Source organism: Macaca fascicularis, chromosome 19 (assembly GCF_037993035.2).
Source record: "Macaca fascicularis isolate 582-1 chromosome 19, T2T-MFA8v1.1".
Classification (NCBI taxonomy): domain Eukaryota; kingdom Metazoa; phylum Chordata; class Mammalia; order Primates; family Cercopithecidae; genus Macaca; species Macaca fascicularis.
Genome location: NC_088393.1, coordinates 37,048,423 through 37,118,976, shown reverse-complemented (window position 1 = coordinate 37,118,976; position 70,554 = coordinate 37,048,423). Strand labels below are relative to the sequence as shown.

General features: G+C 50.0%; 1 protein-coding gene and 1 long non-coding RNA gene across 7 annotated transcripts; one reads left to right on the top strand and one right to left on the bottom strand.

Annotated features, from left to right (window-relative positions):
- The first annotated feature begins 14,843 nt into the window (after nucleotides 1-14,843).
- LOC123570345 (uncharacterized) lies at nucleotides 14,844-18,325 on the top strand. The gene is made up of 3 exons (XR_006694487.2): nucleotides 14,844-15,194; nucleotides 16,132-16,417; nucleotides 17,878-18,325. It is a non-coding gene; the product is annotated as an uncharacterized lncRNA (long non-coding RNA).
- A 13,228-nt stretch (nucleotides 18,326-31,553) lies between these two features.
- Nucleotides 31,554-43,047, bottom strand: CCNE1 (cyclin E1). Of its 6 annotated transcripts, none has more exons than XM_045379707.3 (12): nucleotides 42,902-43,047; nucleotides 42,475-42,521; nucleotides 42,287-42,374; nucleotides 42,019-42,087; nucleotides 38,192-38,337; nucleotides 37,933-38,068; nucleotides 35,053-35,199; nucleotides 34,073-34,168; nucleotides 33,760-33,894; nucleotides 33,539-33,650; nucleotides 33,285-33,442; nucleotides 31,554-32,232 (listed from the first exon to the last, which is right to left on the bottom strand). In XM_045379707.3, exons 2-12 carry the CDS (start codon nucleotides 42,495-42,497, stop codon nucleotides 32,110-32,112), a joined length of 1,233 nt encoding a protein of 410 aa, XP_045235642.1. In that variant the 5' UTR covers nucleotides 42,498-42,521; nucleotides 42,902-43,047; the 3' UTR covers nucleotides 31,554-32,109. The 6 variants fall into 6 exon arrangements, with proteins under 6 accessions (XP_045235642.1, XP_045235643.1, XP_045235645.1 ...); XM_045379708.3 differs by having other exon boundaries at nucleotides 42,019-42,078; XM_045379710.3 differs by lacking the exon at nucleotides 33,760-33,894.
- Between the last annotated feature and the right edge of the window lie 27,507 nt (nucleotides 43,048-70,554).

Genomic DNA, 70,554 nt, shown 5'->3' with positions numbered 1-70,554 from the left:
CTCTCTGCTCAGCCCCAGTGCAGGCCACCGGGCTACCTCCCTCGCACAGCGCCCGTTCCTGACGCAGGGACCCCTCCACGCTCTATTTTAAAGGATTAATTAACCTTGTAAGATTGACGGGGAGAGCTCCACCTGGCTATCTGCTGCATGAAAGCGTCCGCTCACCACAGTATTTTAAGCTCACAGCGCAGACCATATGGTATTTCAAAGAACAGAAGTTGAAAGTGCAGTACATATTTATTCCTTCCACAGAGAGCATTAGAGGGGTTTAAGTATTTTATGAAAGCCTGTATGTGCAGGCATGTGTGTGAGCGCGTGTGTGTGCGCGCATGTGTGTGAAGCCAGCAGAAATATACTCCACTCGGAGAAAAAATAAATTACACAGATTTATTTTCATCTCTCTGCCAACCTACCCCATAGCAACAGTGAAAACTTGGTCTATGTAAACTCGAGAAAACAAGAAATATTTTATCAAGTCGTCTCAACTCATGGCTATTGCCAAGTCCCCTCTTTCTGGAAACACGAGCAGTCTCCTCATGTCAGTTTTGCAGGTGGAGAGGAGCGAGTAGGGGGCAGGTGTCAGACGAGAGGGGTCAGGCCACGTGGGAAACCCCAGGCCTGCTTCCCAAGCAGGAAGTGCAGACCCTGCGCCACTGGCTTGAGAAAGGCCCTTCCTCTCTCTAAGCTCAGTTCCCTGTCTGGAACAACATGATCTCTTGGCATTAAATGAGAACTAGATACAAAAGGTAAAGGACAGTGCCTGGCACAGGGCAGGAAGCACTGGTGAATCCTGGATCCGGTACCTTGAGGAAAACTTACGTTGTGGAAGTCTGTTGATTTCACCCTCCCAGCATGCATGTCTCGTCTCCTGGTAACAGTCCCGCCCTTGTCCTTGGGGAAGCCCCCTTCTGTCCAGGTGATTGGGATGGAGTTACCTCTGGCCCTGACTTTAGGGTTGGCCATGACCAGGGCTGGCCAATCAGGGGCCTGCATCTCCCCAGCCTCCTGGACTGGCTCAGGGATGGTCACATGACCCAAGACAGACCAATGAGGCTCAGCCCTCAGACTTTTGCCGGAATTCCTGGGAAAGAGGCTCTCTTTTTCCCAGCAGCCTTGCAAGGTTGAGAGCTTAGAGCTTACTGCTAAGCTAGCCTCGGGGGAAAAAACCTAGTGATAGGAAAATCTAGGGTAGATGTGGATTCTAATGGACAACTCCCCTCTCCTAAGCAGGGACAGGAACTGAAGTTCTAAAAATAAATAAAAATATTAAAGGAAGAAATAAGGTAAAGGGAAGCTGATCAGTTTCAGCTGCCCAAGGGCCTGACTGTCCTCTCCTGAAAAAGCCACAGGTCTGATCTAATCTGGATAGGAAAGAGCTCTGGGGAATGTCAGGCCGCCCCACCCTTCAACAGCTCAGGCTGTGCCCCAAAATTCCTCTGACAGAGACCTGGGACCTGAGAGAGGCGGGGCCTCAGAAGCGGTGGAGGAGCGCCTACAGCCTTGGAAGCCATCTCCAGCCCTGGACTTCCACCCCTTTTTCACAGGGAGAGGCTCTTGTCAGGGAAGAAGTTTGTGGCCTCAGGAGTTCATAAAAAGCACCTAGTGTAAGTGTGAGAGCGTGAACAGACTTTGAAATCTTCTAGACCTCCCCCAACCCCATCATTCTATGCATGACAAAACTCAGTACCTGGAAGATATAACTACTTTTCACCCAGCCTCTCCCCGATCCCACATCCACCGTCTTCAAGGTTTTCCCTTCCTGTATGTAGAAGGGAAGATACTTTCAGGCCACAAGATGTAGACGGGAAAATGCACTTTTCTCTACTATTGTATAACCGAAAATTTTACATGATGGCCAAAAAGTCAATCTAGTCAGATGGTGGTTCTCCCAGAAACTTTGAGCTTTGTTCAGTCATTTCAGATTTAAATGCAGCCACTTTAGATTTTCCTCCCCACCCCCTTCCTCCTTCTGAGTTTCAAGGACCAACAGAGTCCTGGCATTGTTGACAGCGTCATTGCAGCGTCATTGCTCTTGTCATGGTCAAGTACCTAATATCTGATCGACCCTCCCGTAGCTAACAGCCACAAACCCGAACAGTAACTGAAGGCCCCAAACAGCAACAAAAAGGCAGATACTGCAGGAGAATCAATACTTAGTAGAAGAGAACAGCACTGGGCAAGTTTCCCTTTTGATGGATCTGAGCCATTCGGGACTGCTCCATGCAGGACTCAGATAGAAATCCTTGGGTAGATCGGCCGGGTGTGGTGGCTCACACCTGTAATCCCAGCACTTTGGGAGGCCGAGGCGGGCGGATCATCTAAGCTCAGGAGTTCAAGACCAGCCTGACCGACATGGTGAATCCGTCTCTACTAAAAATACAAAAATTAGCTGGGCGTGGTGGCACATGCCTGTAATCCCAGCTACTCAGGAGGCTGAGGCAGGAGAATCGCTAGAACCCGGGAGGCAGAGGTTGCGGTGAGCCGAGATCGTTCATTGCACCCCAGCCTGTAATCCCAGCACTTTGGGACGCCAAGGCGCGTGGATCACTTGAGCTCAGGAGTTCGAGACTAGCCTGGCCAACATGGTGAATCCCCATCTCTACTAAAAATACAAAAATTAGCCGGACATGATGGTGTGCGTTTGCAATCCCAGCTACCATCGAGGCTGAGGCAGGAGAATCTCTTGAACCCGGGAGGTGGAGGTTACAGTGAGCTGAAATCACACCACTGCACTCCAGCCTGGATGACAGAGTGAGACTCTATCTCAAAAAAGAAAAAAAGAAACAAAAAAAAAACAACAAAAAAAACACAACTTACTGGCTTGAAAAACTAAAGGTCACTGTAATTACGGAAACTAAAAAAACAAAAAACAAAAAACAAAAACGACTGGCGAAATTTCTTGAGAGAGACAGAGAAACAGAGAAAGGCCATGTGCAGTGGCTTACAATTGTAATCCCAGCACTTTGAGAGGCCAAGGCAGGTGGATCACGAGGTCAGGAGTTCAAGACCAGCCTGGCCGGCCAGGCGCGGTGGCTCAAGCCTGTAATCCCAGCACTTTGGGAGGCCGAGACGGGCGGATCACGAGGTCAGGAGATCGAGACCATCCTGGCTAATCCGGTGAAACCCCGTCTCTACTAAAAAATACAAAAAACTAGCCGGGCGAGGTGGGGGGCGCCTATAGTCCCAGCTACTCCGGAGGCTGAGGCAGGAGAATGGTGTGAACCCGGGAGGCGGAGCTTGCAGTGAGCTGAGATCTGGCCACTGCACTCCAGCCTGGGCGACAGAGTGAGACTCCGTCTCAAAAAAAAAAAAAAAAAAAGACCAGCCTGGCCAACATAGTGAAACTCTGTCTCTACTAAAATTACGAACATTAGCTGGAGCTGGTGGAGAGCACCTATAATCCCAGCTACTCAGGAGATCAAGGCAGGAGAATCACTTGAACCCAGGAGGCAGAGGTTGCAGTGAGGCGAGATCATGCCACTGCACTCCAGCCTGGGCAACAGAGCTAGACTCCATCTCAAAAAAAAAAAAAGAGCCACAGAAGGGGGAGTCCCCAAATCCAAGTATAAAATGCACAAATCTCGGCCGCGCGCGGTGGCTCACGCCTCTAATCCCAGCACAGCACTTTGGGAGGCTGAGGCGGGCGGATCACAAGGTCAGGAGATCAAGACCATCCTGGCTAACATGGTGAAACCTCATCTCTACTAAAAATACAAAAAATTAGCCAGGCGTGGTGGCCGGCGCCTGTAGTCCCAGCTACTCAGGAGGCTGAGACAGGAGAATCGCGTGAACCTGGGAGGCGGAGATTGCAGTGAGCCGAGATCGCACCACTGCACTCCAGCCTGAGCGACAGAGCCAAACTCAGTCTCAAAAATAAATAAATAAATAAAAATAAAAAATAAAAAAATGCACAAATCTCTTGCCGACTCCAGAATCAGGCATGAGTGAGGAAGTCAGCAAGCAGTAGTTAAGGCTACGTGAACTTGAGATTTCAACTGCCATCCTCTAGAGGGGAGAGAGAGTTTACAAGTTTAGCCAAGTGAATTGCCTACTTCTAAAAAAAATACTCTTCATATTTGAAAATTGCTACGAGAGTAGATCATAAACATTCTCACCACAAAAAAATGATAAGCATATGAGGTGGTAGATATGTTGATTAACCTGGTGTAATCATTTTCCAATGTATACAGATATCAAAACATCATGTTGGGAGCTAAATGATGGGAACTTATGAACACAAAGAAGGAAACAACAGACACTGGGGCCTATTTGAGGGGGAGAATAGGAGATGCGAGAGGAGCAGAAAAGATAACTATTGGGTACTGGGCTTAACATCTGGGTGATGTAATAATATGTTCAACAAACCCCCGTGACACCTGTTTAGCTATGTAACAAACCTTCACATGTACCCCCAAACCTAAAATTAAAAAATGTTTTAAAACCCATCGTGTTGTTAATATCTACGATTTTTATATATCAACTATACCTTAATAAAGCTGGGGTGGGGGAAGAACCAACATTCTTTAAAGTATAAAGAGTCCGGAGTCTCTGCAACATGCCATGGCAACATCCAGGATAGAATCCAAAATTACCGGACATGTGAAGACAGGAAAACAGGACCCAAACTCCAGAGAAAAGAAAACCAATGGATACTAAACAAAAAGTGACCTGTGGTGATGAAACTAGCAGATGGTAACTTTAAGGCAGCTCTTATAACTACACAGATGAATACAAAGGAAACGCTGATCAAAATGTATAAAAAGGTAACTATTCTCAGCAGAGAAATAGAAACTATGAGAAACAGGACTTGTTGCTCTCTGATGTGGAAATCCACTGGTTACAGTTGAGACATCTACACTTGCGGGCATCAGCTGAGAGAGCCATGCTTCCACCTGAGTCACAGTTACCAGACCACACTAGCCCCCGTTCATCCTGCTCTTGCGGAGTAAGAGGCCCCATCAAGTGTGCAAGTCCTGTCTTGAGAAACATCCTCCCCATTTCTTAGGCGCAGGAAAATGTGACTGATAACCAAACCCTAGGGCCAAATCTGTGTGGAAAATCCAAAAGAATGTATCAAAAATAAAATAAATAGAAGTGATTGCAAACTGAAATTTTAAAATCAATACCATGTAAAATGACATTTTAAAAATGAAATATCAGCCAGGCATGATGGTGTGTGCCTGTAGTCTTAGCTACTGGGGAGGCTAAGGTGGGAGGATCACTAAATCCCAGGAGCTCCAGGTTGCAGGAGCCATGGTCACACCACTGCACTCCACTCTGGGTGACACAGCAAGACCCCAACTCTAAAAACAAACAAGTAAATAAATCAATAGTGAAATTCTTAGGGATGAATCTAACAAAATATGTTTATGATTGGTATGCCAAAACATATGAAACATCATTTAAAGAAATTAAGGGTCAGGTGCAGTGGCTCACGCCCCTAATCCCAGCACTTTGGGAGACTGAGGCGGGCGGATCACCTGAGGTCAGGAGTTCGAGACCAGCCTGGCCAATATGGTGAAACCTCGTCTCTACTAAAAATACAAAAATTAGTCAGGCATGGTGGCACATGCCTGTAATCCCAGCTACTCAGAAGGGTGAGGCAGGAGAATTGCGTTAACCCAGAGGGAGGAGGTTGCAGTGAGCAAAAATCATGCCACTGCACTCTAACCTGGGCAACAGAGTGAGACTCCATCTCAAAAAAAAAAAAAAAAAAAAAACACACACACACACAACAACATTTCAACAAAGAGTGTGAAGGCCTGTTAACCAGGAGCTCCAATGTCTGATGTCCAGGAACTGGAGATGGATGTCCTGGAGATGGATGTCCCAGCTCAAGGAGAGAGAATTCACCCTTCCTCTGCCTTTTTCTTCTATCTGGGTCCTCAATGGATTGGATGATGCTTGCCCACATTGGTGAGGGCACACTTCCTTTACTCAGTCTCTTGATTCTAATGCTAGTCTCTTCCAGAAACAGTCTCACAGACACACCCAGGAACAGTGTTTTCCCAGCTTTCTGGGCTTCTCCTACTAGTCGGGTTGACACCTAAAATTAACCATCACACCCTCCCTTCCTACCCCACCTCTCATTCCAGAGCTGAGCAACATCCAAAATGGTACCAACTCAAAGCACCACCTCACCTCAAAGCCAGGTGGGGCTGGGACTTGAACCACCTAGAGCTGATGACTTCATTTGCCACTTGAGCTGACAGCACTCAGTTGCATCCTGTGGTCCTCATTTTCTTCTGAAAGGCCCCTAGACTGCTGTCCCATGATTGAAAAAATGTTTTGCTTTGTTTCAAAAAAAAAAAAAAAAGTCAGGGAATCTCCATTTGTCTGTGCTGTTTGACAGAAGAGGAGGGAGAGAGATAAGTGGTTTCAGATACCCTTTCTCCTTTGATTCCTAACACCAATTCTGAGTTAGGCTTTATTTTTATTCCCATCTCACTGAGAAGAACACCAAATTTCACTGTGGCTGGGTTTCCTGTCCAAGTTCTCATCTCTAGAGAGCAGAAAAGCGACTGGAATATATGTAAACTCCAAAGTCCAAGCTGTGCCGTCTAAATCCTTTCTGCCTTGACAGAGGAGCAGGATCTGGAATTCTCCAGTTTCTGCCTCCTTATCTGACCTCTGCTTCCTTATAGGCATAGTGAAAATATGCCTAGCCCTTCTTAGATGCCCTGAGGGTGCCTTCCAACTTTCTTTCTAGCTAAATTCAAAGGCACTTCTTGGGGGCAAGGCAGGAGGATCAGCGACAAAGGCTCAGAAAACTACAAAACGCTCCAAGGCAGATGCAAATGTCATCTTTGGTCTCACTCCTGAGAAGGTGGAACAAAGTCATTTTGTATTTTGCTCTCAGCTGTCTTTCACCAAGTTCCCCAAACTCCTTCCCAGAGGCCAAGCGCTAGGGAATCCCTGCCCTCTGTAAAAATACTTGGCATTGTCTTCATGTACCCAGTTCTACCTGTCCAGGTCCCTCGTGGGGGATACCTACAACTTGGCTGTCATAAAGCAACACTGTGGACTCCTGAGGAAGTTTCTTTAGGTACATAACCAAGAGTGAAACTGATGTGCTGAAGGTACAGGGCTGGGTTTAGGGTGAGGCAAATGAGGCACTGAGGCACCTAAGGTATAAAATTTAAGAACAGAACCGGTGCGGTGACTCAAGCCTGTTATCCCAGCACTTTTGGAGGCTGAGGCAGGAGGATCACCTGAGGTCAGGATTTCTAGACCAGCCTGGCCAAAATGGTGAAACTCCGTCTCTACTAAAAATACAAAAATTAGCTCAGTGTGATGCACGCCTGTAATCCCAGCTACTCCAGAGACTAAAGCATGAGAATCACTTGAACCCTGGAGGCAGAGGTTGCAGTGAGCTGAGATCATGCTGCACTCCAGGCTGGGCGACAGAGCAAGACTCTGTCTCAAAACAAAACAAAACAAAACAAAACAAAACAAAAAAAACGAACAAACAAAGCCCTCACTTTCAGTGCTTTACAAGGGGTGGGGTCAATCCTGACAGTAAAGTAAGCGCTTCCTTATGTGTGTGCCCAAGCACCTCCCTTTCTATCCCTGGTCCTAGTCCTACAAAAGTATACATGTATTTAATTTCACTGTAACTGGCCACACACTCACTCACAAGGGACTGCCTCTCTCATCCATCCATGCCAGCACTTCTCATCATCTGGCTTGTTGAGTTGCGTCAGCTCTGTAGGGCAATGTAACATCTCATTCCTTCCCCTTGCCTTCTTCTGACCGCCAGTGAAAATGAGCCTCTCTGCATACCTCAGTCATTCTGATGTTTCTTTCTGTGAACGGCATATATATATCTTGCCCATTATCATTACTGTTATTATTATTATTTTGTGACAGGATCTCACCATGTCACCCAGGCTGGAGTGCATTGGCGCGATCTCAGCTTACTGCAACCTCCATCTCCTGGGTTCAAGCGATTCTTGTGCCTCAGCCTCTAGAGTAGCTGGGGGTTACAGACGCACGCCACCACACCCCCGAGTTTTTTTGTTTTTGTTTTTGTTTTTTTGTATTTTTAGTAGTGACAGGGTTTCTTTTTTTTTTTTTTTTTTTTTTTTTTTTTTTTTTTTTTTTTTGAGACGGAGTCTCGCTCTGTCGCCCAGCCCAGGCTGGAGTGCAGTGGCGCGATCTCGGCTCACTGCAAGCTCCGCCTCCCGGGTTCACGCCATTCTCCTGCCTCAGCCTCCCGAGTAGCTGGGACTACAGGCGCCCACAACCGCGCCCGGCTAATTTTTTGTATTTTTAGTAGAGACGGGGTTTCACCGTGGTCTCGATCTCCTGACCTTGTGATCCGCCCGCCTCGGCTTCCCAAAGTGCTGGGATTACAGGCGTGAGCCACCGCGCCCGGCCGACAGGGTTTCATCATGTTGGCCAGGCTGGTCTCGAACTCCTGACCTCAAATGATCTGCCCGTCTCAGCCTCCCAAAGTGCTGGGATTATAGGCATAAGCCACCGCACCCGGCTGCCCTTTTTTTTTTTTTTTTTTTTTTTGAGATGGAGTCTCACTCTGTCGCCCATCCTGGAGTGCAGTGGTGTGATCTCAGCTCACTGCAAGCTCTGCCTCCCGAGTTCACGCCATTCTCCTGCCTCAGCCTCCCAAGTAGCTGGGACTACAGGCGCCCACCACCACGCCCGGCTAATGTTTTATATTTTTAGTAGAGATGGAGTTTCACCATGTCAGCCAGGATGGTCTCGATCTCCTGACCTCGTGATCCACCCGCCTCGGCCTCCCAAAGTGCTGGGATTACAGGCATGACCCACCGCGCCCGGCCTGCCCATTATTATTATTATTATTATTTTTTTTTTTTTTTGAGACTGAGTCTGGCTCTGTCGCCCAGGCTGGAGTGCAGTGGCCGGATCTCAGCTCACTGCAAGCTCCGCCTCCCGGGTTTACGCCATTCTCCTGCCTCAGCCTCCGGAGTAGCTGGGACCACAGGCGCCCGCCACCTCGCCCGGCTAGTTTTTTGTATTTTTTAGTAGAGACGGGGTTTCACCGTGTTAGCCAGGATGGTCTCGATCTCCTGACCTTGTGATCCGCCCGTCTCAGCCTCCCAAAGTGCTGGGATTACAGGCTTGAGCCACCGCGCCCGGCTCCATTATTTTTTAAATTCGGTTTCCTCTCTCTTTTTCTTATGTGCTGATTTTCAGAAGCTCCTTGTGCATTCTAGTTATAGCCTTTTGTTCATTTAAAACATGGAGAATACCTTCTAGCTTATCACTCATATGTTAATTTTGTAGCAAAGCAACATTTTTCATTTTGGTGTAGTCAAAATCCATGACGTCTCACCTTTCAGCTTATGATTTGGAGGTCATGAGAAATCCTTTCCTAGCACAGAAATACTATGTTACCATATATAATTGAGTTTATGCTAGACTCTCCAAACTATTCCTCTTACCTATTTGTTTTTCTGTACCAATATTCCATTATTTTAATTACTATGCCTTTGTAATTCATTTTAATGCCTGTTGAATAAGAGTTTCCTTTGTCCTTCTTCCAGATTGTCTTAGCAGATCATGGATTTTTATTCTTCCATAAACGTTGAAGAATCAAGTTTCTCAAGTTCCAAAACAATTGGGCTGGAAGTTTTACTGAAATTGCAATGCATAGTTAGATCACCTAACGGAAAATTTACATTCTTTCAAGGTTGACATTATCTCACTATGTATTCAAGCCTTTTAAAACAAAATCTATATATTATAATTTCAGGTTTTGCTCCCTAAAGATCCTGTGCATTTTTTGTTAGGTTAATGCATAAATATTTCAGTATCATGCAGAATACTTTATTTTTTATCACATTCATAATACACGTATTATTTTTGTGGAGGAACCCATTACTGACTTTATATTCTGACTATTATTATTATTATTATTATTATTATTTTGAGACGGAGTCTCACTCTGTTGCCCAGGCTGGAGTGCAGTGGCGTGATCTTGGCTCACTGCAACTCTGCCTCCCATGTTCAAGCGATTCTCTTGCCTCAGCCTCTCCAGTAGCTGGGATTACAGGCACGTGCCACCATGCCCGAATAACTTTTGTATTTTTAGTAGACAGGGTTTCACCATGTTGGCCAGGTTGGCTTCGAACTCCTGACCTCAAGTGGTCTGCCTTCCTTGGCCTCCCAAAGTGCTGGGATTACAGGTGTGAGCCACTGCACTCAGCCTCTGATCTTTATTTTTAATAGAAGAGGGTCTCACTATGCTGCCCAGGCTGGTCTTGAACTCCTGGCCTCAAGGAATCCTCCTGCCTCAGCCTCCCAAAGTGTTGGGATTACAGGGGTGAGCCCCCACACCTGGCCCTATTCTGACCTTAAACTACCTTTGTGCAACTCTCTCATTAGGTTAATTTTTCTGTTGATTCTTGTTTTCTATATTGATGATCATTACTTGACAATAACGATGTTGTCATTTTGCTTCCAATCCTTCTATTACTCACTTTTCTCACCCCATTGCACTGGACAAGACTTGCAAGTACCAGGTTGAACAGTGGCAAGGCCAGACAGAGGGCATCCTTATCTTTTTTTCTGAGTTGTAAAAAGATGAAAAGCTTTGGCTTTCAGCCTACTGCTTAGAGAAGAAAAATGCAATCATTAGAAATTTGCTCTTGAGAAAGATCCCTGCGACTGCCCATGAAGGCAGGACTTGAGGCTAGTAAGACAAGAGGCAGAAAGACGGGTCTCCTACAGTCCAGGTGAAGCATGATGTGTTTCAGACCAGGGCCGTGGAGACAAGTGTAGCAGAGAATTGTGGGTCGGGTGGGGTGGAGGAAGAATTGATGGGATTCTCGAACAGATCAGAGGGAGGAGAGTGAGGAGTCAAGACGGAAGCCCTATCTGGGGCTTGGCTGCCACTGAGCGGGCCGTGATGCCACTCCCTGAGGAGGAGACCCAGGGTGAAACGGGAAGGAAGAAGGGCTTCACTGCACACACGCTGGCTCATAAGGGCCGTGGAACACCCGGCCGGCGGGGAATACGGAGCTCAGAGCAGAGGGCTGCGCCGGAGGGTAAAAATGGGGCTGTCAGGAGTCCAAACGGCATCAATGTTCAGAAAGCAAGTGGAAAATAGTTTAGCTACTGTTACAACTATCAGGATCATCCGCAAGCAAGTAGGCGTTAAAACCTGGGATGGACGAGATCTGCCAGGGGCAGCCCACTGCACAGATCACACCACTGCACTCCAACCTGGGCAACAGAGTGAGACTCCGTCTCAAAAAGAGGCCCAGACCTCAGCCCCTGGAGGCAGCAGCTAGAGGGGCAGACAGAGCAGGAAGGGGGCCCCGGTGGGTGAAGGAAGGAGTACCAAGGAGGAGTGGCTCTGCCAAGGACGCAGAGAAATCTAGGAGTGATGGCGCCCATCCGAGCTCTATCCGGTTCTGCCTGCCGAGGGCAGGGCCAGCGCAGCTCAACTTGCGAGCCCGCCTTCGGCTGCTGCGAGGTACTCAGGTCTGGCCGCTGAAAAGAGGCCACTGCACAGCTGAACGCCAGACCCGGTCCACCACAGTTCCGGTCCCGCCCCTCTCACTGTACGGGTCTCTCAGGGCCCCTACGCATAGCATGGCCCGCCCATCGCCGCCCTGGCCCCACCTACCCCGCCGCAGGCCCCGAGGAGCTCGGAAGCACGGCCTGGCCCCGCCCACCGTTGCCCTGGCCCCGCCCCTCCCGCCGGGGGCCCTCAGCCCCTTCGTACAGCCAGGCCCCGCCCCTCACCGCCCTGGCACCGCCCTTTGCGGTGCGGGCCCCTCACAGCCCCAAGCAAGGCCCGGCCCCGCCCCTACCTCTCCGGCCCCGCCCCTCTTGCGGCGCGCGCCCGGATGTGCTTCCGCGCCCGTCGGAGCAAGCTCCCGCGCCCTAGCAGCGTGGACACAGCGGAGTGGCCGGGCCAATCCCGCCCAGGGAGGCTGTGGACCGCTCCAGTCTGCCGGGGGAGGCGTCGGGGCGACGTGAGGCCGCGCTCGGGCCCCCAGCCCCGAGCATCCGCCTTGGCCAGGCTGCAGCCGCGCGGCCTGGGAGACGCGGGGCGGGGCGGGGCGGGGCGGGGCAGCGCATCACGTGTGTAAACACAGCGCACGTGGAGCGCAGCCTGAGCGCTAGGGCTGTATGGCTGTCCCAGCTCTGGAGCCCAGGTTCTGCAGGTCCCAGGCCCTGGGGAGACGGTGAGGCGTGGGCGCAGGCCGGGGTCCGCGTTGGTCCAGCTGAGCCTCAGTTCATTCTGTTAAAACCTTAATAGGCCAGCGCTGTGGCAGGCTAAGGCAGGAGGATCGCTGGCGGCTAGGGGTTCGAGACCAGCCTGGGCAACGCAGGAGACCTCATTGGTACAAAAAAAAAAAAATTTTGCTGGGTGTGGTGGTGCCCGCCTGTAATCCCAGCTACTTGGGAGGCTGAGGTGGGAGGATCGCTTGAGCTTGGGAGTTCGAAGCTGCAGTGAGCGCTGATCGCACCACTGCACTGCAGCCTGGGTGACAGACTGAGCCCTTGTCTCCAAAACAATACATAAAAAATAAAACTATACTAGCCATGCAAACACTAACGTTGGCTCAGCCTGCCAGGCCCTGCCCTAGGGAACATGATAACCCTGTCACGTGGGCACCATCCCATTTCACAGAAGGGGAAAGTGGAGGCCAAAGCGGTTAAGAAACTTGCCCAAAGCACTTGGCTGGAAACTGGTGCAACGCAGGTCCGACCTTTCGCAGCGGGGCCCCTTCCTGCTTGGGCCTCGGCCTGCATGACGGGGCACTGGCCGTCAGTGGACGAGGGGGGTCAGCTCCTGGCGTCATTCCCCCCGCCCCTCAGGGCCGGCCTGGCCTGGTACGCTCGGCGGAGCCGGTTTCCCCGTTTGTGCAGTGGAGTAGCAGAGGTGCCGCCTCCAGAGGAGGCTCAGAGGCGGCCCTCCCCAAATCGTGGCGATAGCTTCCGTCGGGCGTGGTGAGGATGGAACTGGCCAGGGCCTCGGGCCCCAAGTCGCTGCTCACCGGATTGCCGCCCCCTCCGGGGCCCCCGTCTCCTCCCAGAGCCGGGGGTGGGCAGCGCCCCGTGCAGGGAAGGCGTCTAGAGCACGCGTGGGCTCCTTCCAGGAGCTGGAGCTGACTTCTACCCAGGCCGGCCTCCCTCCTCTCCCCTCCTCCTCTTCCTCTCCCTTCTCCTCCTCCTCTGCCCATGCCGCGTGACCGGGAGGCGCCGCATTCAGAGTCGGCCCCAGCCTGGGGCCAGCCAAGCTGTCAGCCCGGACTGGCGGCGGAGGAGGCCTGGGAGGGGCCCCTGGGAAGGGGCAGAAGTGCTCAGAATTCCTAGGAAGCGCTTGTCCCAGCAGAAGAGCTGAGCTGTTGAGCTTCAGGGGACCAACGCATGCCCTATGCAGAGGGCTGTGTGGCCAGGGCCACCCCAGGGCCAGAAACCCCAAAAGCTGATGACTGGGCCCCAACCCTCGGTGGGATTCTGGGACGCCTGTGAGCTGGTTAATGAGAAGTCCTATCAACCAGCCCCCAGCTTCTCATGCAGTGTCTTGTCACAGGCCCTGAAGCCAGGCCCGGAGGCCAGGCCCCATGTGGGACCTTGCGCAAGTGTGGGACCGCGGGCAAGTTGCGGGACCTCCCTGTTTCTCAGTTCCCTCTTCTCTAAAATGGGTCCAGTGATCATTCCCACCCCATAGGATTGTGAGAAAACGAAATGACTAAACAGCAATAAAACCAGGGTGGCAGTGCCCTGCAGTGTGGGTGAGCACTCAGTGCTGGAGAACAACCCCATGTGGCCTGAAGGGCATGCTTTCCTGCTGTCTCCATCCAACCCCCGCCCGACCCCAGTTCTTCCCTCAAGGTTAGTTACATGGATGTTTCTACACAGGCTGCTTTAAACAATGTCTTGCCCAGTGCACTCACTGAGGCACATCACAGTGGCAACACAGGCGTGGGTGGGGGCCTGGAAACTGAGCTACCCAGCTGGCCCCCTCGAAGTTCACATACCCCCTGGCCAGCCTCAGCATGCCCTTCTCTGTTAATGCCCATTTTCCCCCCCGCCACCCCCGGCCCAGGACCAAGAGCCAAACAAGTTTGGCCACTTGTCCTTTATTCCACTACAAGAGGGCAAGTCTACCCCGAATGGGCTTGTGGGTGGCAAACAGAGGCTTTGTGCATGAGAAGCCCAGACCTGGGGCTTTGGCTGTGAAGACCCTCCTGGTCTCCTGTTTTTTTTTTTTTTTTTAATCCAGGTCAGGGTGAAGGTTGGACCTTACGGTGTTGGTTTAAGGAAGGGGAAAATGGAAATCCAAACACAGGGAGATCTAAGAGACACCAGAGAGGGAAACTAGGGGCCTTAGGGCTGAGGCAGACCTCAACAGTCCCCAGGGGGCTGCTCCCACCCCTGAGGCCAGGTGGCAGGCAGGCTTCCCCACACAGTCATGTGGAACCTTCCCCATATCCTGGGCCTGGCACAGAGGCCAGCACGCTGGAATTCGAGACGCTGAGGGGATGAATGACAGTGGGCACACAACTGCAGCAGGCTGTTGGAAGCAGGATTTTTGCAGCTGTTCCAAAGCACGCTCCCATCTCTGCCGTCACCCATGCTCTGGGAGGGTCTTTGTTGGTTTCTGTACTTGCTGCTTTTGCCAACCCAGCATCCCTTCCCCTTTTCTGCAGAGCCAGGTAGTTCAGATGGACCCATTCCAACTCTGCCCCAGAGACTGACACCTGACACATGTCTGGCTAATCACAGCACTACATTCCTCTGGCCACAGTGATTAGAGAAGGGATGGGCATGTGACCCAAGCTGGACCAATAAGAAGCATCCCCAGGACTTTTGCTGGAGATTCTGGGTAGGAGGTACTTGCTGGGAGGAATGTCTGCCTGGAGACACTGGCCAATGCCACGTGGAGAACAAAGTCGGCACAGTCAGCTTTCAGAGCTGAGGCAAGGATTCCTGAGGACAGCAATGTAAACACCCTGATCCAGCCATGCCTGAGGCTAGATAGGCCCCTGGGCCATTCGTTTGAATCCATACGTTCATATGAATCCATGAATTCCTTGTTTTCTCCTGGCACTTTGAGTTGCCTTTTCCTTGCAGCTGAACATCTTATCTCATCTGACCCTCTGGTAGAGCAAAGACTTCAGCCACCATTTCTGGATGAGCCTTAGTGGCTCCAGGTCAGATGGCTCATCAAAGGTGTAACCTACCTGCGGGTAAGTGGCTTCCGCAACGTCGCCAGCCGCAGGTCCCTGCCTCTAGTCTCTCTCCTGGCCTCCTGCTCTGACATTCCTGAGCAGTGAGTCTGTGGCCACCCAGCTCTCAGATGGCCTTGGCTGTGTGTTCCCCTGAGCCTGTGCTCTCTGGGTCTGTCTCATCCATAATCATATCCTCAGGGCCTGGATATCCCCAGAGGTTCTCAGCAAATATGAGTGGTGAGAATTCCGTGGCTGGTCAAGGTTTGGGGGATTCAAAAAATCAGGAGCACACGCCCGTAACCCCAGCATTTTGGGAGGCCAAGGTGGCAGAATTGCTTGAGCCAGGAGTTCAAGATCAGCCTGGGCAACATGGAACATCAGTCCTTCTGATGCATCTGATTGGGGGGAAAAGCAAAAAATCAGAAACTCCTAGAGCTTCATCTCCCACTCTGCCGCCTGCACGTGGCGTGCACTGGCCAGCCCTTAGTGTAGCAGCCCCTCGTCCCCCACCTCTGCTGACCCGAGGCCTTCCTCCAACCCTGCAACCGCTTCCCTGGGCCAGCTGTCTTATGGATGACAGCATGGCCAATCTTGAGTGGGGGGATGAATTTTCACACTCTCTCCCCTCTGGGTCCTTCTCTCCCACTCAAAAGACTCAGGCATCCCAGACATTTCCCAGAACACACTCCGGGGCCGAGGCCACGGCCGCTCCCCAACAGCACACCAGAAGGGGCGAGTGCGAGCGCACAGGAGGAGGGAGGTTGCTGCTGGAACTCAGACTGCACGCCTCCCAAAATGTGCAGCCAGCACATCTGCCCAGAGAAAAAGGGAGGCCCAGAATTGCAAGCTTTGTTATTTTTACTTTTTGATGCGAGGGGCCATCTGTGCAGGTTGGAGCTTGTCTGGAGGAAGCCAGGCTTTGTCAATGAAATTCAAATGCAGGATTACTTTGCAGGCTGTCACGCCGAGACTTTCTCCAGGAGCTGGGGTGGCAGTGCTGATCATTTTTACAGCAGCAGAGCGTGCCAGGTTCCAGCAGCTGTTCGGGGTGAGTGTGCTTGTGAAGCCTTCGGCCAGAGCATCGCTACTTGCCTCGGCGACTCTCTACTCAGTGTTGGATCCACCAAGGATGCCAGGAGGGGTCTGGACCACCAGCTGTGCACATCGGCCCCTAGTGTCTGGGAGGAGGAGGTCTGGAGGGCAGAAAGCCCAGTGGGGCTTGAGGAGAAGAAGAGAAAAAGGTTGGCCGCGCGGGAGATGGGGGTAGGGGGGACTCTGACACCCTCCGTTGTCGCTATCAGTTCCCTCCAAACTATCTCAGTCAACACTCAGTTGCAGACTCATCCTGGGGATATGCCTGTGACCCCCACTTTTAACTACAAGTCACCCTCGAGCCTCCTGCATGGAAATTCCAGAACCGCCTGAGTTGCAGGTGGAGGTGGCTGAGTTGGGACCCCATGAGGACATTCTTTTTTTCTCTTTGAGACAGAGTCTCACTCTGTCACCCAGGCTGGAGTGCCGTGCGCGATCTCAGCTTACTGCAACCTCCACCTCCCAGATTCAAGCGATTCTTCTGCCTCAGCCTCCCGAGTAGCTAGGACTACAGGCGTATGCCAACATGCCCAGCTAATTTTTATATTTTTAGTAGAGTTTGGGTTTCACCATGTTGGCCAGCCTAGTCTCAGACTCCTGGCCTCAAGTGATCCACCCACCTTGGCCTCCCAAAGTGCTGGGATTACAGGCGTGAGCCACCGTGCCCAGCCCCACCTAGGTCGTTTTCACAAACCAGGGCTGCCTGGTGAAGTGGGGCCAGGAAAGGTCATCCCAACCCCATTCTGAAAGCACCTTTTGGTGAAATCTAGGTGCGGAGCCTGGACAGAGCCCAGATTTTAGCGGCTGTTTGAAGCTCACGTGCTAATGATGTTTGTATCCAAATAATAACAAATGTCAGGTGTGTGCACCTGTCTCTCTCATTTGTTTATTGCCTGAATGCTTTTCTCAGTGCCTCTTTCCTGGGTCAGATGTGCAGCCGCCACCTGTTCTGGGGTGGCACGGAGGAGGAGGAGGAAAGGATACTGAGGTTTAGCACATTTACCTTTGGAAACTCTTCGATGCTATCCCTGATAGTTCACCCTAGGATCTGGGGGTGGAGGGTGATGACAGAAGCAGGCAAATAATCTGTGAGTCTTTCAGCCATTGCTGTGTGCCCCAGCGTACACATAGCCTTTTCTAACGTATGCCGAACAGTGAAATCTAATGGTAATAGATAAGGATGGCAGGAAGAAAGCAATCTAGAACCAATTATTTCTTTTCTTTCTTCATAAAGAACCCTTAGGTGAGGAATGTGATTTGAGGTGCATCGAGAGGGGTCCTTAGTTTCTAAACACTGCCCCCCAGACCCTCAACACACACACACCCTGCCTCTACCTCCACGCAAAGATTGGACTCAATACTGAGGTCAGAGCTCCTCTACGTGGGATTATAGCAAAAAAGAATGCAGGAGAGGGGACGGTGGCTGGGGACACAGCAGATGGGCACTGCCAGGCAGGACTGCTGTGGGCATTGCCAGGGAGAGCCCGGACGCAAAAATGACAGTGAGAGGGGCCCCGGCAAGGGCTTCTAGGGCTTTGCTGATCCGCAGGCTCATGTGAGAGCTGACTAGCTTGGGCAGACAGATGCTTTTTCTTTTTTCCCCCAACAGAAACAAAAGAATGAAATCATTGGCATCGCTGCTGGGCGCGGTGGCTCACACCTGTAATCCCTGCACTTTGGGAGGCTGAGGCGGGTGAATCATGTGAGGTCAAGACTTCGAGACCAGCCTGGCCAACATGGTGAAACCCTGTCTCTACTGAAAATACAAAAATTAACCCGGTGTGGTAGTGGGTGCCTGTAATCCCAGCTACTCGGGAGGCTGAGACACGAGAATCAGTTGAACCCGGGAGGCGGAAGTTGCAGTGAACTGAGATCATGCCACTGCACTCCAGCCTCGGCGACAGACCAAGACCCTGTCTCACAAAAAAAAAAATAAGAAAGAAAGAAAGAAAAAAAGAAATGATTGGCATCAATTGGGCTCATTCAATGTAGATTACTGACATGTATTGTTTTGAAGATGGAAGAAATATAATTAATAAAAGCCCCCCCAGCCGGCCTTTTGTGCTTCCCACGAATTCCTTATTGACGTCTGCATCTATCTCAAGGCGCAGATGAGCCATCATTTTCAGCTGCCCTGGATAGCGCGGCGATGAACAGTGTGGAATAATCACTCTTGGCATCTGTACGCTCATCTTCTGCAGCTGCAATTTTTCTTCTGCAGCCTCAGTTTTCTCCATCACAGTGGTGGAATCAGAGAGGGAGTTTCCTGGAGCACAGTGCAGGTTCCCTTCAAGGAAGAGCAAAGTCCGCCCCAGTGCTGGAAGCTTTTTCGGGAGGCCTGAGGGCCTTCCCACCTTGGATCTCTCTCTCCAGGGCCATCAGACAACCGGTTACCTTTCAGGTGCCAGGCTTTAATGGGCGCGGGGGAACCATTTCCCAGCAGCGGCCCAGGAATCACACCTGCCTCACCTCTGGCCTTAATATGCCTCAGAGGGACTGAGGGCTGAAGGTCACCCCAGGGACCAGCAAGAGACCTAGGGGATAAAGACAGGATGTAGGGTGGAGGCTGCGGGCTTCTCTCCGCCCCTGGCAGCCTCTCGCCCACCTGCTTGCTAGTTTGACTTCGGTCCTGCCCATTGTCCCTCTTACACCCACCCACCCTGACATCTAGAAAAATGAAACCTCCTTTGCATGCCAGGAAGCAGGGGAGTTCCCTGAAGTATGACTGCAAACCTGAAAGCAGCCCCAAACTAGTCTTCCATCACCACCTGGAAGGTAAGAGTTGGAAGAGAAACAGAAAGCAACTTTTTTTTTTTTTTTTGAGACGTAGTCTCACTCCGTCACCAGGCTAGAGTGTGGTGGTGAGATCTCAGCTCACTGCAACCTCTGACTTCCTGGGTTCAAGCGATTCTCCTGCCTCAGCCTCCAGAGTTGCTGGGGTTATAGGCACACACCACCATGCCCAGATAATTTTTGTGTTTTTAGTAGAGACGGGGTTTCACCGTGTTAACCAGGATGGTCTCCATCTCCTAACCTCATGATCTGCCTGCCTCAGTCTCCCAAAGTGCTGGGATTACAGGTGTGAGCCATGGCGCCTTGGCCAGAAAGCAACTTTTAACCCCCAAGAGGCTGGCCTTGCTCCCAGGCGTGCTGGCCAGAGGGTTGCAACCCCACTGGGAAGATGAGGAAACTGAGGCTTATACTAGGTAAATGACAAGCTGAAAGCCCTACAGGAACTTGGGGTCAGAGCCAAGACTCCTATAAGTCCAGGAATCTCAAACTTAAGTGCCTATGGGAGCCAGGCGCATATAAAGAACATGTCTTTGGACACCAAGACATTTTGTATTGAATATTAAACATGCTCAAGTAGTCTTCACTTCTAGAAGAAACATTCCCTCTCTGCCATTCTTCTTGAAACACTCCACCTTCTTGATCTACACAGTTTTCTCACTTTTTTTATTTTTTCAAAGAGACCGGGTCTTGTCACCCAGGCTGGTCTCGAACTCCTGGGCTCTAAAGATCCGCCCTCTTTGGCCTACCAAAGTGCTGGGATTACAGACATGAGTCATCCTGCCCAGCTAATTTTTTATCTTTTTGTAGAGACGGGGGTCTCACTGTGTTGTCCAGGCTGGTCTTGAACTCCTGTCTTCAAGTGATCCTCCTGCATCAGCTTCTCAAAGTGCTGGGATTACAGGTGTGGGCCACTGCACTCAACACTGTTTTCTCACTTTTGATAGTCACAGGTACAAGAAATATTTGTCTACTCCAAGAAGATGTACGCGCGTTTGTGAAGATAAACAGCAACAGAGCCTGACACCTTAGCATGGGTGTGGTAGAGGTGGTGAGGATTCTGGTCCATTGCAGACCGCATGCTCTGCCTGCGGGGCTGGCCAGAGCTGGGGAGCTATATCTGAATGTGAACTTTTCAGGTTTTCAGTGTTGCCTCAAGTGTTTTGAAATGACTCGGCAGCCCCAGCACAACCACACCTGACCTGCAGGCCCCAACGTGCAGCCTCTACATTAGCCCTGAATGCCAGGGCGAATCCCCCACAGCTTAGAAGAGGGATGGAGGATGCAGAACTTCAAGGGCAACACTTCCGGCTGGGTGTGTGGTGGCTCATACCTGTAATTCCAGCACTTTGGGAGGCTGAGGCGGGAGGATCATTTGAGGCCAGGAGTTTGAGACCAGCCTGGGCAACATAGTGAGAGCCCACCTCTACCAAAAAAAAAAAAAAAAAAAAAAAAAAAAAATTAAGAGATACATAAAAAATAAAATAAACTTTTTTTTTTTTTTTTAAGAAGGAGGGAATGCTTCAGACCAAGTAACCATCTTACAGAGCTTGGATGTTCATTACTTGTCTATAACAAGAGATAACTCAGTTAGGGGCTTAGCAGGAGGAGTACAGAGAGCTTTCTGGATGACTCAGGTTGTGACTGCTGGAACATACTAACTTTGGATGTTTTTTTCTTTTAGAAAAGGGACAGTATCCCGGCCGGGCGCGGTGGCTCACGCCTGTAATCCCAGCACTTTGGGAGGCCGAGGTGGGCGGATCACGAAGTCAGGAGATTGAGACCATCCTGGCTAACACGGTGAAACCCCGTCTTTACTAAAAATACAAAAAATTAGCCAGGCATGGTGGCGGGCACCTGTAGTCCCAGCTACTTGGGAGGCTGAGGCAGGAGAATGGCGTGAACCCGGGAGGCGGAGCTTGCAGTGAGCCGAGATTGTGACACTGAACTCCAGCCTGGGCGACAGAGCAAAACTCCGTCTCAAAAAAAAAAAAAAAAGAAGAAGAAGCAGAAGGAGGAGGAGGAGGAGGAGAAGGAGGGGGAGGAGGAGGAGGAGGAGGAGGAAAGAAGAAGAAAGAAGAAGAAAACGGACAGTATCCCAAGGATGCTTCATTACAGCCCTGCCCCAAAGTAGAGAGGACGGATTTGTCTGTGTGTCTGATGGTGCATTGGAGACTGGGCTCTTGGATGCCATGCTCCCGGTAACCCCACCAGGAACTGGTGTGTGGCACCTTTGCTCAAATAAGGACTAGAACCTGGACAGAGGCTTGATTAATTTCTGTTAATGTCTCACTTTCTAACCTTTTTTTTTTTTTGAGACAGAGTCTCGCTTAGTCGCCCAGGCTGGAGTGCAATGGCGCGATCTCGGCTCACTGCAAGCCCCGCCTCCCGGGTTCACGCCATTCTCCTGCCTCAGCCTCCCGAGTAGCTGGGACTACAGGCGCCCGCCGCCTCGCCCAGCTAACTTTTTTTGCATTTTTAGTAGAGACGGGGTTTCACCGTGTTAGCCAGGATGGTCTCGATCTCCTGACCTCGTGATCCGCCTGCCTCGGCCTCCCAAAGTGCTGGGATTACAGGCGTGAGCCACCGCGCCCGGCCTCTAATCTTAATTTTGGTCTTTTGCAAGTAGAAGATAGTCTATAGTTTCCTGGGCATAAAAAGGTAAGAAAGTGGCCATAAATGTAGGAATCCATCCATCCGTCTGTTTGTCCATCCATCCGTCTGTCCGTCCATCCATCCGTCCGTCCGTCCAACCATCCGTCCGTCCATGCGTCCATCCATCCATCCATCGATCCAGCCATTCATCCATCCATGGAGCAGATATTTAATGAGCAGCTATTTTGTGCCAGGAAGGCAATGAAATCAATTGGCAGGTCATCACTGAGAAATAACAACAGAAAAGCAGTGATTTTGTGTGTGCATGTGCATTTTAAACTACTTAGTGATGATATAGCTGAATGAAACCACCCCGTAGAAGAACAGCAAATATTTTCATTCACTCATGTGTTAGTGTGTCATTGAAAAGCATTCTGGAGCAATGTACACTGTTTTAACACTCAAACTCTTAAGAACGGCATCTCTGGGGAATCGTCAGTTTCTATGTTGCATATGTTTGTAGTAGTCTGATTTATTATAACAAACAAACTTTACTTTCATAGCCAGAGAAAAACCAATGAAGTTAAATACTAGCAATTGTAATGGGAAGACAAGTTGACAATAGCAAGTACTGGAGCAAGGGTGGAGAGGCAGGAGCTCTCACACTCCCTGGCTGGAAGCAGAGATTGGTGCAGTTTGAGGAAGTCCCTGACCACATCTAGTTAAGGTGCACAGGCACACGCCCTTTGACTTGGCACTCCTACATCTAGGAATGTGCCCTAAAGGAATCCAAGTAAGTGGCACCAATGTGAACAAGATGCCAACTGCAACACTGTGATGGTGAAAAAAATCAGAAACCTACTTGTGGACCAGGGTGGCAGGGAGCATATCTATTGTGGAACATTCACACAGGGGGAAATTCTACCACCATTTCAAAAGAATAAACTCAACCCTGCAGGGATCAACATAGGTAAATCTTGAAAATAACACTGAGGCCAGGCACGGTGGCTCACGCCTGTAATCCCAGCATTTTGGGAGGCTAAAGCGGGCAGATCACCTGAGGTAAAGAGTTCGAGACCAGCCTGGCCAACATAGTGAAACCCCGTCTCTACTAAAAATACAAAAATTAGCTGGGCATAGTGGTGGGCGCCTGTAATCCCAGCTACTCAGGAGGCTGAGGCAGGAGAATCACTTGAACCTGGCAGGTAGAGGTTGCAATGAGCTGAGATTGTACCACTGCACTCCAGCCTAGGCAACAGGGCGAGACTCCATGTCAAAAAAAAAAAAAAAAAAAGAAAGAAAGAAAGAAAGAAAAGAAAATAACATTGAAAGAAAATAACAAGTGATATTGTGATATGTAAAGTTTGATTCCATTTAAGTATTTTCTTTTTCTTCTTTTTTTGTTTTGTCACTATTTCTCATTTTTCCTTCCACCAAATGTAGGTAAATTTTTAAACACCCAAAGCAGTGTTTGCTGTAAGTCTATTTATTGCTTCTGGATCCAAAAATAAATTGTCAAAGTCTAAAAATATGCGTGGGCATCATATACATCCACGTTGGCGGGCTGTTTCAGTTGATGAGGAACATGAGGGGACTTTCAGCTATGTCTATAATATTGTATTTCTTTTTTTTAGTTTTTTTTTCTTTTGACAAACTGCTGGGCATACTCAAATGCTGCATTTCTTCTTTAAAACATGATATGAAGTCAAGTAGGCAAATTTGGGTAATGGATCCACAGCTATTCATTTGTATTATTCTTTGTACTTTAAAATTTTTGCCAACCTGGTGGTTTTGAAATGATCTCATTGTTTTATTTTGCATTTCACCGATGACTTGCGGATTGAGTCACTTTCACATTGATTGTGTATTGCCAGTTCCCATTTTTCGTAATAGCATGAACAATGGAAGGTGAAATAAGGAATTTCTCTAGAAGGTGGTGAAAGGCGCAGGTGGAGGCCCCCTGCAGGCAGGTGGGCATTGGAGTGTGCAGCCAGGGCAGGTCTCACTGAGGTAGAGACCCCATGCTTGGGTAAGGCCGGCACAGAGGCACCGGCAAAGCCTTCCAGGTGGTGAGTTTGCCCAGGGACGAATGTCAAGGGGGCGGCGGTGGCCAGAATGAATCTGCGATTCCTCCACCTTAAGCTGGAGCACAGAGGAGCTGCCTGGGAGGGATGATGCTTGGTGCGTGGGGGTGATGGGGGCTGGCACCCAAGTTTCTAGAGGGAAGGAGGGGTCAGCAGAGCGAAGTGCGGCAGAGGTTCCTTGGGAGAGGAAGGCAGATGCATACTGTGAGATTTGTCCCACAGAAGTCTTAGGTGGCCTTGTTGAGGGCACTGTGTGGTGTGGGGACACCAACTAGAGACGCTCGAAGAGGGAGTGACAGTGACACTTTCAAAGGGGCTGCCCAGGAAGAGAAGTGGCAGCTGGGCGCAGTGGCTCACACCCATAATCCCAACACTTTGGAAGGCTGAGGCGGGCAGATCACTTGAGGTCAGGAGTTCGAGACCAGCCTGACCAACATGATGAAACTCTGTTTCTACTAAAAACACAAAAATTAGCTGGACGCGGTGGTGTGTGCTTATAGACCCAGCTACGTGAGGAAGAATGGCTTGTACCTTGGAGGTGGAGGTTGGAGTGAGCCGAGATCATGCCACTGCACTCCAGCCTGGGTGACAGAGTGAGACTCCATCTCAAAAAAGAAAAAAAAGAAAGAAAGAAAAAAAAGGAAGACAAGTTGGGAGATGGGGGTGGAAGCCTGGAGAAGACAAAGGGGCGGGCCCAAGGGGAGAGGCTAAGGAGGCTAAGGGTTCGCTTGCACAAGCTCCCAGGCATTCTTGGAGTCCTCACTGCTCTGGGCTGGGCTGGGCTGCACAAGGCACACAGGTCAGCCGGTAAGTCCCCACCTCAGTGCCCTCTCTACCAGGGCTGTCTGTAGGGCTAGAACACATCCTCAATGCTAAACTCAGCCGGGCACAGTGGCTCATGCCTGTGGCCACAGCACTTTCGAAGGCCAAGGCAGGAGGACCACTTGAGGCCAGGAGTTCAAGGCCAGCCTGGGCAACATAGTGAGATTCCCCCATCTCTATAAAAAAAAAACTTTAAACTAGTCGGGCATGGTGGTGTGCACCTATAGTCCCAGCTACTCAGGAAGCTGAAGCGGGAGGATCTCTTGGGTCCAGGAGGTCGAGGCTGTAGTGAGCTATGGTTGTGCCATAGCACTCCACCTTGATGACAGAGCAAGACCCTGTCTCTTAAGAAAGAAGCAGCTCGGCCAGGCGTGGTGGCTCACACTTGTAATACCAGCACTTTTTTTTTTTTTTTTTTTGAGACGGAGTCTCGCTCTGTCGCCCAGGCTGGAGTGCAGTGGCCAGATCTCAGCTCACTGCAAGCTCCGCCTCCCGGGTTTACGCCATTCTCCTGCCTCAGCCTCCCGAGTAGCTGGGACTACAGGCGCCCGCCACCTCGCCCGGCTAGTTTTTTTTTTTTTTTGTATTTTTTAGTAGAGACGGGGTTTCACCGTGTTAGCCAGGATGGTCTCGATCTCCTGATCTCGTGATCTGCCTGTCTCGGCCTCCCAAAGTGCTGGGATTACAGGCTTGAGCCACCGCGCCCGGCCAATACCAGCACTTTGGGAGGCTGAGGTGGGCAGATCACCTAAGGTCAGGAGTTCGAGAGCAGCCTGGCCAACATGGCAAAACCTCATCTCTATTAAAAATACAAAAATTAGCCAGGTGTGGTGGTGGGCACCTGTAATCCCAGCTAGTTGGGAGGCTGAGGCAGGAGAATCGCTTGAACCCGTGAGGCAGAGGTTGCAGTAAGCTAGATCGTGCCGCTGCTCTCCAACCTGGGAGACAGAGTGAGACTTCGTCTCAAAAAAAAGAAAAGAAGAGAGAATGCTCAATTCTTCACAGAACAGCCTAGCTCAGTGACAATGAACCCAGTGGTGGCATAAAGAGGGATCAGCTGTCATTCGCTGTTTCTCTTTAATGTGCCAAACGCTGTGCTCAACATATCTATGCATGACCTCATTTCATCTCCCCTCTTTTCCATGGGGGAAGCACTACGTCATCATCCTCAGGTCACAGCTGGGAAACACGAAGCTTGGAGAAGTGAAGCACAGAGCCCGAGACCACTCTGGGAAGTGGCAGAGCCGGGTTCCCACGTGAGGTGACTGCCTCCAGAACCCAGTGAAGAAGCGACATCAGTGTGGGCCAGGGATGCACTCCTGTAGGAGGTGGGGTCCAGCCACCGTAGGCACAGGCCTGGGCAGGGGCACAAGAGCAGAATCATGGGGCCTGGGGAGATAATGCAGGCAGTGCCATTTAGAAATGATGGTGATGCAGCTGATTTTACGAATGTCCTCATTGGCTGCCTGCTTGTCCCTCACACATTACACACTCATTTTCATTTTCTTTTTTGATTCTTTGTTTGTTTCAAGATAGGGTCTTGTTCTGTTGCACAGGCTGGAGTACAGTGGTGTGATCATATCTCACTGCAGCCTCGACCCCCTGGGCTCAAGTGATACTTCCCACCTTGGCCTCCCAAATAGCTGGGACTACAGGTGCACACCACCACGCCCGACTTGCACAGTCATTTTTTTACGGCACAAAGACACGTAACTCTGCACTTGTTCATCAACCTCTTCCTCCAAACCGGCTCTGAGCGGGCACTCCTGTCTTACAAACACCGGCTTCCTGCTGTGGGGGAGACCACACCCATCTTAATTGACGGCAAAAGCCCCTTGTGATGTGGTCTTGTCAGCTCTTCACCTTCCTCTACCCTATTTGTGAGGGCTTTTGGTGACTGCTGGAGAGCATTCCACAGCCCCACCTCCCGAGCTTCAGTCCTGCTGCTGCTCTGCTCTTAGAGTGCCGCCTTTTCATTTCATACCAGTGCCCTCCGGGGACTTCTGGGCTTCACAGGTCTCCTAGGCTCCCTTGAGCTCATGTCTCCAGGACTGGCAGTGTACACTCAGCAGGGGCTCCACGGAGGGGCACCTCACACACCAACCCCAGGGAAGCCAGCATTCGACTTGAACCACACTGCACGATCAGATGCCACACAATTTTTGGAATTGGCATTCATCAGGAAAATGATTTAAAAGGTGCGGGATATTGTTTATTGAATAAAGGATAGCATTACCCTCCCATGTGAGGCTCCCAGGAAAGAGTACCTGGTAAGCCTGTGCAATTGAGTACATTAGAGTCTTCTAAAGTTAAATTTGGAATTGGGACGAGGTAGGAAAAAATCTATGCTCATTGGATACAGAATGCAATTGTCTGTCAGTGCAGGAACTGAAGTATCTGCAGCAAATTATATTTAAGACTCTATTGTCGCAGGCGGATTAGCTAATGCTTGATTTTAAGTATAGGCTTCTAATGCTATTACTCCTGGTTAACTCTGCCTGGCAGGTAACCTTGTGGAACAAATGACTGCATTGCTTGAATAACATATTTGATCAAACAGGACAATTCTTTCAAAAATTGAGTTCTCTGTGGCAATTTGAGGCCTGTAATCAGCAAATTAGATGATTACAGCAGGGATAAAAATAGTCTTCTAACAATGTCCAAGGTAGAAATGTGATTTGAATTTCAAAATGTGGAACATGTGGTAGGAAAATGCACGGTTGGGTAAATATGAGTAGACATTATCAGCTTTGATTTCTCTTTCTAGCCCTGCTCGGAGCTAGAGCCTAATTTTGCCCGAATAAACTGCAATCTCGTTTGTGTCTGAGTTAGAGGATGGACACGTATCGGGTGCCATGCTCCGAATCTTAAAGGGCTCCATGGCTCTACCTGCCTTAGAAACTAAAAGTCAGTGTGAACCTCAGCATCGTGTATTTATCCACATGGTACCAAATAACCATCATGAAAGAGTAAGCTGTCTGTGTTCCACACAGGGAAGATGGCATTGGAAAACCCTCGACTCTCACCACCTGAGGACCAGGGCTTTTGTTTTGTTTTGTTTTTTTGTTTTGTTGTTGTTGTTACGCACAGTGGGCAGAGAAATGACAGCAACTTTGGCGGACTCTAGTAAATGAATTCTTTTTTGGGAGACAGGGTCTCACTCCGACGCTTAGGCTGGAGTGCAGTGGCACAATCATGGCTCACTGCAGCCTCCACCTCCCAGGCTCAGGTGATTCTCCCATCTCGGCCTCCTGGGTAGCTGGTACAGGCATGCGCCACCACAACCAGCTAATTTTTAAATTTTTTGTAGAGATGGGGTTTTGCCATATTGCCCAGGCTGATCTTGAACTCCTGGGCTCAGGTGGTCTGTCCACTTTGGCCTCCCAAAGTGCTGGGATTAGAGGCGTGAGCCACTGTGCCCGGCCGCAAGTGAATTCTGTGAGCTGAGACGGGATATGAGGATATGGTCCACCACAATCCAGTGTCTCCAGGGTTGGTGAATCACTCGCTCTTTCTCTATCTCTAACCCGAGGGTTACATCAAGGGGCCACATCAACTCCATTCTCTGGTCCTTCTCGCTAACGCATCTCCTTAGGACATCTGTTCACCCAAGTTGACTGAGCTGCCATTTTCACCCCAGTGTCTCTTGTGGCCTCCTCTGGCTTTAGCTGAATAGCAGAACATAAGTGACTTGGTCAAGGGGTATTTGCAGCCAATGAGAGAGAGGCCAAAGCATGGATTACTAGCAAGTGAAAAAAGCTCCTCTTACAGGGGAACTTTGATTTCCACTTACTAGCAGCTTTTAGGGTTCTTGAGTATAGACATGATTGATTAATATGGATGTCATTTACCCATTCGGGACTTAGCCTTTATTAGCACCAATGATTAAGAGCTGCCTGTGACAACACTGCCACTTAAAAAGCTTTGACTTCCAGAAATGCAGCATTCCAACAAGTTACATATAAGCCATTCTTATTTCAGCATATTCTAGCACTCTCTGTAATACAGTGGCTTGCTAAATGACCTGTGAATTAATGTTTACCTCAAATACGCTTTTTTCCTTTTTTTTTTTTTTTGAGATGGAGACTTACTCTGTCCTGCAGGCTGGAGTGCAGTGGCATGATCTTGGCTCACCGCAACCTCTGCCTACCGGGTTCAAGTGATTCTCCTGCCTCAGGCTCCTGAGTAGCTGGGACTTCAGGCACCCACCACCACATCTAATTTTTTGTACTTCTAGTAGAAATGAGGTTTCACCGTGTTGGTCAGGCTGGTCTTGATCTCCTGACTTCAAGTGATCCGCCCGCCTCGAACCTCCCTAAGTGCTGGGATTACAGGCGTGAGCCATTGTGCCCAGCCTCAAATGTACTTTCAAATTTGCTGTTACCTCAATGTGTCAAGCTCTCAATGGAAATAGAAATGTTTTTAGTGCCATCTTTTTGCTTAGAAAATGCCAAATGTGGCCGGGCGCAGTGGCTCACGCCTGTAATCCCAGCACTTTGGGAGGCCGAGACGGGCGGATCACGAGGTCAGGAGATCGAGACCATCCTGGCTAACACGGTGAAACCCCGTCTCTACTAAAAAATACAAAAAACTAGCCGGGCGAGGTGGCGGGCGCCTATAGTCCCAGCTACTCGGGAGGCTGAGGCAGGAGAATGGCGTGAACCTGGGAGGCGGAGCTTGCAGTGAGCCGAGATCCGGCCACTGCACTCCAGCCTGGGTGACAGAGCGAGACTCCGTCTCAAAAAAAAAAAAAAAAAGAAAATGCCAAATGTAGGCCGGGCACACTGGCTCACGCCTGTAATCCCAGCACTTTGGGAGGCTGAGGCAGGAGGCCAACACAGTGAAACCCCGTCTCTACTAAAAATACAAAAAAAATTAGCCGGGCCTGGTGGCAGGTGCCTGTAATCCCAGCTTCTCAGGAGGCTGAGGCAGAATTGCTTGAACCCGGGAGGCGAAGGTTACAGTAAGTCAAGATCACACCACTGCACTCCAGCCTGGGTGACAGAGTGAGACTCTGTCTAAAAAAACAAAAAAGGCCAAATGTAAGTTAACCACTTTTAGGATTTTGCCAAGTCACTTACAAATGAATGCCATTAAAAATTCACTGCTTTTTTTTTTTTTTTTTTTGACAGGGTCTCACTCTGTTGCCCAGGCTGGAGTGCAGTGGCATGATGTCAGCTCACTGCAACCTCCGCCTCCCAGGTACAAGCGATTCTTCTGCCTCAGCCTCCCAAGTAGCTGGGACTACAGGAGCACACCACCACAAAACCAGCTAATTTTTGTATTTTTAGTAGAGACAGGGTTTCACCATGTTGGCAAGGCTTGTCTCAAGCTCCTGGCTTCAAGTGATCTGCCTGCCTCAGCCTCCCAAAGTGCTGGGATTACAGGTGTCAGCCACCACGTCCAGCCAAAAACTCACTGCTTTTTTTTTTTTTTTTGAGATGGAGTTTTGCTCTTGTGGCCCAGGCTGGAGTGCAGTGGTACAGTCTTGGCTCACTGCAACCTCCGCCTCCCGGGTTCAAGCGATTCACCTGCCTCAGCCTCCCGAGTAGCTGGGATTATAAACATTTGCCACTATGCCCAGCTCATTTTGTACTTTTAGTAGAGACGGGGTTTCTCCATGTTGGTCAGGCTGGTCTTGAACTCCCGACCTCAGGTGATCTGCCTGTCTTGGGTCCCAAAGTGCTGGGATTACAGGTGTGAACCACCACGCCCAGCCTTAATTTTTGTAATTTTACTAGAGATGGGGTTTCACCATGTTGGGCAGGCTGGTCTCAAACTCCTGACCTCAAGTGATCTGCCCAACTCAGCCTCCCAAAGTGCTGAGGTTACAGGAGTGAGGCACCGCGCCCAGCCGCATTTTCTTCTTTTCCTTTTTTTATTTTAATTTTTTTTTTGAGATGGAGTCTTGCTGTTGCCCAAGCTGGAGTACAGTGGTGCAATCTCGGCTCACTGCAAGCTCTGCCTCCCGGATTCATGCCATTCTCCTGCCTCAGCCTCCCAAGTAGCTGGGACTACAGGTGCCCACCACCATGCCCAGCTAATTTTTGTATTTTTAGTAGAGATGAGGTTTCACCATTTTAGCCAGGATGGTCTCAATCTCCTGACCTCAGGTTGTCCTCCCACCTCAGCCTCCCGAAGTGCTGGGATTACAGGCGTGAGCCACCGTGCCCGGCCGCATTTTCTTCTTAAAAGCAGTTTTAGGCTACTATGTTAAAAGTTCTCCAAAGAAAAATTCACTTATTCTTTAGGTTAAGATTTGGGTAAGGACAAAAAAAAAAAAAAAAAAAGCATTAAATCACACTAATTACAGATTCCTTATGGCCTTTAACCAGTCCTAAGAAGGAAGTTATACCTAGGAATCCTCTTCGGTGTGGACATGACCTCACCACTACACTGCCATCGATGGCCAATGAACCTGATGTGAGCAGCCACCAGTGCAGGGCGTGGTGAGAGAAATACCAGGTGGACTCCTTGCTTCCAGCTCAGGGGGCACCAGGAGGCAGACAGGCTGCACCTGAAGCCCATTTCTAAAGTTTTCTTTCCATCAAATACATTGAAAAATGTATTTAACCGAAAGAGTTAAGCCTCAGGGCTGGGTGAGGTGGCTCACACCTGTAATCCCAGCACTTTGGAAAGCTGAGACGGGCGGATCACCTGAGGTCAGGAGTTTGAGACCAGCCTGGCCAACATGGCGAAACCCCATCTCCACTAAAAATACAGAAATTAGCTGGGTGTGGTGGCACATGCCTGTAGTCCCAGCTACTTAGGAGGCTGAGGCAGGAGAACCACTTAAACCCGGGAGGCAGAGGCTGCAGTGAGCCAAGACTGTGCCGCTGCACTCCAGCCTGGGTAACACAGCGAGACCCTGTCCCTGTCTTAAAAAAAAAAAAAAAAAAAAAAAACCCTTGAGCCTCAAGAAGTATGAAGTCAAAAAAGATAACTTGATATAGTCACAATTAAGGCTTCTACCTTACGTTACCAGACACAGCTCATAAAACCAGCTGTCTCAAAGACAGTATTATCTTTATTAAAAAACGGATAGATATAGCAGCACTTACAAAACAGAGTTCATTCAAAGGCATTGTACACTGTCAACTGATAATGTGGAGACAGCAACCCCCTGCCTAGCTGGCTGTGGGCTCTGCACAACATTTGCCCGCAACCACCTGCTCCACTTGGTACAATGCAGCCCAGAACACCCGCGGGGAGAGCCACGCCACTGTGGCCCTCCATAGCTTCAAGCCTTTGTTGTTGTGTGAGTCCTTCAGGTCAAGTAGCACCTTCCATAGCAGCATTGGGAGCACGCACTGGTGTCTGGAGGTGGCTGGTGTACTTGACCCACTTATTTAAAAAAAATCTATAAGCATTCAATAAAAAACACTTTGCCCTGTTCGATGCCATCCACAGAAATACTTCTGTTGTGGAAGAAACACTCTTCCATTTTAGATATCTGTAAAAGCAAACGCACGCCTCCGCTGCAACAGACAGAAGAGAACGTGGAGCAGGCGCTTCCGTGTGACTGTCTTTGGTGGAGAAGGATGGGGTGGTCACGCCATTTCTGGCTCGCTGCTCTGCTTCTTACTGCTCTGTGGAGGGGTGAGGAGCCCACTGGGGAGAGGAGAAGCCCTATTTTGTTCAGACAACATGGCTTTCTTTGCTCGGGCTTTGTCCTGTCAGTAAGAATAAAAGGGACAACATGTTAAAGTACAACATATCCTTGGGCTTCAACTACCATAGGCTTTTTCTTTTTCTTTTTTAATTTTTTTTTTTCCCCCGAGATGGAGTCTCGCTTTGCCACCCAGACTGGAGTATGGTGACGGGATCTCGGCTCACTGCAACTTCCACTTCCCGGGTTCGAGCGATTCTCTGCCTCAGCCTCCCGAGTAGAGTAGCTGAGATTACAGGCACCCACCACCATGCCCGGCTAATTTTTGTATTTTTCATAGAGATGAGGTTTTGCCATTTTGGCCAGGCTGGTCTCGAACTCCTGACCTTGAGCAATCTGCCCGCCTCAGCCTCCCAAAGTGCTGGGACTACAGGCATGTGCCACCATGCCCGGCTAGTTTTTAAATTTTTTAGGGACAGGGTCTCCCTATGTTGCCCAGGCTAGTCTCGAACTTCTGGGCTCAAGCAGTCCTTCTGCCTTGGCCTCCAAAAGCCACTGTGTCTGGCCACTATGTCTTTTTCTATGGAGGTGAGTAAAGGAAAAAAAAATATCAAAGAACACTTTAGAACTCTGGTGGTCTATACGATAGTGAGATACAGCATCAATTTGCCAGGATTTTTCTTGTTCAAGGAATTAAAATTGGAATTTCTCAAGGATATTTGGAGCCTGCCTGAAGAAAAGTGGACAGGTTATTTAGGCAGTTTTTTTTTCCTTTTGAGACACAGTTTTGCTCTGTTGCCCAGGCTGGAGTGCAGTGGTGTGATCTCAACGCACTGCAACCTCCGCCTCCCGGGTTCAAATGATTCTCCTGCCTCAGCCTCTCGAGTAGCTGGGACTACAGGTGCCCACCACCATACCTGGCTAATTTTTGAATTTTTGGTAGAGACAGGGTTTCACCATGTTGGCCAGGCTGGTCTTGAACTCCTGGCCTCAAGTGATCGGTCCACCTTGGCCTCCCAAAGTGCTGGGTTGACAGGCCTGAACCACTGCGGCTGGCCTATTGAGGCAGTTTTAAGAATTTGGGCAAGAAGGACTGAAAGAAAGAGCAGCACTGACCAGCAAGTCCAAGCTGTCTCTGTGGGTCTGTATGTTGTGTGCATCTTCATCAGCAACGCCCCTGAAGTGCTTCAGTTTTGAGCTCCCCGTCTCCCTTATAACCATGGCAAATGGAACCATCCACTTGACACAGTTCTCTATGTCGCACCACTGATACCCTGCAGTGAAGACACATCGTGGGCTTAACCTGAGGCTGACAACTGAGTGTAAGCTTAGTACACCTTGTTTGCGCGCACATTGGAAAGCCTACTCACCTGAAACCTTTTGCGTCAATTCAGATGAAGAGAAATGATACAAGGCTGAAGCAGCAAGTATACCATAAGGAAATTCGAGGCAGTCAACATCCAGGACACAGAGATCCAACAGCTACGGAGAAGAAAAGAATGCTGAGATGGACGCCACCACACGCCTCTTCTAGAGTTCCTCACTCCAGCTGCAGGGAAGGTGGCCCCACGGACGTGATGGAGCCACTTACCTCTGCAATCTGTATAAAGATTTGCTGGGGATACTGCGGCAGTAGCACTTCATGTAAGTCATTTAGATATGCAACCTGCATGTATACATTCAGCCAGGACACAATAGTCAGGGGACTTAAACGCCACTTAAGGGCCTAAAGGAAAACAGAGAGAAAAGAGACCGATGATTGAGAAAAGAAGTTCAAAATGCAGCCATGTTCCACGCCACAATGTGTCCAGCTGGAGAACAGTTCCCAGAGGCACTCACACTTCAGGTGGAAAAGATCTGACATACACATTTTAAAAATGGCTGGAAAATTCACCGGAACCCACCTTCATAATCATTAATTCCATGGTGAGAATTTCATCTCCTGAACAAGCTCCATCTGTCACATACGCAAACTGGTGCAACTTTGGAGGATAGATTTCCTGAAAGGAAATAAAAGATGGCACTAGCACCCAAGCCAGTCTCTAACAGTCTCAATTTATAATGCATCCAAAATGACTTCTCAGCACCCTGGCATGGAAAGAGAGAAGACGCACTGATGGGATTAACACAGAAGCCACTCTAATGGTTCAACATGTGTTCCTTGTAAAAAAAAAAAAAAACAAAAAACAAACTCCTCCCATCCACCCTTAAATAAATGGATGGAACTTTGACTCACTGTGGGTACTTTTGAAATATCCCCTTTTCAGTACCTTTAACACGTTTGAAAGTTGGGCCCATACACCCTTTGATAATTATACACAAATTTTTCATCTTTTCTTTTTTCTTTTTAGACAGAATTTCCCTCTGGTGCCCAGGCTGGAGTGCAGTGATGGATCTCGACTCACTGCAATCTCTGCCTCCTGGGCTCCAGCGATTCTCTTGCCTCAGCCTCCCGAATAGCTGGGATTACAGGCGCACGCCCCCACGCCTGGCTAATTTTTGTATTTTTAGTACAAACGGTGTTTCACCATGTCTCAAACTACTGGCTTCAAGTGACCTAGCTGCCTTGGCCTCCCAAAGTGCTTGGGATCATAGGCATGAGCCACCACCCCGGGCCCAAAATTATGATCTTAGTTCAAAGATCAATTTGTTTTTCTTTGCTCAATGTAACTACACGAACCTAGGTCTTCCACACCCTCACTACTTTTCTTTTCCCGGTCACTTTCCAGCCTCTTTTCTTTTTGGCATGTGTCTTAACTTTTAGGGTAGCAAATCAGAAAAATTTAGGATGAGTGCATAGACAAAACACCAACCTCTTCCCCCAATCTCAGTGGAGCTCAAGAAATAACACACATTATAGAACAAATACTTGAAAATGATTTACCTCAAGTTTGGCTGCAATAAATAAAGATGAAATCCCAATAAGCTGTAAAAGAGTTTTCACAACATTTTCTTGTGTCGCCATATACCGGTCAAAGAAATCCTGTGCCAAGTAAAAGGTCTCCCTATGAAGTTTATAGACTTCACACACCTGAAAACATATTAAGTTTTAGAACGGTTACTTGAGGAAGGGGAAAAAAAAAACAAAAACAAACCTTATAATGACTTTGGTGAAGGACAATATAGGACAATATTAAATGCAAAGTTCCTGAACTCAACAATTGATGTTTTTTTGTTAGTTTGTCTTTTGTTTTGAGACAGTGTCTTATTCTGTCGCCCAGGCTGGAGTGTAGTGTTGTGATCTTGGTTCACTGCAACCTCCGAGTCCCAGGCTCAAGTGATTCTCTTGCTTCAGCCTCCCGAGTAGCTGGAATTATAGGCACCCGCCACCATGCCCAGCTAATTTTTGTATTTTTAGTAGAAATGGTGTTTCACCATGTTGACCAGGCTGGTCTTGAACTCCTGGCCTCAAGTGATCCGCCTGCTTCAGCCTCCCAAAGTGATGGGATTAAGGGATGAGCCACTGTGCCCAGCCTAACAACTGATAGGTTTTAAATGAGGGGCCCTCTGGCCTGTCCCACCCTCACCTGCCTAGGATGTGAATCATCCCCCTGCCCGCACATCCCCGTGGAGCAGGCCACCTGCCTGTTAGTCACTCAGTAGCACACAGGTTATCAGATGGACTGTCACAGCACAGCAGTGCTGGTGTTCAAGCAAGCAGCCCTTATTTTACTGAATAATGGCCCCACAGGGCAAGAGTACTGAGGCTGGCTATTTGGAAACGCCAAAGAGAAGCCGTGAAGTGCTTTCTTTAAGTGAAAATGTGAAAGTAGAGGATTAAAAACATAGCATAGCTAGAGCTCAGTACTATCTGTGGCTTCAGGCGTCTCCTGCGGGTCTTGGGATGTACTCCCAAGGATGAGGGGTACTTTTGTAGTTACATATTCATTTTCTACATGTTTTCATGAAACGGGTCTGCCTGAGATGTCCGTCTTTTCAGAAGAAAAGCCCACTTCTCATCCATTCAAGTCTTACAAGGTTGTCTAGGAAGTTTCCCTTAATCAGAAACTATGAGCTACCGCAGTTCATCCCAGTAAGAGATATACTACCCATAAAATCTCTCTTATGTTTAACCATTATCTATTAAATTTTGTTATACTTGTTCTTTTGATTAACTGTTAAAGAGAAACAAAATAGTGTGGATCAAGATAAGATTTGAGTTGGGTGCTGTAGCGCACACCTGTAATCCCAGCATTTTGGGAGGCCGAGGCAGGCGGACCCCTTGATCCCAGGAGTTGGAGACTAGCTGGGGCAACACAATGAGACACCATCTCAACAAAAAATAAAAAATTGGCAGGGTGTAGTAGCTCATGCCTGTAGTCCCAACGACTGGGGAGGCTGAGGCGGGAGGACTGCTTGAGCCCGGGAATTGGAGCCTGTAGTGAGCCATGACTGCACCACTACACTCCAGCTTAGGTGACAGAGCAACTCTGTCTCAAAATACAGAAGCCACTCCAATGGTCCAAATATCTTTAAAAATGTGCTAAAAAAAATTGAGACAGAGTCCCATGATCACCCAGGCTGGAGTGCAGTGGCACTATCATGGCTCACTGCAGGCTCCAACTCCCAGGCTCAAGCAATCCTCCCATTTCAGCCTCCGCAGTAGTTGTGACTACAAGCGTGAGCCACTATACCCTGACAATTTTTTATGTTTTGTTGAAATGGGGTCTTGAGGGCCGGGTGCAGTGGCTCACACCTGTAATCCCGGCACTTTGGGAGACCAAGGCAGGCGGATCACCTGAGGTCAGGAGTTCAAGACCAGCCTGACCAACATGGAGAAACCCTGTCTCTACTAAAAATACAAAATTAGTCAGGCATGGTGGCGTATGCCTGTAATCCCAGCTACTCAGGAGCTGGAGGCAAGAGAATCGCTTGAAACCGGGAGGCAGAGGTTGCAGTGAGCCAAGATCGCACCATTGCACTCCAGCCTGGGCAACAAGAGCGAAACTCTGTCTCAAAAAAAAAAAAAGAAAAGACATGGGGTCTTGCCATGTTGCCCAGGTTAGTCTCCAACTCCTGGGCTCAAGGGATCCTTCTGCCTTGGCCTCCCAAAGTGCTGGGATTAGAGACATGACCCACCGTGCCCAGCCAGGATTTGAACAGTATATTTTATTAGAATAAATGGGAATGGTGGCAAAAGGGAATGGATTCCAAGAAGTTAAAAAGGAACAATGTCAGACCTGCTTAAGATAAACTTGTTCACACGTGTTTATAATTTATGACAGTAGCTATCAAAGAGGTGATATATGCGTTCCAGTGGGTACATTTAAAAGCAGTTTAGCCAGGCACGATGGCTCAGGCCTGTAATCCCAGCACTCTGGGAGGCCAAGGTGGGTGGATCACGAGGTCAGGAGTTCAAGACCAGCCTGGCCAACATGGTGAAACCCTGTCTCTTCTAAAAATACAAAAATTAGCCGGGTGTGGTGGCGTGTGCCAGTAATCCCAGCTACTCAGGAGGCTGAGGCCAGGAGAATCGCTTGAACCTGTGAGGCAGAGGTTGCAGTGAGCCGAGATTTTGCCACTGCACTCCAGCCTCGGTGACAAAGACTCCATCTCAAAAAAAAGAAAAGAAGAAAAAAAAAAAGATTTCAGAAATTCTTGCTAAGAATACAAGCAAAACAGAAAGACCACCTCAGTAAATATACCATATAGCTTCAGAGATGGAGAACGTGTCAAGGGAATCAACCACACAGAGATCCTAATACACAAAAATGCTGGAAATGCTCAGTGCTTTCATGAAGGCAACAGGAAGACTCAAGCTCACCTCCATTAACCAATCCAGAAGAATTGCTCGCATTTTTGGCTGCAGAAGAGGGTGTTGCTCAAGAAAGTGCTGATCCCTTAAGTATGTCTTTTCCTTGTTTAACATGATTTTCCAGACTTCCTCTCTATTTGCCCAGCTACAACAAAACACACAACAAAAATGAGGCCCACACAGGGGTGAGAATGCGTCCATGCTATGAGGGATAAAGGGGAGTATGGAGTAAGAGACCTGGAAGCCACGTGGTAGAGTCGGCACTGACCTCAGTACAGGCAGCGGGGAGCCTCTGGATGGTGCAATAATCCGAGGCTTGCACGTTGAGTTTGGGTAAACCCGCTCATCATCTTCTTTGTCAGGTGTGGGGATCAGGGAGCAGGGGTCTGCACAGCCTGTATTATTGTCCCAAGGCTGTAAATGAAAAATACACAGGAGAGGTGAGATAAGATGCAAACAGCTCCTACATTACCCAAAAACACTGCAAAGTCACTTGCAACTCAGTAAGATACTGGGCATGACCTCTGAAAGTGCTTCCAAAAAGATACATTATGGTATTTTTTGTCACAACTCAAAGATTTGTTTTTTAGTGAGTACACGCATCTACTAAAATTTCACAAAAGGAAAACAGAATTGTCAATAAAAATATTTACATAAGCACTTCACGTTCATGAGTATAAAAGATCAAAAATGTAAATTGGCTGCCATATATATTAAAGTCCCCTCAGTTTAAAACAAAAACCCACCAAATGTGACATTTTTTTTTGTTGCGCGACTAGCCAAATATGTTAAACAATAAAGGACTTTCTCTTTTCCTTAACTCGAAACAAACAGAATGACTATCCACCTAGTTAAAACCAAATCAAGTGATGGTCACAGGTCATACTATTAAGTCTACAGGAAGCTAGTCTAGATACTCCTTAAGACCTCTGAATCTCGAATCTTGCAGGCTAATTCAAATACCCAATAAAATAAGGAACTATTATAAACCAAAGCACTATGCTTTTCTTTTAAAGGTTTCAGATATGTATTCAGTTTTCAGTATCTGAAAAACACTAAAGTTCATTTAGAATATTTTCTTAAGCTATTCCTACTCTAAGATGTCTGATTTTTAAAGTTATAAAATGGTAACTCTGCTGAAGATATTAGGCAGGTAACAATCCCACTAGCATGGAAGCCGTATGAAAGTCTGAGACTTGGCTTTTTTTTTTTTTTTTTGAGACAGGGTCTCCCTCTGTTGCCCAGGCTGGAGTGCAGTGGTGCGATCTCAGCTCACTGCAACCTCTGCCTCCTGGGGTCAAGCCATCCTCCTGCCTCAGCCTCCTAAGCAGCTAGGACTTCAGGCATGCACAAGCACGCCCAGCTAATTTTTGTATTTTTTGGTAGAGATGGGTTTTCGCCATGTTGTCCAGGCTGGTCTTGAACTCCTGGACTCAAGCCGTCCTCCTGCCTTGTCTTCCAAAAGTGCTGAGATTACAGGCCTGAACCACCGCACTTGGCTTTTTTTTTTTTTTTTTAAGCAGAGACCACCAGCCTGGCGGTGGTCTCTGCTTTAAAAAAATAGACAACTGGGGTCACTATAATGAACGTGGAAACTTGGGCTCTAAGTGCTACCTCAAAGACACAGCACAGAGTGGCGACCACAGCACATTGGTCGCCTTCAGAGGAAGCCCAAACACTTTCAGTTGGAAGAGCAAAGCCAGATAAAGCTCTTCCCCACCCAATGTACAAAGAATTGGGCATGCAAATTATCCATGACAGCTCCTGCCAACAGCTGTGCGAGCAAGGCTGCTTCCTTTCAGTTCTAGTACCATGTGCGGGTGGCATTTCCTTGACTCAAAAAGGGTCACATTACAACCGCTGTAAGTTGTTCTTCATTCAGGAAGAATGAATTCTAGTCTTGAAGGCATAATGCTGGGTGCCGCCCTCTAAGGCCAGCTGGCTGGCACATCTGAGAGCAGGCCTTTGGACATAGATGAGTCCAGCAGCAGTTCCCAAACAAACTAGGTGAACCATCAGCAGACAAACGGTTTCCAAAGTTGGCCTTTTAGGGACCAGTGGATGAGGTAGAATAATTAAGTCTATGTCCTTAACTTGAGTGTACACCAAGTTTCAAAGCAAGATCTGTCTGACTTTATTTAGGAAGGAATGAGAGCAACGGGATTCCTAACCACTCCATCTCCTCACACCACTTTTTTCCTTATGTAGGATTATTTTCTGAAAAGTAACAGTCCAGGATTCCACTTCAATAGAAAGACTGAGTCTCGTGCAAAAAAATTAAATAACATAATGGACGTGTTAAGTAGGTCTTAGATAAAAGGGTATTCTTTTCATTAAGAACAGGCTAAGATGAAAATTAAAAAACCTCCATGTGGTCTTGATGAAGCAGTTACACAAGAGTTTAGCACAATGGCTCCAAGTAGCTCAAAACTGTCGTACTGGGGTGAACTATGGTAACTCCAGAGAAAAGTTCTGTATGTGAACAGGGAAAAAGGTTCTGTGGTACCCCCAAGTTCTAGTTTCATGAATCCACAAAGAAATAACAAAGATACTGCTCCATACATAGACAGCTAATGTTTAAGCTATCTACTCTACAAAATGTACAGAAATCTGTTGCCTTTAATCTCTGGATAACCACGAAAATGCCTTCTAGTGGGAAACGGTACAGCTATTCTGGCAGCACAGCTATCCACGCTGTGGCCAGGGGACAGAGCCACAATCCGTCCCAGGCACCCTCGTCACTACTCAGGCTATCCTTGAGAACAGACATGCTTCTAAAACTCCAAGAATGTAACAGGGACGGCCCTGCTTCATCTTCAGCTGGAAGTTGCTTTTTTATTCAAAACACAGCTGGGAAAATAAACAATCCTGAATTTCACAAAGTCAGAATTCATTTTATAATACCTAAAAAATCAACTTGCTTGATTTGAACGTACTTTTTTTTTAAGGGGAGAAAAAAAAAAACAAAAAACTTGGGATATGCCATCTTATTTCCTTCTCTGAAATGATTTCTTTGAATGAAAAAGGAAATCGGCAACCCTTTCTTCAATAGTCAGTGGACCCTCTTCAGAAATGCTTATTTTGGGGGAATCTTACAGTGACAACTGCTATTTAGAACACGGCCCATTGAGTTGAAACCCTTCACACTTCCAGATGAACTGGCTGCTGCTCTGCACAGTGAGGTGCTCCTCTGCTAACCTAGCTGGGATCCCTGTACTCAGGTGGAACACTGTTTCTGTTCAGCGTTTATCTGTGATAGAGTCAGAAGGCCTGACCAGCTAGTTTAGAGATAGGCTGCTTCCCCGCACGGGAGCCATAACTACAGTCTCCAGCCATTTCTGAAAGTAAAGAGATAGTACAAGCTTTTCCTGCAAGAAACTTCTGATATTATAATGATTATCACACTGCATGCAGGAAATTTGGCAGGAACTCCATCAGGAGAGAAAAGAAAAGCAGTCAAAAAAAATGTGTTGAGACACCACCTATCATTACACTGAATGTTCCACTGATACTCTTGCTGAGGTCAGGCTGAGCTGGGGATCAATGCAGGTAATTGCTGGAGGGGCTAGAAGAACTTCCAGGGCCAGAAAGAGAAGAATTTGAAACCTGACCTACAGAAGACGGAGGAGGTCCTTAAGCACCATGACAAGAAAAATAGGTGTAGATGGGGGGGAAGTTGTTGCTTATAAACACCCAGGAATCCTCCCCCAGTTCACCAGCTTTTACAGACAAGGCTGAGGGCCCAACTTTGCCCCTGGGTGGCACAGGACTCTGGGTTACTTTCTTCCTCTAACTGAGTCTCAGTTTCCTCCTGGGCAGAAGGGGAGGACTGAATAATGTGATGTCCATTCTGGTTCTTCCAGGCATCAGCACATATCTGTAATCTCAGACGGTGCCAGTCAGGAACACCAAACTTCCTGGAATCCCAGGACTGGCAGAGGCCAGTACCCACTGACAGGTACAGGGCCATATGGGCTGTGGCTGCATTTGAGAAGTTCACTCTCACCAGTGTCTCCAGCGAGACGAGAGCATGAAACCCCATGTGACCCACAGGGAGAAGGACCTCCACAGAGGCCCAACCCCGGGCGGACCTACCTGGCTCCCACACTGGTCCCTCGCCGTCCTGTCGATTTTGGCCATTTCTTCATCTGGATCCTGCAAAAACTAACATGAAGCCCACCCCCATGACCCCAAGGAAACACACCAAACAAGACAAAAACAGAGAGAGAGAGGAAGAGAAAGCTGATCAGGTTATGAGCACCGTTCCAGCCCAAGGGACCCCCTCACCCGCCGTAGGCAGAGTCAAGTAGGGTACCCAGGTGAGATGGGGGGGTGCTCCTCAACCTGTCTCTTTTGTACTCACAACGGCCACGTTTGCCTTCCTCTTCCTGGAGCGAGCCGAGAACTCTGCGCCGCCGTCCTCCTTCATGGTGTCCCGCTCCTTCGCATCCCTGTGGACCCGGGTGGCACCAGGCCGGGTGAGCACCCGCGGCCGCCCCTCCCCCACGCCACCCGTCCCGTCCCGTCCGGCCCCGCGGCGCAGGCACTCACCGCTCCCTGCGCTCCCTCGGCATGATGGGGCTGCTCCGGCCTGAGGCCTGCGGGGCGGCGCGGGGTGAGGCGGCAGCGGGGTCAGGCCGCGGGCCCAGCACCCCTCCCCCCCTCGCGCGCGGGCGGCCGGGCGGGCCAGGAAGATGGCCGATGGCGGGGTGGCCTGTCACCCGCGACCCGCGCCCCCGCCCACCCCCGACCAGGGGTCCCGCCGCCTCCGCCGCCCTCGCCGGTCCGTCGCCTCCCGGGGCCCGGGCTGCCTCAGTGTCCCCTCCGCCCCGCTCCGCCGCGCTCCCAGCACCCTCCCGGGGCGCCCCGCGCCGCCGCCCGGGGACCCGCGACCCGGCCGCACCCCGCCCCCACCCAGCTCCCAGGCGCGGTCCGGGCCTCAGGAGTCCCTGTCCGCAGCCCGCGGCGGGAGCCTCACCAGGGTCTTGTCCGCGGCAGGCGGCGCGCTCCAGTCCCGGCAGGCGTCGGCGGCGGCGGCGGGAGTCGGCGGGCAGAGCGCGCGGCGGTGGCGGGATCCGCGCCTGCCCCCTACACCGCGCTGGCGGCCGCGCCGGCTGCTCCTGCGCCCGGCTCAGAGCGGGACATTTAAAATCCCTGCGCGCGGAACCGGCCCCGGCCCGCCCTCGCACCGCCCCGCCGCGACTCCCAGCCCCTCAGCGGCCGCGCGGGACCCGGAGCCCGTCCCGCCCAGTCCCTCGCCCCGCCCCCGGATCCGCCCATCCGCGGCCCCGGCCAGCGAGGCGCAGGGACCGGGATCAGGGGCGGGGCCGGCGAGCGGGGCGGGGCCAAGTGACAGGGCCTGCGCGCCGAGGGCCCGGCGCGGGGCGCGGGGCGCGGGACGCTGGGCGGGGCGGCGGGCGGGACGCGGGAGAAGTCTGGCGCGCGGCGGCGAGGGGCGGGCCGCGGGCGCCGGGGGCGGGGCCGAGCGGCGCTGGAGCGGCAAAAAGCCGCGTGGCTGGCGCGGGTGGAATGTAAACACGGCGGGCGGCGCGGGTTCGGGCCCCGGCAGGGTCGAGCCGGGGGCTGTGAGGGGGCCCTACACGAGGAGCGCCGCCCGCCTTTCCGCCGCGCGCGCTGTCCCGCCAGGCACGCCCTCCCCGCCCCCGGGACGCCGGGTTCCGGGCCCTGAGTCCGGGGCGGGGACATCCCCAAGGTCACTGCGCCTGTGCCTTGGCCTAGAACCAACGCTTCAGGCCGCGGGGACTGGGGCTCCCTGGGGGCCGACTGCTATTCCTGGCCGCCTGTCCATTCATCCATCAGTGCATTGGGTCGTTCATTCATTCATTCAAGGAATCTGTGAGTTCCTTCCATGCGCCCCTTCCATACGCGCCCCTCCCCCGCAAGCCCTTCCTGGCGTTCTGAATACCTTTCTGACCCTGGGATTCCCTTGCACCCCATCTCTCACTTAGAGCCTTCCAGTTGAGGCGGGGCGCGGTGACTCACGCCTGTAATCCTAGCATTGTGGGAGGCCGAGACGACCGATCCCTTGCGGTATTGGAGACCAGCCTGGGTAACAGTGAGACCCCCATTTCTACAAAAAAAGAAACAAAAAGCCTTCCAGTTGTTTCCCATAAGGATCAAATACACGCTCCCTGTCCTAGGCTACAGGCTCCACAGGACTTGGCCCTGACCCCCCACCCTCAGACCTCAGGCCTCCCCTCCACCGCTGCTCTGTCCTTTCTCCCTCAAGACTTGTATTTTTTCTTGGCGGGGTCGGGGGGTGGCAGGTAGGGATAGGGTCTTGCTCAGGCTGGTCTCAAACCCATGAGCTCAAGCAATCCTTCTGCCTTGGCCTTCCAAAGTGCTGTGAGCCCAGCCCCTGCACAGTCTTGGTGCCTCTCTGTTTCTTGTCTCTCTCCCCGCCTTGCTTCTCTTGCTCAGTGCTGTATCCCTCAGTTCTTGGCATAGTGCCTGGACCAAGGGAGACACTTAAATTGTGTTTCTGAATGAACGTTTGAAAGACAGGCACTGGCCAAGCCCTTGCAGAGTTTACCGGCTAATGAGAGAGACAGCTAGGGAACCGTAATCACCTCAGAGTACCCTCTGTACTCAGCTTCAGGAAGACGTGTGTAAAAGAAGGCTCTGGAATGCTCCCAGGGCCCTTCTTGAGCTAAAGTCTCAGTCCTGTCCCTCACCCTCCCCTAATGACCGTTTTCTTGAAGTTAGAGCCAGGGTCTTATCAAAGAGGCTCACAAATTTGTGACCCCCCCAGGTCCTCTGAGGCCAAGGCTGCCAGGCTACTTGCTGAGCATGGACCCACCAGGCTCCTGAACCCCCCATCCTGTGCCCATTAGGAATCACCAGTAACAGGTATCATAAACAGTGTTTCCAAAATGGCAGCCTTGGGCTAAGTCCTTCAAAGTACCATCTCAATTAAACTTCACAATAATCCTATTCATGTTGATACCACGATTATCCTGTTTCACAGATGGCAACTATCTACTCCCAACGATCATTGTGAAGATTGAGATAACGTAGCTGACTCCCATACAGTACCTGGCACACAGTAAATGCTCAGTAAATGAGTTATTATAATGATGGTAGACAAGACAGAGTTTTCCTTAATCATTAGAGCAGTGTATACACCCACCAGTAAAGATGGAGCCCAAATGCTCCACATCCTAGCTGACATGTTCATCAAAAATAGAATGGATACATAAATGTTGTTATATTAATTCAATGGAATACTACACAGCAATAAAAAGGACAAACTATGGAATCATGGAGCAATATGAGAATTTCAAAGACAACATGTTGAGCCCAAGAAGCCAGACACACTTATTTGAAGTTTCCATTTATTTGAAGTTTAAGAAAAGGTAAAATGGTGACGGCAGTCACCATAACAGTATTTACCCCTAGGGTGAGGAGTAATGACTGGGAGGAGACCAGGGGAAACTTCTGGGGGCTAGACATGTATGTTTTGATCTGAGTGGTGGTTTCATGGCTATATACATACATAAAAGCTCATTGATTTATACATATATAAAAGTTCACACCTAGGATTTGTGCACTTTACTGAATGTGTTTTGTACTGCAATAAAAATGAAAGAATTATTATTATTTATTTATTTATTTTTTAGACGGAGTTTTGCTGTTGTCACCTGGGCTGGAGTGCAATGGTACAATCTCAGCTCGCTGCAATCTCTGCCTCCCGGGTTCAAGTGATTCTCCTACCTCAGCCTCCCGAGTAGCTGGGACTACAGGCATGCGCCACCATGCCCAGCTAATTTTTGTATTTTTAGTAGAGATGGGGTTTTACCATGTTGGCCAGGATGATCTCGATCTCTTGACTTCATAATCTGCCCGCCTCGGCCTCCCAAAGTGTTGGGATTACAGGCGTGAGCCACCGTGCCTGGCATTATTATGATTATGATTATGATTATGATTATTAGAGACAGAGTTTAGCTCTTGTTGCCCAGGCTGGAGTGTGATGACGCTATCTCAGCTCACTGCAACCTCTGCCTCCCTAGTTCAATAGATTCTGCTGCCTCAGCCTCCCAATTAGCTGAGATTACAGGCGTCCGTCACTACGCTCGGCTAATTTTTGTATTTTTAATGAGACAGTGTTTCGCCATGTTAGCCACGCTGGTCTCAAACTCCTGGCCTCAAGTGATTCGCCCACCTTGGCCTCCCAAAGTGCTGGGATTACAGGTGTGAGCCACCGCACCCAGCCAATAATAATAATAATTATTATTATTATTTTAATTCAAGACATAGCAAAGCAAGACACAATCCCTGCCATCTTGGGAGCTTCCAGTGTGGACGGGAGGCCATCATGCATTTGCAGAGTAGCATGATAGGGCTGGGAAGGGAAGAGTCTTGGGGCTATGACTTCATGTGGAGAAGCGGGTATCCGAACCATCCTTGGATGGCAAGAAGCTTGCATGAAGGAAATGGCATGTAAGCTGGAAGGACGAACACATTTAATAGGAGCAATAGAAAAGTTGTGTCCAAGATGGCGGACACAGCCTATACAGCAGCTTGGAGTCTTCAGAAACCACTGATGTCTTTTGTTTTTATTTTTCTTTTTTTTTGAGACGGAATTTCGCTCTTGTTGCTCAGACTGGAGTGCAATGGCGCCATCTCGGCTCATGGCAACCTCCGCCTCCTGGGTTCAAGCGATTCTCCTGCCTCAGCCTCCCTAGTAGCTGGGATTACAGGCATGTGCCATCATGCCTGGCTAATTTTGTATTTTTAATAAAGATGGGGTTTCACCATGTTGGCCAGGCTGGTCTCAAACTCCTGACCTCAGGTGATCTGCCCACCTGGGCCTCCCAAAGCACTGAGATTATAGGCATGAGCCACCGTGCCTGGCCCAATGTCTGCCTTTCTAGGGCAGCTCACCTTTGGGTGTTTGGGTTCATCCCATTCTGTGCCTGCCTCAGGTCCAGAGTTCCCAAGCATTGGCCCAGCCTTGAAGGAGATTGTGGATTGCATCAGAGGTGGTGAACCAGCTGCTGTGTAGGGAGGACAGCACCTCCCCTTTGCTATGAGACTTTGGGAAAGTTATCTGACCTCTCTGTGCTTTAATCTTCTCATCTGTGAAACAGGTATAGTTCTAATTGTCCCAACATAATGGGGTTGCTGTGAGGGGTAAATGTATTAATACCCCTCATGTGTTTTCAACAGTATCTGGCACAAGGTAACTGCTCAATTTGTGTTGTTATTACTCATAAAGAGATTCAGGGGTTATTTGCTTAGCTTCCTACATACTTCAGGCTCTGAGGATGGAGGGCAGGCACCCGGACATAAAGGTTAAAGAGAAGGAAGACCAAGGGATTGTAAGGGGGAAGTCCTTCCAAGATAGGATTCCTTAACATGGGATCCCTGGACAGCCTTCAGAGACCCAGGAGCCTGCCTACTGATGGGCCCATGTGCATTTCACTGGGCAGCTGGAGCCTAACGTCTACCAGCTCCTCAAACGTGTCTTAGCGGAAAATTAAAGAGCCCTGCTGCTAGTGAAGGTTGATCAGGGAAGGTGTGGGCTGTGTCTGGCAGTGGAGCTGGCTAAGGCCTTGCTGTGGGGCCAAGGTGGACATCTGTGGCCACCTGGATGAGCCAGGCATCTTGTGAGGCTACATATGGGAATACTAGAAGAGGAGGAGCCACACTATACCAGTGTGAGCTGTGAAGTGGGAGCCGGACAAGATGAACAGGACCAGGCTGTCAACCAGAGTGTCTGCGGCCCAGTGCCAGGGAACCTGAGCATGGGAAAGCCCTGGAGGCTTGGCTCCTGTCCTCCCTGGGCGGGGCAATCTGCCTGCACAGGCCCCGCAGCCAGCCAAGCAAGGGCCCAACCTATGCTCCCCAAGGCTTGGTTCCTGCTCAGAACCAGCGCACACTGCTGTGTAAAGCCACCAAGGTGGGAAGAATGGAAACCAATGAATGGGTGCTTCTGGCCCAGCCTAACCTCCTCTTACTGTGGGGAGCAAGCCCAGCCATCGCTTCTTTGGATGGAGGCTGTGACCAATGAAAAATTCCAGGGAAAATTAAAATAGGCCTTTTAACTTAGCGTATGATAGGATAATGATGGCAGGTGACATTTTTGGATTCTGTGCTAAGTTCAAGGTTGCAAAGAGCAGAGATGGGGTGGGCAGTGGGCACAGCAGCTCACACCTGTAATCCTAGCACTTTGGGAAGCCAAAGTGGGAGGATCGCTCGAGCCCAGGAGTTTGAGACCAGCCTGGGATACAAAGCAAGACCCCCATCTCTACAAAAGATACAAAAATAAGCTAGATATGGTGGTGCATGCCTATAGTCCCAGCTATTCTGGAGGCTAAGGCAGGAGGATTACTGCAGGTCGAGGCTGCAGGGAGCTGTGATCTCACCACTGCACTCCAACCCAGGTGACACAGCAAGACCCTGTCTCTGGAAAAAAAAAAAAAAAAAAAAAAGAGCAGAGACTAATTTGAAGATGCCTGAAAGAGTGGGAGTGTGTGATGAGGTTGGGGAGATGGGGGTGGCTGGGCAGATATGCAGCAGGAAGCTACTCTCAGCACCGGTTAAAACACAAGAGTGCTCTGTTCTGTGTCTGACTGCCATACCCTCAGCTTTCATTTAAATCTCATTTTGGGATTTCTGAAGACAGGCACAGCTGCAAGACAGAGCACGGGCTGGGAGAGCAAAGGCCCTGGCCTCTCCCTTCCTGTCAGGGTCCAGCATTTTCCTCCAAGCAACACCCTCTCTGCACTTTAATGGGGGAGGGGCCTTGGCCAATCAGAGTGCCCCATTCCTGGCCGTGCGATTGGCTCAGGCATAAGCACAATGACCCAGGCTGGGCCAATGACGAGCCTCAGGAGTTGCTAAGCCGACTAGAAGTGGGCCTGCAGCCATGAGGCCATCTTGCCACATAAGTTGACCTTTTGTAGAGGGAAGTCCTTCCTGGAAAGCAGAGCCAGAGGTTCTGGGAGGCAGACTTCTGATCCCTTGAGGTTCTGGATCCAATCAAGCCCAAGACTGGATTACTAGAAGCTTCCTGGATACAGGAGCCAATTCACTATTTTCATGTTTTTATGTAGCCAGTTGGGTTTGAACTTCTCATAACTTGCAACCGAGACAGTCATGGATGTCAAGGGTGATGAACCGTCAGTTTGTCTAGCCCTGGGCAGGCCCATTTGTGCCCACGAGTGAGCCTCCTAGTAGTCCTGCAGACCCACATTGGCCCCTCACGTGGAAGGTCTGGAAATCCACTGGCCCTGGTTGTGTAGATGCCAGGCCTGCACATGGGAGTGGACATTAGACTCATTGTCTCAATTCCCCAGGAATCCTGACTTCCCTGGCATCATCCCTCGGCCACACGCTTACATCAGTCATGTGGGAATCCACTGATGACTCAGCCTGGTGGCCTTGGAAGCCCCTGTGTGCCCGTCCAGGGCAAGCTCTAGTGGACTGGGGTGGACCAGCATGGCCCTGCCATCCAGGAGCTCCCAGGAACACCTCACACACTCTGTGGGTAAGCTGGGCACTAACTGAGCAGGACTTATCTGGAACACCACTGGCCAGCCCAGCGAGCTAGCAAAGCTGTGAATTCCTGGATATGGGAGGACTTCTCGCTCAGGGGACAATAGGATGATTTGGCACAGTTGAGCCCACACGTGCGCAGAGCAACAGCAGGAGGCTGCCCTCTTTGAGTGGAGCCACCTCACCCTATGTCTTTAATCCCTTAAATATCAACCTGGCCAAGGTCGTTGTCTGACCCCGGGACCTCCCGTAGGAATTCAGAGCTGACTCGGAGTCTGCATAATAGGGTCCTAGATGAGGTTAGGATTAAGATTAAACAAACAGAAGAAACGGAAGAAGGCTTTGCAGAGGAGTTAGATTGGGAACATCCCAGGCCTGGGGGCCGGAGTATTCCCCAGGGCTGGCCAGAGGCTCTGGACAGCCAGGTTTGCTGAATAAATAAGTGCATGGGTGAATGGATGGGGGCAAAGGTGAGAGCTACGAAAAGCGATAGGAAGCCAAGGAGGCCGGGTGCACGGAGTCAGGGGGCGCATTCCTTCGCTGGTATTCTGGACACAAAGGAGGCTTCACTCCCAAGGCCAGGGTTTCTCCACCTCCCAACTTCTTCCCCTCGTTCTCCTCTGCTGTGAGAGCCTCTCCACCTTCAGCCTTTCACTATTACTTCTGTTTCCCATTTAGATCCACTTGTTTGAGAAGTAGATTTCAATCCACTATCATAAATGGAAGAGCAGCCTTGCTAGCCACAAAGAGAAGGGAAGTAAGAAAATGTTTATAACTCAGGACAGCAACGGGAGGCAGAGGCTGCTGCCTGCCCAAGACGTAAGCCTGAGGCCCTGATCTCCTTCCGTGTAGAGAAGGAGGTGACTCTGTGATTCCGTTTATGGGAGGTCCCTAGAGCATTCAAATTCACAGAGACAGAAAGTTGAATGGTGGTTGCTGGAGGCTGGGGGAGGGACATGAGGAGTTTTCGTTTAATGGTACAGAGTTTCAGTTTTACAAGATGAAAAGAGTTCTGTGGATTGATGATGGGGAGGGCTGCACGCTATGAATGTACTTAATGTCACTGCGTTGTACACCTAAAAATGGTTAAAATGGTCAATTTTATGTTATGTATATTTTACCACAATTTATTTTATTTTATTTTTTTGAGACAGGGTCTCTGTCTGTCACCCAGGCTGGAGTGCAGCAGCGTGATCACGGCTCACTGCAGCCTGGTCTTCCCAGGCTCTAGCCATCCTCCCACCTCCAGCAATCCACCCATCAAGTGGCTGGGACCACAGACGCGCCACCACACACGGCTAATTTTTGTGTTTTTGGGAGAGTGGGGGTCTCACTGTGTTTCCCAGGCTGGTCGGAAACTGCTGAGATCAAGCGATCCACCCACCTTGGCCTCCCGAGATGCTGGGATTATAGGCGTGAGCCACCACCGCGCCCCGCCCCACAGTGTTTTTAGAAAGGAGAAATGCAAACATTAGTGAGGTTAAAGCTTCTTAGCTTCAAACTGAGACTTTCTCTTTGATTAAATGGATCATTTGGAAGAGGATTAAAAAAGAAACAACTCAGTGTGTGATATTATCTAAAATTAATATATAAAACTGTGTCCAGGCCGGGCACAGTGGCTCAGCACTTTGGGAGGCCAAGGTGGGAGGATTGCTTGAGCCCAGGAGTTTGACACCAGCCTGGGCAACATAGCAAGACCCTCTCTCTAAAAAAAAAAAAAGAAAAGAAAAAAGAAAAGAAAAATAAAATTAGCCAGACATGGTGGTGAGTGCCTACAATCCCAGCTACTCGAGAGGCTGAGGTGGGACTGCTGCCTGAGCCCCAGAGTTCGAGGCTGTGGTGAGCTGTAACTGCACCACTGCACTCCAGCTTGGGCCACAGGGTGAGACCCTGTCTCTAAAAAAATATTAAAACATAAAAATACTGCGTCAGTGTAAGGGAAAGATAAATTATGGGCAGGGGTGTCGGGAGGCCAAAGGATGGGCAGCCCCTGATACGAGGCTCATTCAGGAGAGCATCCTGCAGGGGGAGGCCCTGGAGTGGCTGCAGCGGCTGGCAGGTGCCCACAGTGCCATCCCCTCTGCGGAAGAGAAGTGCCCTGGGGTACATGGAACCCAACTCCAGGAGACCTTGGGGAAGTCACTTCTCCGGCCAAGAGGATAATGAAGGGGTGAATGTGAGACTGACGTGAGGGCCGTGGTGGGTTCCCTGTGCCTGGCCTTTAGAAAGGCCATATGGCTATATTTTCTATATTTTCAGGGTCTGTTCCTTGGCTCCCACAAGGAGTCCCTTCCTAAGTTTACCCTGATTTTTGGTGGGGTGGTGGGTGATCAATGAGCTAATTTCCTGTGTTTGGGGACAACTGATAAAGTTCCCCCCCCCTTTTTTTTTTTTTTTTTTTGGAGACAGAGTCTCACTCTGTCGTCCAGACTGGAGTGCAGTGGCGCAATCAAAGGTTGCTCACTGCAACCTTTGCCTCCTGGGTTCAAGCGATTCTCCTGCCTCAGCCTCCTGAGTAGCTGGGATTATAGGTGCGTGCCACCATGCCTGACTAATTTCCATACTTTTAGTGGAGATGGGGTTTCACCATGTTGGTCAGGCTGGTCTCGAACTCCTGACCTCATAATCCACCTGCCTCAGCCTCCCAAAGTGCTGGGATTACAGGTGTGAGCCACCGCACCCGGCCTCTATGAGCTAATTTCCTGTGTTTGGGGACAGCTGATGAAGTTCCCTGTCTTCATGCCCTTCATGCTGGTGGATAACAGGGGAATCAGTTATGGTGCCATCATACTGGGCCCATGAGGTGCCATGCACACAGCCGGTGCTCTTTTAGCCTGTGGGAATGGCTGCAGGAATGAGTTCTGTTCTAGGGCTGGAAGTCTGAACCAGGCATCCTGCCCTCAAGATGCTTATCCCAGTGGAGGAGAAAAAGAGCCCGCTGCTCATCACAGAACAGCGTAAGAAATGCAGGGAGAAAAGCGCCCACAGCAGGGGTCAATAAGCAGCTCAGGGAGAGAACAGGAGCAGAGAGTGAAGTCACCGAAACTATCTCTGTCAAAGTCACCGCTGTGGTCTCAATGTTTGTGTCTTACACCACATCTGTACATTTTAAATCCTAACACCCAAAGAGATGGTGTTAGGAGGCCTGTGGGAGGGAATTAGTGCCTTTGTAAAAGAGGCCCGGCCGGGTGCAGTGGCTCACGCCTGTAATTCCCGCACCTTGGGAGGCCGAGGCAGGTGGATCACCTGAGGTCGGGAGTTTGAGACCAGCCTGGCCAACAGAGTGAAACCCTGTCTCTACTAAAAATACAAACACACACAATTAGTCGGGCGTGATAGTGGATGCCTGTAATCCCAGCTACTCAGGAGGCTGAGGCAAGAGAATCGCTTGAACCCGGGAGGCAGAGGTTGCAGTGAGCAGAGATTGCACCATTGCACTCCAGCCTGGGCGCGAGAGAGAGAGACTCTGTCTCAAAAAAAAGAAGCCCAAGAGAACTCCCTTGTTTTTTCCGCCATGTGAGCATGTAAGGATTCAGTGACAAGGCCACTTTCTATGAGCCAGGAAGCAGGCCTTCCCCAGACATCGAATCTGCTGGTGCCTTGACCTTCAACTTCTCAGCCTCCAGAACAGTGAGAAATAAATTTCTGCTGCCTATAAGCCACCCAGTCTATGGGGTATTTTTTATAGCAGCCCAAATGGACAAAGGTACTCAACAGTGCCCCCCATTTCTCCAACTTTGAAGGGCACTCACCAGGCTTGATTTCACAGCCCTCTCAGGAGTGTTGGGCCTGGCAAATTATTCCCTTCTTTTTCTTTTTTTGAGACAGGGTCTCACTCTGTCACCCAAGCTGGAGTGCAGTGGTGTGATCATGGCTCACTGCAACCTCAAACTTCTGAGCTCAAGTGATTCTCCCACCTCAGCTTCCCAACTAGCTGCTTCTACAGTTGCGCACCTCCATGCCTGGCTAATTTTTATTTTTTATTTATTTGTTTTGTTTTGTTTTGTTTTTTTGAGACGGAGTCTCGCTCTGTCGCCCAGGCTGGAGTGCAGTGGCCAGATCTCAGCTCACTGCAAGCTCCGCCTCCCGGGTTCACACCATTCTCCTGCCTCAGCCTCCCAAGTAGCTGGGACTACAGGCACCCGCCACCTCGCCGGGCTAGTTTTTTGTACTTTTTAGTAGAGACGGGGTTTCACCGTATTAACCAGGATGGTCTCGATCTCCTGACCTCGTGATCCGCCCGTCTCGGCCTCTCAAAGTGCTGGGATTACAGGCTAGAGCCACTGCGCCCGGCCTAATTTTTATTTTTATTATTATTATTATTTTTTTGAGACGGAGTCTTGCTCTGTCACCCAGGCTGGAGTGCAATGGCATGATCTCAGCTCACTGCAACCTCCGCCTCCTGGGTTCAAGCAGTTCTCCTGCCTCAGCCTTCCAAGTAGCTGGGATTACAGACACATGCCACCATGCCTGGCTACTTTTTGTGTGTTTTTTTTAGTAGAGACAGGGTTTCACCATGTTGGCCAGGCTGGTCTCAAACTCCTGACCTTGTGATCTGCCCGCCTCGGCCTCCCAAAATGCTGGAATTACAGGCGTAAGCCACCGTGCCTGGACAATTTTGGATTTTTTTTTTTTTTTTTTTTTTTTTGTAGAGACAGGGTCTCACTATGTTGCCCAGGCTGGTCTCAAACTCCTGGCCTCAAGCGATCCTCCCACCTTAGTCTCCCATAGTGTTAGAGTTACGGGCGGGAGCTACTACACCTGGCCACTCCCTTTTTTTTGAGAACACCTCTCCTCTGGGTTTAAGGAACGACACTCTCTCCTGGTTCCCTTCCCTCTTCCCTGGCTGCTCCTCCTCGTGCCTTGGCTCCTCCTCCTCTATGTAAATGATGGGAATCTTCAGAATGTCCCTGGGAGCCTATGGAGCTTACACCTCCCCAGGAGGCCCTCTATCTCCCACCCCCGCCTCTGCCTTGCCCACTTGGCACCTTAACTCACTTGCCTGTCTCCCAAGCATTGCTAATTAATGTAGGATATCCAAAGGTGAGCTCTGAATTTCCCCACCCTGTCCCCACCTGCATCTCCCACATCTCAGAAAAATGGCACCACCATTTACTTGACTGCTCAAACCCCAAGCCTGGTACTTAGCCTTGAATTTCCCTTTCCAACCCCCTCTACATGGCATGCACCAGCCAGCCCCAATGGCTCTCTGATCCCCAAATATTTCCAATCTGTTTACTTCTCTCCTTCTCTGCCACCATCCTAGACCAAGCCACGGTCTGCAGGCTGGACAGCTGCACTGTCTGCTGAATTCGCTCTTCATCTTCGGTACTTCTTCCCCACCAAAATGCCTTTGTCACCAAATAGCTAGAATCATCTCTTAGAGGTCAGCCAGGCACAGTGGCTCATGCCTGTAATCCCAGCACTTTGGGAGGCCAAAGCTGGTGGATCACCTGAGATCAGGAGTTCGAGACCAGCCTGGCTAACACAAAATAGCAGGGCATGGGCTGGGCATGTCTGTAATCCCAGCTACTCGAGAGGCTAAGGCAGGAGAATCACTTGAACCCAGGAGGTGGAACTTGCAGTGAACAGAGATTGCACCATTGCACTCCAGCCTGGGTGACAAGAGCGAAACTCCATCTCAAAAAAAAAAAAAAAAAAAAAAAGACAGTACATCCCATCAAATCTGCCCCTTCTTAAAATCCTCTGACAGGATCCCACTGATTGCGACATCACATCACATCTCCTGTAGGAAGCACGAGGCCCCATCTGGCTGGGCTGGTGCTAGTGCCGTCTCCTCTTGGGCCTCCTTACCCGCGGCCCCTCTGTTCCTGGCTTGTTGGCTCACTCCCTTTTTCTCTGACACTCCATGTCTTTTGCTTCTTTGGTGCATTTGCACCGGTTCCTATGCCTCCCACTCCCCACCAATATTTCCCCAGCTTTCTTAGTGAAGCCGCCTTCAGTATCGACATCCCTCGTGGCGGAGGCCTTTCCTGGTCACTATTTCTAAATTCCATTGTCTCCAGCTCAGTGCTGTCATTTTATGTTTCACCTCTCACCAATTTCCTCTCAGCATCTTCTTTTGCTTCTGTTGTTTTCATTGTAAAAATTTTCAAACATACACGCAAGTAGAGAGATGATAGTATAATGAGCCCTCATTGGCTTATCCTACAGATTGAATAATTAAAATGCCGTCAGATCTGCTTCCTTGAGCCAGATCTTGGCTGAAGAATCATAAGACGGATTCCAAACATGATGTCATTTTACTGTTACACACTTGAGTATGCATTTTGAAAAAGGATGAGTGTTTTTTTTTTTAATTTTTATTTTTGTTTGAGACAGAATCTCACTCTGTCACCAGGCTAGAGTGCAGTGGGGCAATCTCGGCTCACTGAAGTCCCTGCCCCCTGGGTTCAAGTGATTCTCCTACCTCAATCTCCTCAGTAGCTGGGACTACAGGCACATGACACCATGCCCAGTTAATTTTTGTATTTTTAGTAGTGACAGGTTTCACCATGTTGGCCAGGATGGTCTTGATCTCATGACTTCATGATCTACCCACCTCGGCCTCCCAAAGTGCTGGGATTACAGGTGTGAGCCACTGCGCCCGGCCTAGTGTTTTCTTATATAACCACACCAGTAACGCACCTAACAAAATGAACACTAATTCTTGGTATCATTTCATATTCACATCTGTTCATATAGGCTCACACCTGTAATCGCAGCACTTTGGGAGCCTGAGGCAGGCGGATCACTTGAGGTCAGGGGTTCGAGACCAGCCTGGCCAACATGGTGAAACCCTGTCACTACTAAAAATTAGCTGGAATATGAAACAATTTTCTCAGTTGTTCCAAATATGTCTTTTAATTGTTGGCCTGAGTCACAATCCCGACTGGATCCACGCATCGCATCTGCTTATTGTATCTTTTCATCTTTTTTTACCCTAACACAGCCCCCTCTTTTCCATGTTTGCTGGAGAAACCGGGTCAGTCTCCTGTGGGATGGTTGCACATCCTGGATTTGTCTATTGGCTTTTTCATGGAGTTTTTTAACTCCTTCCTCTCTTCCCCGTATTCTTTGGAGATGGAAGCAAGCTCTAGAAGCCCAATGAGATTCGTGTCTAGAGGTGATGCTGCGTGTTCACCTGTCCTCAGCTCCAGGACCCGTGGTGTCTGGCTGTCCCACTCTTATGATGCTGAGATTGGCCAGTGGCGGATGATTATCGTTCCATGGTCAAGTTCCTCATCAGCCCCTGACCCAATATTTCATGCATCGACAATGTTTCCTGAATCAGTCATTTGATTAGGGTTTGCAAAATGGGTGCCTTTTCTATTTCCTTCATTTCTTCCAAACTAGAGGCATACCCGGGGAGGGACGGGGTTTAGAAGCAGTCTACCCTGATGCAGCAATGGGAGTAGGAATTCACAGTCTTTAGAGAACTTAAAAACAATCATGGCTGGCCGTGGTGGTTCACACCTGTAATCCCAACACTTTGGGAGGCCGAGGCGGGCAGATCACTTGACGTCAGGGGTTCAAGACCAGCCTGGCCAGCATGCTGAAACACCATCTCTACTAAAAATAAAAAAGTTAGCTGGGACTGGTGGCGGGCACCTGTAATCCCAGCTACTCAGGAGGCTGAGGCAGGAGAATTGCTTGAACCCAGGAGGTGGAGGTTGCAGTGAGCCGAGATGATGCCATTGCACTCCAGCCTGGGTGACAGAGCAAGACTTCGTCTCACAAGAAAAATTTAAAAACCCCAACAATCATAAAGTGGATGGAAAGTTATTTGCTCTTTTTTTTTTGAGACGGAGTCTGGCTCTGTCACCCAGGCTGGAGTGCAGTGGCGCGATCTCGGCTCACTGCAAGCTCCGCCTCCCGGGTTCACACCATTCTCCTGCCTCAGCCTCCCGAGTAGCTGGGACTACAGGCGCCCGCCACCTCGCCCGGCTAGTTTTTTGTATTTTTTAGTAGAGACGGGGTTTCACCGTGTTAGCCAGGATGGTCTCGATCTCCTGACCTCGTGATCCGCCCGTCTCGGCCTCCCAAAGTGCTGGGATTACAGGCTTGAGCCACCGCGCCCGGCCTATTTGCTCTTTTTCTTAAAAAAAAAAAAAAAAAAAGAAAAGAAAAGAAAAAAGGAACGTCTCATCATGTTACCTAGGAGGCTGGTCTTTTTTTATTTTTTTATTTTTGTGAGACACAGTCTCGCTCTGTGCCCAGGCTGGAGTGCAGTGGCGCAATCTTGGCTCACTGCAAGCTCCGCCTCCTGGGTTCACGCCATTCTCCTGCCTCAGCCTCCCAAGTAGCTGGAATTACAGGCGCCTGCCACCACACCAGGCTAATTTTTTTTTTGTATTTTTAGTAGAGATGGGGTTTCACCGTGTTAGCCAGGATGGTCTCGATCTCCTGACCTCATGATCCGCCTGCCTCAGCCTCCCAAAATGCTGGGATTATAAGCATGAGCCACTGGGCCCGGCCCTGGTCTTTTTTTTTCTTTTTTTTAAACGGAGTCTCATTCTGTCACCCAAGCTGCAGTGCAATGGTGTGATCCCAGCTCACTGCAACTTCCACCTCCGGGGTTCAAGCGATTCTCCTGCCTCAGCCTGCTGCGTACCTGGGATTACAGGCATGCGACACCACTTCCGGCTTATTTTTTGTATTTTAGTAGAGATAAGGGTTCACCATGTTGGCCAGGCTGGCCTTGAACTCCTGACCTCAGGTGATCCACCCACCTCAACCTCCCAAAGTGCTGGGATTATAGGCATGAGCCTCCGTGCCTGGCCACCCCAGGCTGGTCTTGAACTCTTGGGCTCAAGCAGTTCTCCCACCTTGGCCTCTCAAAGTGCTGGGATTGTAGGCATGAGCCATTGCACCCAGCCAAGTCCTCTGCTTTTTATCATTACCATGCCCTTGAGACTCTAAACTATGCCAGCAATGAAATATAGGGGCAAAGTGCCCCTACTTTCCCCTCCCCACCTTGGTGTACCCCTGTTGATTCACTAGAGTCCTCCGGAAAGAAATTTTCCATATCAATCAGGGCTATTTGGTTGCCTTGAAATACAGCTCACATGCTGGAATAAATGCTTCCTCCTTTTAATTAAGCTCCATATTTTTATTCTCCACAGCACCTGAGACATTTTGTAATTGGACGTTTGTTTACTTGTCGGGGGCCCTTTTCCTGGCAGAAGGAAGCTGCACAGGGGCCCGTGGGAGGCGCTCCGTATTTCAGGAGTTTGAGTGAAAGATACGTGCGGGAGGGCCGGGAAGGGGGAGCAGGCAGTGTCGGAGGTGGGATGACAGGGGAGCGCCTTTCCTGGGGAAGACCCGGAGGAAGCAGTTGCTTTCAGGTGCATTTGAGCAGGGCCTGAGGTTGGGGGAAGCACAGAGACCCATCTCTTCCACCACCTACCCTGCCCCATGACCTCCTGAGTAGAGCTGCTCTCCAGGAAGCACATACAGCACAGGCCCCAGGATCTGGCCCCATTCTAAGCTCGCATTCGCCTTGCACTCACTCCGTTTCTCTCTCTCTCTCTCTCTAATTGCTCTGTTTTCCTTCCACTTCACAAGTGGGTTGGCTAGTAACACTGAAGTCTGTTTTATATACATATAGATAGTTAGCAAACACAAAATGTGTGGTGAGCTATGTTCTATCTTTATGTCATTAACACACAAAAGCAAGAAAGCTCCAAGTTAGAGCATCTGCAATTCAGCCCAGTGTGCAACAAGCCATATGGTATGAATGTGAAACAGAAGACAACAGAAGCCCCTCATCCGCCTTCGTCTGCAGAACTCCCTCGAAAGCGGGGACCATGGGCTCCTCCCGCCCTGCCCGTCCTCGCAGAGGCTGGACAGCTTCATCCATTCATTCATCCATCATTCGCTGAACTCCTGTCCCATGCCAAGGGCTGTTCTCCCACCAGCGACAGAGGGAACCAAGACAGAAGAGACCTGTCGTCAGGTGGGAGAAGGATCAGGTCATAGGGAAGTAAAACAACATATTCAAAAGGTGAAATGTTTCCCTTAGTTATAAGAACTCTTTTTTTTTTTATTGAAATGGAGTCTTGCACTGTCGCCTGGACTGGTGTGCAGTGGCGTGATCTTGGCTTACTGCAACCTCTGCCTCCCGGGTTCACGCGATTCTCCTTCCTTAGCCTCCCGAGTAGCTAGGATTACAGGCGTCCACCATCATGCCTGGCTAATTTTTTGTATTTTTAGTAGAGATGGGATTTCATTATTTTGGCCAGGCTGGTCTCGAACTCCTGACCTTGTGATCCACCCGCCTTGACCTCCCAAAGTGCTGGGATTACAGGCATGAGCCTCTGTGCCCAACCCAGTTATAAGAACTCTTTTTAAAAATCTTTTAAGTGTTTTGTAGAGATGAGGTCTCACTATGTTGCCCAGGCTGGTCTCAAACTCCTGGGGCTCAAGCAATCCTCCCTCCTCAGCCTCCCAAAGTGCTGGGATTACAGGCATGAGCCACTGCACCCAGCCCAGTTATAAGAACTCTTTTAAAAACTCTTTTAAATGTTTTGTAGAGATGAGGTCTCACTATGTTGCCCAGACTGGTCTCAAACTCCCGGGCTCAAGCAATCTTCCCTCCTCAGTCTCCTAAAGTGCTGAGATTACAGGTGTTAGCCACCTCACCCGGCCAGTTATGAGAACTCTTCCTTTTTTTTTTTTTTTTTTTTTTTTTTTTTTTGAGACAGAGTCTCACTCTGTCGCCCAGGCTGGAGTGCAGTGACCAGATCTCAGCTCACTGCAAGCTCCGCTTCCCGGGTTCATGCCATTCTCCTGCCTCAGCCTCCTGAATAGCTGGGACTACAGGCACCCGCCACCACGCCCGGCTAATTTTTTTGTGTTTTTAGTAGAGACGGGGTTTCACCGTGTTAGCTAGGATGGTCTCGATCTCCTGACGTCATGATCCGCCCGCCTTGGCCTCCCAAAGTGCTAGGATTACTGGCGTGAACCACCACCCCCTGCGAGAACTTCTGAGAAAGTGAGTGATATGATAGTAAGTGGATCTTGGGTGAGTCGCTTCAGATAAGGTGGTTCAGGAAGGCCCTTCTCTCTGTTGTTTTTTTTTTTTCTTTTTTTTGTTTGAGACAGACTTTCGCTTTGCCGCCCAGGCTGGAGTGCAGTGGCACCATCTGGGCTCACTGCAACCTCTGCCTCCTAGGTTCAAGCAATTCTCATGCCTCAGCCTCCTGAGTAGCTAGGATTACAGGCGCCTGCCACCATGCCCGGCTGATTTTTTTTTTTTTTTTTTTTGAGACCGAGTGTCGCGCTTTTTGCCCAGACTGGAGTGCAATGGCGCGATCTCAGCTCACCGCAACCTCCGCCTCCTGGGTTCAAGCGATTCTCCTGCCTCAGCCTCTCGAGTAGCTGGGATTACAGGCATGCGCCACCGTGCCTGGGTAATTTTTGTATTTTTATTACAGACGGGATTTCTCCATGTTGGTCAGGCTGGTCTTGAACTCCCGACGTCAGGTGATCCACCCACCTCGGCCTCCCGAAGTGCTGGGATTACAGGTGTGAGCCACCGCACCCGGCTGATTTTTTTTTTTTTTTTTTTTTTGTAGAGATGGGGTTTCCCCATGTTGGCCAGGCTGATCTCCTGTGCTCAGACAATCTGCCCGCCTTGGCCTCCCAAAGTGATAGGATTACAGACATGAGCCACCACGTCCACAGGAGCCTGTCTCAAAAAGAGAGGCTCTCTCAAAAGGAGACATTTGATTTCTTTTTATTTCCATAGGTTTTTTGGGGAACAGGTGGGATTTGGTCACATGAGTAAGTTCTTCAGTGGTGATTTGTGAGATTTTGGATGATCCCATCACCTGAGCAGTATACACTGAACCCAATTGGTAGTCTTTCATCACTCACCCCCCTCCCACACTTTCCCTCTGAGTCCCCAAAGTCCACTGTTTCATTCTTAGGCCTTTGCGTCCTCATAACTTAGCTCCCACTTATGAGTGAGAACATAAAATGTTAGGTTTTCCATTCCTGAATTACTTCACTTAGAATAATAGTCTCCAATCTCATCCAGGTTGCTGCAAATGCCATTAGCTCATTCCTTTTTGTGGCTGAGTAATATTCCATCTCATATATATATATATATATAGCAATTGTGCATATATACATATATTGCACAATTGCAAAAATGTAGAACCAGCCCAAATGCCCATCAATCAGCAAGTGGATAAAGAAATTGTGGCTGAGTAATATTCCATCATATATATATTTGCAATTGTGAACTGTGCTGCCATAAACATGCATGTGCAAGTATCTTTTTCATATAATGACTTCTTTTCCTCTGGGTAGATACCCAGTAGAGGGACTGCTGGATCAAATGGCAGTTCTACTTTTAGTTCTTTAAGGAATCTAAGAGGAGACATTTGAGCTAAGACCTGATGCATGAGAAAAATCCAGCAAGGAGAGCTATGGGGAAAGCATCCCAGGCACAGGGAACAGCATGAACACAGGCGCAGAGGTGGGAATAGGTTTCGTGGGACCACAGAACGCAGGAAGGCTGGAGCACAATGAGGGAGGGAGAGTGGGTGAGGTTAGAGGGAAGAACTGGGCAGGCAGGGGCACTGTGGGCTGTCATAGGAGTTTGGATCTTAGTCTAATGCTACTAGAAGCTCTTGGAGAGTTTTAAGTAGGAGAGTGACTCATCTGATTTACTTGTTGGAGACCACAGGAAGCAGAAATCAGAAACATAGAGACCAGCGGTTCAAACCAGGCAAGATGGTGGCTTGGCCAACATTGGGGCAAGGTGGGATGGACTTAGGAGACAGACAGGTTTGCAAACAGAGAGAAGGCAGGCTGCCCATGGCCTAATGAGCATGCAGGCCCATGGTCTTGGGACCAGTAGAGGCTGACAAGGACTTGGGCAGGGACAGTTGGGCAAAGCATGACGTGAAAACACAGCTTCCTGCTCCTCAGGACTCCACCTCTGCAGATGGAGTGCTCTGTCTACATCACTCCTCACTGAAGACCTAGTTTTCTTTCCTGTCCCTTCACCTCCGTGGTCTTTTATTTTTGAGATAGAGTCTCCCTCTGTCGCCCAGGCTGTAGTGGAGTGGCGTGTTCTCGGCTCACTGCAGCCTACGCCACCTGGGTTCAAGCAATTCTCCTGCCTCAGCCTCCCAAGTAGCTGGGATTACAGGTGCACGCCACCATGCCTAGCTAATTTTTGTATTTTTAGTAGAGACGGGATTTCAACATGCTTGCCAGGCTGGTCTCAAACTCCTGACCTCGTGATATGCCTGCCTCAGCCTCCCAAAGTGCTGGGATTACAGGCGTGAGCCGCCGCGCCCGGCCCTCCTCCGCGGTCTTGAGTATGTCGGCACCATTCTGCCAGGTGGAAGTCCAGGGAGGGGAAGTCACCACCTAGGGCCACCAGTGACAAGAGGCACCCTGGGGGGAACACTTTTCCATAGACAGGAATAAAACTTGGGGTGCTGGCCATCCTTCCCCGTGCTCAGCTGGCCATCCTGCATTGTAAGTGGTACATGAAGGCTGGGCCCTGTCCTCACTGTCAAGGACATGCGTTCATGCATACCTAGAAGCTGTGGAACTTTCTGCTTTAGGAGCGAGAGCCTCTTTGCCTCCTCCTGGAATGGAGGCGCACCCCATGCTACAGTTTGGGGTCTCCAGGAAGCAGAGTTCAGTGTGCAGGATAAGCGATAGCGTGCCCTGGAGGTCGACACCTGGATCAGAAGGGGGTGAGAAGCAGGAGGGCATTCTAGGGCTGGAGTGGCCACCACCGCTGTCCCGTGTTGGGCCAAAGTGGTATGGCTTTTAGACCTCCGTGTCCATCAGTCACAGTGTGGGGCCACCTTGCAGGGTGTGACTGTGATGAGGCAACTGTCTGCATTGGAGGCAGGCCCAGAAGGGCTACATCTGGAGGCTGTGGCAGTGGGCTTCCTGCAGGTGGACCCTGGGGTGCACATCTGTGTCTACCACCCTTCACTAACTCAGACATAACCAATGTGTAAACCTGCAGTTTGGATCGTGCTAAAGTCACATCTTCCTGTTCCTTAAGGAAGAACAGTCAAAAGCTGCAGGCCCGGCCAAGTGGGTCTGAGACTCCATGGGAACCCCATTTACATGGCAACAGCTAAAGGGACAAAGACCACTGCTCCTCCACCATCACGCCAACCCCTTGAACACAGAGACAGTCCTGTGTGCATCTAGCTCGATGTCTTTCATTTTCCTTAAAAATGTGCACTGCCTGTCTCTCCAGTGTGCTGAGGGCCGGGATGAGCAGGGAACCCCAGGCTGCCCTGCCCTCATGGAGTCCACAGGCTGGTGGGGCGGGGAGACGCCAGACAAATGACCACGCCAAAGGCCAGGTATTGAGTCCCATAACAGCAAACTTTTCCCAAGCCCTTGCTGTGTGCTGAGCCTTAGACATACCATTCTCTAGTGCGAGATGTGATTCACACACCATCCTCCACAGCAGAAACTGATGTCAGACCATCTCGCTTCAGCTCCAGACACAGCCGCAGCGAGGCCCCAGCAGTCCTCAAAGCCACCAGCCAGGATGCGGTTGGAAGAAGGAACAGAGGTCTTTAGAACCTGATGGACTGTGAGGGAGGAGGAGGGGGTTGAGGAGGTTCCTCTGAGCAGTAAGGCTTGAGTTGAGACATAAGAGATGAGAAGGCATTGATGGGGATGGGAGGGGTTTAAAGGGAGGAAGAGCATGAACAAGGCCCTGGGGTGGATAACCAAAACTCACCGGAGGAGTCAGGAGGTGGCCGAGGGGGCCACTGTGAGGACTTCCTTCGCGCTCTGTCTCTCTTAGAAACAGGGTCTCACTCTGTCACCCAGGCTGGAGTGCAGTGGCGAAATCATAGTGCATTGCAACCTCAACTTCCTGGGCTCAAGTGATTTTCCACCTTGGTCTCCTGTGTAGCTGGGACCGCAGGTGCACCCCACCATGCCCAGCTAAGTTTTAAATTTTTTGTAGAGATGGGGTCTGGCTATGTTGCCCAGGCTGGTCTCCAACTCCTGACCTCAAATGATCCTGTCATCTCAGCCTCCCAAAGTGCTGGGATTACAGGTGTGAGTCACTGTGCCCGGCCTCTTCCTTCATTCTCAGGGCCACAGGGAGGCGAGGCAATTCTATGTGCGTCTTGGAAGGACTCATTGAGCTGCCAATTGGAGAACAGAGTTTTGGGGGAACCCAGTGATGGAGGCCCCCACAATCATCCAGGGAGAGGATGGTGCCAGGGCTGGGGTGTGGCAGGGCATGTGAAAAGTGGCTAGATTCGGTGCCATTTGGAATAAAATCAACTTGGCAAATCCGGGACATTCAAGGTCCTGAGACATAAGACAAAGGCAAAAATGACATCTCTTCTCTGACTTTCATGTATTACATATATCAAAACATCAAAAGAACAGTATAATGAGGCCAGGTGTGGTGGCTCGTGCCTGTAATTCCAGCACTTCGGGAGGCCGAGGCTGGTGGATTGCTTGAGTCCAGTAGTTCGAGACTGGTCTGGCCAATATGGAGAAACCTTGTCTCTACTAAAAATACAAAAATTAGCCAGGTTTGGTGGCACATGCCTGTAATCCCATCTACTAGGGAGGCTGAGGCAGGAGAATCACTTGAGCCCAGGAGGCAGAGGTTGCAGTGAGCCGAAATCACGTCACTGCACTCCAGCCTGGGCAACAGAGCGAGACTCTGTTTCAAGAAAAACAAACAAACAAACAAAAAACGGTATAATGAGTACCTGTTAACATCTACCCAGAGTCACTGGTTGTTAATATTTTGCTATACTTGCTTTTTCTCATTCATTCTCTATACACACACACTTTTTGCTGTGCAATTATTGACATAATGATACTTCACGTCTAATTACCTCTATAGTTATCCCCTAAGAATAAGGATGTCCTCCTCAATAAACACAGTAGCATTTCTGCACCTAAGAATGTTAACAATTATCCCATAGTATCATTTAATATCTAATCCATGCCAAATTTCCCCAGTTGTCCTCGGAATTGTTTTTTGACCAGGATCCAATAGTCCTTGCATTGCTCTTGGTTGCTGTGTCTATTCTTTAGTTCATTTTCACATAGGACAGATCCCAACCCCTCTCCTTTCCTTCCTGTGAGGTCCATGAGGCTTTTTCTTTTTTTTTTTTCTTGAGATGGAGTCTTGCTGTGTCACCCAGGCTGGAGTGTAGTGGCGAGATCTCAGCTTACTGAAACCTCCGCCTCCCAGTTTCAAGAGATTATCACGCCTCAGCCTTCCGAGTAGCTGGGATTATAGGCACCCGCCACCACACCTGGCTAATTTTTGTATATTTAGCAGAGAAGGGGTTTCACTGTGTTTCCCAGGCTGGTCTCGAACTCCTGACCTCAAGTGATCCACCCACCTTAGCCTCCCAAAGTGCTAGGATTACAGGCATGAGCCACTGCACTCACCCTTCCATGAGGTTCTTTGACAAGTTCAGGCCAGTTGTCTTGTAGGACGTTGCCCATTCTGGATTCATCCAATGGTTTGCAGGCTTTTTTTTTAAAGAGCTTTATTGAGATGTCATTCACATACCATACAGTGTACCCATTTCAAATGTTTTTACTATGGATATATTAGTGTGTGTGTGTGTGTGTGTGTGTGTGTATCAATTAGTATATATATGAACAGTTTTCAGTATATTTACAGATATGTGCAACCATCACTACAATCAATTTCAGAACATTTTCACCGCCTCAAGAGGAAACCCTTTAAGTATCATGTATGCCCACCTCCTCTGCCCTAGGCAACCACCACTCTACTTTCTGTCTCTTTAGATTTTCCTGTTCTGGACTTTGACATGAATGGAATCATGTCGTATGTGGGCTTCTGTGACTGGCTTCTTTCACTTAGTGTATGTTTTCAGGGTTCATCTGTGTTGCAGCATGCCCCAGTACTGCATTCCTTTTCATGACTGAGTAATACTCCGTGGTTTGGATATACCACATTTTGTTCATCCATTTGTCCACTGATGGACCCTTGGATGTTTCCATGTTTTGGCTTTTATGAATGTTTATGAATGCCGCTGTCAATGTTTAGGTGCGAGCGATGGTGTGGACTTATGTCTTGGGTCTATACCTAGGAGTGGATTTGCTGGGTCACAGGGTGCTTTTTTTTTTTTTTGAGACAGAGTCTGGCTCTGTCACCTAGGCTGGAGTGCAGTGGCACAATCTCGGCTCACTGCAAGCTCCACCTCCCGGGTTCACACCACTCTCCTGCCTCAGCCTCTCTAGTAGCTGGGACTACAGGCACCCGCCAACGCCCCAGCTAATTTTTTTTTGTATTTTTAGTAGAGACAGGGTCTCACTGTGTTAGCCAGGATGGTCTCGATCTCCTGACCTCATGATCTGCCCGCCTTGGCCTCCCAAAGTGCTGGAATTATGGGCGTGAGCCACCTTGCCAGCCTTCTTTTTTTTTGAGACGGAGTTTCGCTCTTGTTGCCCAGGCTGGAGTGCAATGGCGCTATGGCTCACCGCACCCTCCGCCTCCTGGGTGCAAGTGGTTCTCTTACCTCAGCCTCCCGAGTAGCTAGGATTACAGGCATGCGCCACCACGGCCGGCTAATTTTTGTATTTTTAGTAGAGACGGGGTTTCACCATGTTGGCCAGGCTGATCTCGAACTCCTGACCTCAGGTGATCCACCCACCTCGGCCTCCCAAAGTGCTGGGATTACAGGCGTGAGCCACTGCACCTGACCTGTTACAGTTCTTTTCAGTTTTCCCTAATGGAGTCTTACCCTTGAGCCCAGCCGACCCTCCCATCTGCAGCTTCACCCCCACGGGTCTATGCCTCCCCTGGTCCCAGACCACGGAGGAGGATGCAAATGCCGCGGTAGGACGAGTTGGCCCGCCTTTCTTATCTTTGTATCTGCCCTTTGTCATGTGCAGCTGGTCAGGTTGTTGTCAGGTCCTTGCTTGCTTTTGTCTTTTTTGAAACAGGATCTCACTCTATCACTTAGGCTGGAGTGCAGTGGTGTGTTCACAGCTCACTGCAGCCTCAAACTCCTGAGCTTAAGTCATCCTCCTGCCTCAGTTTCCTGAATGACATGAATGGCACACACACCACCTTCCCTGACTAATCATTTTATTTTATTTTTTTTGTAGAGAATGGGTCTTGCTATGTTGTCCAGGCTCATCTTGAACTCCTGGGCTGAAGCAGTCCTCCCACCTCAGCCTCCCAAAGTACTGGGATTACAGGTGTGAGCCACTGTGCCAACTATCCCTGTACTTTTCTACCACCATTTTACTCAGTATCCAAAAAGATCCCCAGGAGGCACGAGGGCAGACTGTTAAGTTGGGGAAACTAAGGCCTCAGAGAGGTAAAAGTTGCTCAAAGGGCTAGTGCTGAACACAGGGCCGGGGCTGCTGCACTGGCCTAACTGGGTGCTGAGACTTCCTGGCTGGCCCTGCAAGGTGCCTCGTGTGGCACTGGGGAAGGTGGCAGGAAGGAGGTGTTTCCAAGAGCAAACGACCCACAGAAGCCTCCATTCCTAGAGTTATTTCCCACTGGGGCTTTGCTGCCCATCTGCTATTTACCAAGGAGGTGCCGATGCCATGGGGGACCTCACGTCCCTGGAAGTGGCCAAGCCAGGCTGAAGCAGCTGGTGGGCCCAGCCTGGAAGGCCAAGGGCTCCACTGGCCCGAGGAGGCTGGGGCTGTTGCAGACTCAGAGCTTGTTCAGACTGCAATCAAACCCTTCCTCTCCGCATAACGCCTGACACAGAGCGAGGCTGCTTTCCTGGGCCGCTCCAGGGCTGCGGGGTGTGGGTGCTTGCTCCCCGTGACCAGGTGAGGCTAGAGAGGGCAGATGTTTACTCTGGCAGGACCCCGAGTCCCCAGCCCACCCCTGCACCCACCCAGTGCTCCTTGGGAGCCAGACGACTCCGGGGACTTCTAACCTCCTCCCCTTTTTCCTGCAGTTCTCTTTCCTGGCGTGTGCATCTGTCCACATTCTTCTATCAACATTAGATTTAGGGTCGGCTCGAATGCCACCTCCTCCAGGGAGCTGTCCTCCCTCCCCCCTTCTGGATGCCACGGTGTATATCCGCCCTCCCTCAGACACTGACTTAGTGTCCTGTTGCTCTGAGGTTCAGGTGATCTGGCTCATGACTTCTGATGCTAGCAAATACACAGAGTTCTCCTGGAAGATATGACCCCAGTCCTCTATTGATTTGGTCAGAATTATTCTGGGTTTAAAATTAAAGATCGCCGGGCGTGGTGGCTCACGCCTGTAATCCCAGCACTTTGGGAGGCCGAGGTGGGTGGATCACCTGAGGTCGGGAGTTCGAGACCAGCCTGACCAACATGGAGAAACCCCGTCTCTACTAAAAATACAAAATTAGCCGGGCATGGTGGCACATGCCTATAATCCCAGCTACTACAGAGGCTGAAGCAGGAGAATTGCTTGAACCTGGGAGGCAGAGGTTGCGGAGAGCCGAGATCGTGCCATTGCACTCCAGCCTGGGCAACAAGAGTGAAACTCCGTCTCAAAAAAAAAAAAAAAAAAAAAAAAAAAAAATTAAAGACAAGAAGTGGTATCTTTCCTATTTCTCCCTTTGCAATCTTTATTATTATTATTGTTATTATTGTTTTTGGAGACAAGCCTGCACTATCATGGCTCACTGCAGCTTCTACCTTTTGGGCTGAAGCGATTCTCCCACCTCAGCCTCCTGAGCAGCTGGGACTATAGGCGCACACCACCACATTCAGCCAATTTTTATTTTTTGTAGCGAGGTCTCACCATGTTGCCCAAGCTGGTCTCATAGGAGGGTCCTGATGCCTTGATCTTATCCCATCTCCTTCCCTGTCTCAGCACTGTCCATTCTTGCTGCAGCAGCCAAGGGGTCTTCCTAAAACACATCCTACTTAAAAAAACAGGAAACAGGCCGGGCACGGTGGCTCACATCTGTAATCCCAGCACTTTGAGAGGCTGAAGCGGGTGGATCACGATGTCAGGAGTTTGAGACCAGCCTGGCCAACATGGTGAAATCCCATCTCTACTAAAAAATACAAAAATGTAGCCAGGCGTGGTGGCGCATGCCAGTAATCCTAGTTACTCGGGAGGCTGAGGCAGGAGAATCACTTGAACCCGGGAGGTGGAGGTTGCAGTGAGCTGAGATCGTGCCACTGCACTACAGCCTGGGTGACAGAGCGAGACTCTGTCTCAGGAAAAACAAACAAACAAACAAAAAAGAAAGCACATCCAGCCCTTGGTGATTTGGCCCTGAGCCTCCTCCTCCAGCCCCATCTCCTGTTGCTTCTTCTTCCTCCTGGGACTTTTTTTTTGTTTTGTTTTGTTTTTTTTTGTTTTTGTTTTTGAGACAGAGTCTCGCTTAGTCGCCCAGGCTGGAGTGCAATGGCGCGATCTCGGCTCACTGCAAGCTCCGCCTCCCGGGTTCACGCCATTCTCCTGCCTCAGCCTCCCGAGTAGCTGGGACTACAGGCGCCCGCCGCCTCGCCCGGCTAATTTTTTTGCATTTTTAGTAGAGACGGGGTTTCACCGTGTTAGCCAGGATGGTCTCGATCTCCTCACCTCGTGATCCGCCCGCCTCGGCCTCCCAAAGCGCTGGGATTACAGGCGTGAGCCACCGCGCCCGGCCCCTCCTGGGACTTAAACTCCAGAGTCTCCAAACCACATCCTCTTCCTCCTCACCCAGTTCAGGCATCACCTCCTCCAGGAAGGCCTCCAACATTTTCCCAAGCGGCCAAGACTACCCTCTGCTGGGTGTGCACAGCTGTTCACTACCTTAGCAGGGCTGACTCTGGGGAGCCTACTCTCTGGCCCTGTTTGCCCTACAGGTGCCTATGCTTTTCCCTGCCCACCTCCCCATTGCCGAGCCTGGCCTGTGGGTAGTGTCCATGGACAGATCTGAGGACCCAAGGGAGTGGGAAGCCCTGAGTGGGCCCCACCTACCCCGGGGAAGGCAGAATTGCAAGCTTCACACCTAGATCCCTTCAGGCCTCAACTTAGATGCCACCTCCTCCAGGCAGCTTTCCCTGACTCCCTCTGAGATGTTGCCCTCCAATGATCTCATCATATCCCTGGTTTCATTTTCTTCCTAGCATGGAGGCCAGCTGTTATCTTCCCTGCTT

Coding starts and splice junctions, on each gene's coding strand:
- CCNE1 (XM_045379707.3), bottom strand. CDS start 42,497: ATGCCGAGGGAGCGCAGGGAGCG. Junction 38,069..38,191: donor TCCCCGCTGCCTGTACTGAG/GTCAGTGCCGAC, acceptor GTTTTGTTGTAG/CTGGGCAAATAGAGAGGAAG. Junction 33,895..34,072: donor TGGAATTAATGATTATGAAG/GTGGGTTCCGGT, acceptor GTTTTCCTTTAG/GCCCTTAAGTGGCGTTTAAG.